General features: G+C 47.4%; 4 protein-coding genes across 6 annotated transcripts in view; 2 read left to right on the top strand and 2 right to left on the bottom strand.

Annotated features, from left to right (window-relative positions):
* The first annotated feature begins 632 nt into the window (after positions 1-632).
* On the top strand, positions 633-12,806 carry Kat8 (lysine acetyltransferase 8). Its single transcript, XM_032892513.1, is given in 12 exon segments — positions 633-872; positions 2,640-2,714; positions 2,792-2,967; positions 7,197-7,250; positions 7,356-7,520; positions 8,879-8,918; positions 8,921-8,967; positions 11,406-11,546; positions 11,637-11,730; positions 11,833-11,983; positions 12,144-12,298; positions 12,630-12,806. Coding segments are annotated over 12 exon segments (1,374 nt in total). The 5' UTR covers positions 633-661; the 3' UTR covers positions 12,695-12,806.
* Positions 12,416-17,231, bottom strand: Prss8 (serine protease 8). The gene is made up of 6 exons (XM_032892516.1): positions 16,885-17,231; positions 16,661-16,678; positions 14,900-15,062; positions 14,046-14,317; positions 13,797-13,963; positions 12,416-13,692 (listed from the first exon to the last, which is right to left on the bottom strand). The coding sequence occupies exons 1-6, from the start codon at positions 16,967-16,969 to the stop codon at positions 13,369-13,371; spliced, it is 1,029 nt and encodes a 342-aa protein (XP_032748407.1). The 5' UTR covers positions 16,970-17,231; the 3' UTR covers positions 12,416-13,368.
* A 2,409-nt stretch (positions 17,232-19,640) lies between these two features.
* On the bottom strand, positions 19,641-35,891 carry Prss36 (serine protease 36). 2 transcript variants are annotated; one of them, XM_032892512.1, is made up of 15 exons: positions 35,855-35,891; positions 35,513-35,548; positions 35,254-35,289; positions 34,578-34,740; positions 34,001-34,281; positions 31,242-31,408; positions 23,744-23,993; positions 23,507-23,636; positions 22,916-23,154; positions 22,660-22,827; positions 21,377-21,610; positions 21,122-21,263; positions 20,556-20,821; positions 20,360-20,481; positions 19,641-20,111 (listed from the first exon to the last, which is right to left on the bottom strand). In XM_032892512.1, exons 1-15 carry the CDS (start codon positions 35,889-35,891, stop codon positions 19,833-19,835), a joined length of 2,550 nt encoding a protein of 849 aa, XP_032748403.1. In that variant the 3' UTR covers positions 19,641-19,832. The 2 variants fall into 2 exon arrangements, with proteins under 2 accessions (XP_032748403.1, XP_032748402.1); XM_032892511.1 differs by having other exon boundaries at positions 21,377-21,614; positions 22,664-22,827.
* Positions 35,892-58,226: 22,335 nt separating this feature from the next.
* Fus (FUS RNA binding protein) overlaps positions 58,227-60,948 on the top strand; it is a 14,092-nt gene continuing 11,370 nt past the window's right edge. For both annotated transcript variants that reach the window (XM_032892510.1, XM_032892509.1), the window contains exons 1-3: positions 58,227-58,314; positions 60,179-60,203; positions 60,317-60,471. In XM_032892510.1, coding sequence (XP_032748401.1) covers positions 58,302-58,314; positions 60,179-60,203; positions 60,317-60,471 — 193 coding nt within the window. In that variant the 5' untranslated portion in view covers positions 58,227-58,301. The remainder of the gene's footprint in view (positions 58,315-60,178; positions 60,204-60,316; positions 60,472-60,948) is intronic.

The raw sequence follows: 60,948 nt of genomic DNA, 5'->3' as shown, positions 1-60,948 counted from the left end.
CTTTCCCTGTCTCAACTGGTTTTTGTTCTCACCCTGAATGAGAGACGCAGAGAGATGTATGAATCTCTGGGTTTTGGCTCCAAGCATCCCATAAACTTGATACTTGTACTTGAGTACAACTGTAATTCCCAGAAAACTGCCACAAATTCAATGAATTTCAGGGTATCCATTGAAGAGAGCCTTTCAAAAAAAAAAAAAAAAAAAAAAAAAAAAAAAAAAAAAAAAAGGAAAAGGCAATACATGGTGGTGCTCGCCTTTAATCCCAGCACTTGGGAACCTAAAGGGAGAAGCTAGGTCAGCAAGTTTGTAGGCAGTCTGGACTACGTCACAACAAACTACAAAAAGCGGATTGAGACATGACGAGGCGGTGCACTTTTGAGGACTCAAAAGGCAGAGGTCGGTGGATCTCGAGGCCAGTATGGTCTACATAGCGAGTTCCAAGTCAGTTAAGATTATATAATTAGACCATGTCTCAAAAAGAAAAAGAAATCAGATTGGGCCAATTTCTAGCAACAACAGCCCCACCGAGTACGCACTACTAAACAAAACCTTGCCACGTCACAACCTCCCCACCTCCAACACTCAAACTATGCCCGCCCCCACTGATCCGGAACTAAAAACGTCTCTCTGCCTGGTCGCCAGAATCACTTCCGGCACTGCAATGGCGGCACAGGGAGCAACAGCCGCTGTTGCTGCAACAACTTCAGGAATTGTAGGGGAGGGAGAGCCCGGTCCGGGGGAAAATACATCGGTCGAGGGGCCTGCCCGATCCCCGGGCCGGGTCTCTCCGCCGACTCCGGCGCGTGGCGAACCAGAAGTCACCGTGGAGATCGGAGAAACGTACCTGTGCCGGCGGCCCGACAGCACCTGGCGTGAGGGCGGGGTCCAGGGCCTAGAGGCGGGGTTTAGGGATAGGGCAGGGCCTAGGAATGGGTGCTCCATGGGGCGGAGTTGGGGGGGGTTGGGAGTCTTGGGACGAGGGTGGTGATTCAGGTAAGAATATGGAATTCCGGGTGCTGAGGAACCTGCTCTGTAACGGGAGGCTGGAGTCAGAGATTATGCTTGTTGTCTCCGGTAAAGCCATCAAAAAGGTGAACACAGTATTAGCGTATGAACACTCATTCTTGCCCGATTTCAGGCTTCATGTCTTATGCCATGTTTGTTTCTTCGTTGGTGTTTTGTTGGTGGTGTTTATCTTTACATTTCTCTTGTCCACTGCATCGCCAGCAAAGAGCACAGTCCGGTTCATAAAAACACGTGTCCCTTTTACGTATGCTCCTCTTCTTTCCCTCTTCAAAATAAACCACAAGCTATTGGCTTCAAAATAAACTCCAAGCTCAGATGGCTCAGGAGGTAAAGGTATTTGTCACCAAGTCTGATGATTTGACAATGATTTTTTTTTTTTAAGTTTAGTTATTATATATGAATACACTGTTGCTGTCTTCAGACACACCAGAAGAGGGCATCAGATCTCATTACAGATGGTTGTGAGCCACCATATGGTTGCTGGGATTTGAACTCAGGACCTCAGGAAGAACAGTTGATGCTCTTAACCACTGAGCCATCTCTCCAGCCCGAGACAATGATTCTTACTGGTTGTTCTCGGACGTTCATATAAGAGTAACCCCTACTTCCTAGTAAGATAAATGCATGTGATTTAAAAGATAGAATAAATGTTAGTCATGGTAGCATACACCTTTAATCCCAGCCCTGGGAAGGCTCCGTTGGAGGCCAGCCTGGTCTGTATAGCAAGTTTCAGAAGAGTCAGGACTACGTAGAGAGACCTTGTCTCAAAAACATAATTAAACTCCTTAAACTTTGATTCATGCCTCAGATCTTTCCAGTTTCTAGGCCCTTCTAGCAAGGGCTCTTGCCCTTGCTCTGCTCTCCAAAGACTGCCTTTCTGTGCCTTTTATCACTTGTGCTTGCTGTCACTACCTTTCTCAGGTTTTCCTGGCTAGCTCTTACTCATTTCTTAACTTTATCTCCTGTGGTGATCCCATTCTTGACCCCTTCAGACAAAGTTAATTGCTCGTATGTTCTGGCACTTTTTTTTTTTTCTCATACCTCAGCTATACTGTTAACATTATCTGCCTTTCTCTGTCCATGGGGAAACGCTAGAGAGCAAGATCTCTCGTGATTCATTACTGTGTGTGCTTTCTGTGTCCAGCAGTACATAGCAGAGCGCTGGACAAGCATTGGTTTCCAGACAGCTCTGCTCCACATCTGTCACTATGCTGAACACTGTAAACTACCTTACCCTTTTAGGTAGATACTATTCTTACTTTCCAGATGAAGGAACTCAGGTTCAGAAAGTCAAATGACAGGGTTACAGTCATTTAGGGAATGTGAAGGAAGAATTATATATAAGCTTAAATCGTTTAATCCCCAGCCAGCTCTCTTGTCCCCCAAATAACTGAATGAGCATATAAAATGAGCACTGACTTTGGAGGTAGGCTTAAACACACCTAACAACCAGGTTCTCTCAGTTTTCAAATCTCTGGTCCTCTGTAAACCCCACCCTCACCCCCCAAGAAAAAGTCCTAACCTGGCTCACTGTACAGGTTAAATGGCAGATGTGGACAGATTGTTCTGGAAATTGCCTCTCAAATCCCTCTCCCCTCTTTTTTTCTTGACAGATTCAGCAGAAGTGATCCAGTCTCGAGTGAATGACCAAGAGGGCCGAGAAGAATTCTATGTTCATTATGTAGGCTGTGAGTGCCTTGGGGCCATGGGACCTGGGTGGAAGGAGGAAGGTAGCAGGTCAGTCCCTCATGGTCTGTCTTAACAGTTAACAGGCGACTGGACGAATGGGTGGACAAGAACCGTCTTGCTCTGACTAAGACAGTGAAGGATGCCGTGCAGAAGAACTCTGAGAAGTACCTGAGTGAGCTGGCGGAGCAGCCTGAGCGCAAGATCACTCGAAACCAAAAACGAAAGCATGATGAGATCAACCATGTACAGAAGGTCCTGGCCCCTTCCCTTCTCCAGGGCCCAGGAGTTCTCTCGGGTCCCCGTAGCAACAAAGCCATAGCAACTCCCACGTAAAATCTGGTAGAGTACTAGGGTTTTTGTCCCCGTTTATTCTTCATATATACAAAACCCAGCTTATAGAGAGAAGAGGGTTGCTCTCTCACAATAAGAAATGGTACAGTTAGGACTGGACCTCAAACTTGAAGTCCAAAGGGAAGGAAAAGAAACCAAATCACATCATTTACTTTCTTATCCAGCACAATGCTGAATACTCTAAGATCTCATCAGATCCTCCTTGACGGTTTATCACCACAGGGACAATTACTTCTTTTTGTTTATGAGGAAGTAGGCTCAGAGAAGTTAACATGGGAAAGTTGAACAGCTGGTTAAAGGGAGGGCAGGAGTTAGGCCAAACGTTCTTGGTTTGTAAGGCAGTGTGTTAGCTTTAATCCACTTAATCCCCTCTCCATGGCTGTTGTAGAGCAGCCTTTTGCTGAGCATATTAATTCACAGAGGGAGCACAGGTAGGTTTAAAAATCTTGTCAGGAAGTACATTGTTTTAGGGGCCAGGCCCTAACCATGGTTTTGATACATGCTACAAAGGTATCCAAACTCAGCATTCTTTAAAAAACAATGTGTGTGTGTATTTCAAAATATTTACTATATGTGTGTATATGCATATGTTTGTGTGCTCACAAGTGTGTATACATAATATGTGGGGAGGGGTTATGTGTGCCATGGTTTGAGAATGTGGAGATCATAGAGCAGCTCAGGTCTCTAGGATTGCGTGGCAAGCCCCAGCATCCACCAAGCCATGACAGTAGCCCCTTTTGTTTTTTTACAACTCTCATATAATCAGGCTGGCCTCAAACTTCCACATCGCCGAGGCTGATTTGAACTCCTTATCCCCCTGTGCCTTCTTCCCAAGGGTCATCCTCGGACTGCAGGAAGCATCAAGCCTGGCTGTCTGGTGTTTTGTAGCCCAGGATGGCCCTGACCTCTCTTCAAGTCAGACTGCTCCTGGGGATTATGTTCCTCATACTCTGAACCTTCTTTTCTCCCCCCCCCCTTCCCTCTTTCTGTTTTGGAAACTCAGCAGATTTATTAGAATTTAAAAGAAAAAAACCCCAAGGCAGGTGGGCTGTCAAGTTTAGGGAAAGAATCATGCTGTTTAAAATGGCCCAGAAGGGGTTGGGGATTTAGCTCAGTGGTAGAGCGCTTGCCTAGGAAGCACAAGGCCCTGGGTTCGGTCCCCAGCTCCGAAAAAAAGAACCAAAAAAAAAATAAAAAAAATAAAAAATAAATAAATAAAATGGCCCGGAAGTCAGGTACATGGTGGACAATCAGCCACTGTCAGGAGTAAAGTTTTAGAGAAAGGAGTAAGGAAGTCCAAATTGTTTTGGGTTTTTTTTGGGGTGGGGTGGGGAAGAAGTGCTAAGGAAAATATGCTTAAAGAAGAGAGAGAGGAATAATTCAGAAATGGGACAGACCCTCACTCCTCCATTGATCTACAAGCTAAGGCACTGCAGTAGTCATGAGCCGCTGTGTAATTGTGTGCTTCCTTGCAAGCTCTTAGCAAACACAGTGTGGCGATGCTTCTCTCTGGACACTGTGTTACCAGGCTGGAAATTTGTTTTGGTGTGTTATATAGAACATTGACATTTGGTAAAAGCTTTTTAGATTTACATGTGTGAGTGTTGCCTGCATGTATGCATGTGTATCCAGTGCCCACAGAGTTCAGAAGAGGGTATTGGATTCCCTGAGATTGGAGTTAAAAATGGTTGTGATTACCATGGGGCTGGTGGGTGCTGGGAACAGAGCTCAGGTCTTCCACAGAAGCAGCAAACACTTCAGCCATTTCTCCATCCCTTTAAAATGTTTGTAGGGTAAGTATTGTTTTGAGGCAGTTTTGTTTGACTTGTAGTCCATGCATGCATATATACACAGACGTTTCAACTGGCTACAGTGCCAGCATGTTTTAGTAAGAACTGTTTTCAACCCCTAAACTAGAAAGGCTTTCCAGTTCTAGAAAGGCTCTCCAGTTCTAGGGCAGCACTGTCTAGTGAACTGTAAGTGTTCTGTGACCTGTTGCTAGTCAAGACAGTAGTTCCTCTGCCTCTTCAGTACTAGTCTGTACATGTCCAGTTTGACTAGAATTTCTTTTTAATTGTCATGAATTTGAGATGAAATAGCATTTGCAGTTAATGGCTGTTGTCTTGAACAGGTTTAAAATGCTGTTCTCTGACTTGAATAGAATGACTCTCAGTCAGCAGGTAGACCAGGGTGGGCTGAATATTGATGGATGAGGGATTCAACTCTCAGCAAGGGTTGATAGTTATTGGAGACTTTTGTTGGTTGATTGGTTGGTTGGTTGGCTTTTTTTTTTGTGAGATGTGGCCTCAAACTTGGTTTATAGCCAAAGATGACCTTGACCTGGTTCCCTTGCCTCTACCTCTAAAATGCTGGCATGCAGGTGTGTACCACCATGCCCTGTTCTAATTAATGTTTAATTCTAAATAAATTACATTGAAGAAAAATAGTGGTTTTGTAGTTCTTTAATATATTCGCAGAAAAGAATTTTGATTTTTGAACATTGAGAAATGCAGTTTAGAGACTCCTGAAGAGAATAGTCTTTGTTTCTTGACTTTGTTGGAATTGGGCCCACCCAGGGCTACTCTGTCATACCAGTTCTGTGAACCTGGGCAAGATGCTTTTTTTTTTTTTTTAAGAATTTACTCTTTTAATGTATGAGTGCTCTATCTCCATGTACACCTGCAGGCCAGAAGAGGGCACCAGATCCCTTTACAGATGGTCGTGAGCCACCATGTAGTTGCTGGGAATTGAACTCAGGAACACCGTCTGGAAGAGCAGACGGTGCTCTTAACAGCTGAGCATCTCTCCAGCCCCAAGACTTTGCTTCTTTGTGCCTCAGTTTCCTCTTTTGTATCACTCTTTGTTTCAAAGACTCATTATGAAGGCAAAATGAAATATTTATACTGTGTTTGGTTGTTACAATGGCAGCCAGCAGGTCCCCATGGGCTAGTGACCTTGTCCCTTACTGTAGGTTTACTACTCTGTAACATTGGAATAATTCTCTGTCAAGGCCAGGTATAATGGTGTATCTCTGTAGTCACAGCATGGGGACCCGAGGTAAAAGTGCTTGGTAGACTGAGGTAGGAATTTCCTATAAGCTTGGAGTTAAGGCAGACTCCAGACCACAGTGATATACACAGGGAGACCCTGTCTCAAAAACATCATTAACAACTCAGCACACACGCACGAAGAAGTGAATCAAGTCAGACATCCTGGAGGATGCTTGGGAAGGATGTTGGGCCTTGAAGGACAGGAAAGAGCAAGATAATTACACATGGTAGTTGACAGAGCTCTGCTGTCACTGCAGAGAGCTGGCCTGTGCACCGCAGCATGGAGAGGAGGAGGGGCGTTTCCAAGGTGGAAGCAGTGCCTGTGGAAGGTTGGGGCCGGAAGAAAGGTCCTAGTAGCCATGCATTTGAGGGGCTGAGGTGGATCGAGAGTCTAAGGAACCCTACTCAGTTGTCCAGACCTAAGTGGCAGTGATTTAGAGTGGGTCAGAGAAAAGTTCACAGGAGCTGACTCCAGAGACAACCATAGAGAAGAGAGTCGCCATCCCCTCTGCTGGCCATTGGTTAGATCAGCTACCAGAATGAGAATTTTTAAGAGCGAGTCAGCCAGTGATGTGCAGTGATGGTTAAGAGAGGGCCAAGGAGGAAGAGGAACCTAGGTCCTTTCTGTCCACCTACTGCCTGACATCCATGAGAATTCAGGAACCTCAAGCAACATATTGAGAAGTTGCTGAAGTCTAGTATTAGGGAGAGAGACCCAAGCTAGCAGCAGGCCCTCCCCTGACATGGAAAATGAGATCTGTTATTTCAGCTGACCCAGTGTACAGCTGCAGCTCTTTCTTGGGTTGGGGAGCTTGTTCTTCAAGACAGGGTTTCTCTGTGTAGCCCTGATTGTTCTGGAACCCTCTGTAGCCCAGACTGGCCCCAAACTCACAGAGGTCTGCCTGCCTCTACCTCCAGAGTGCCGGGATTAAAGGCCTGCGCCACCATTATTACTGTTACTGTGCTTACTTTCTTTACTATCATTGTGAGATCTAGAAGGCAGGAGATAACCACTGAATCCTAGGATGGGAAGGGACAGTTTAACTATGTCTGTTCAACTCTGTGTACTTCTTGCCCCAGACCTATGCAGAGATGGACCCCACCACAGCAGCCTTGGAAAAGGAGCATGAGGCGGTAAGAATAAGCAGGTCTGGGGAGCGGATGGGCTGCTCCCTGTCCTTTCTCTGGTTCCTAATGAACTCTGAGCTGTGCCCTGTCCCCTAATCTCCCTATCTGCAGATCACCAAAGTGAAGTATGTAGACAAGATCCACATTGGCAACTACGAAATTGATGCCTGGTATTTCTCACCTTTCCCGGAGGACTATGGGAAGCAGCCCAAGCTTTGGCTCTGCGAGTACTGCCTCAAGTACATGAAGTTCGAGAAGAGCTACCGCTTCCACCTGGTGAGGCTGGGCCTGCAGCAGAGGTAGTCACTCTCCTGGGGCAACAGGGATGAGTCCAGAGGAACTGGGGGAAAAATACCCAAGGGACTGCTAGAGCCCTAGATTACTATGGGTGTGGTGGCGTTTCCTGTAATCCTAGTGCCTAGCAGATGGACAGGAAGGTCAGAAGTTCAAGGTCATCCTCAGCTACATAGTCCAAGGTTGGCATGGTCTTTGGAGAGATGGCTCAGGGGTTAAGAACGATGTATGCTCTTGCAGAGGACCCAAGTTCAGTTCCCAGTATCCATCAGGCACCTGTAACTCAAGCTCCAGGAGGTCTAAAGCCCTCCTCTGGCCTCTGCTGGAACTTGTATTTATAAACATATGAGTATACATACATACAAACATACCTATATACTATATACATATTGCTAAAAATAAAATTTTTGTTTGTTCGTAGACTGACCTCTGACCTCAAACTCACAGAGAGCCACCTGCCTCTGCCTCTGGAGTGCTGGGATTAAAGGTGTGCGCCACCATGCCCAGCTAAAAAACATCTCTTTTAAAAAGAAAAGATGGAGGGCTGGAGAGATGGCTCAGCAGTCAGGAGCACTGGCTGCTCTTCCAGAGGTCCTGAGTTCAATTCCCAGCAACCACATTGACTCACAACTGTCTGTGACCCCAGTTGAAGGGGATCCAACATCCTCATGTAGACAGACACATAGGCAGAAAACTCTGATGTATATAAAATGAACAAATTAACTTAAAAAAAGAAGGAAGGGAAACAGGCAGGTGGATCTCTGATTTCAAGGCCAGCCTGGTCTACACAGAGTAACCCTGTCTCAAAACACAAACAAGCAACAGAAGCAAACAAACAAGAAATAAGAAAGGAGGGAAAGAAGAAAGAAAAAGGGAAGAGAACTCTCTCTGCTCCCGGATGACTGACCAGCTTACTGCCTTTCTCAGTACAAAATGGAGACCAAATTATTCCAGATCCTTGCCCTTTGCTAAGGCCTGGTGTTGGGCTCCTCAGTACAGAAAGAGGCCACCATAGCTCCTGAGAAATGGTGTCAGCCTGTAGGAGAATGCCAGGAAGGGGGTGCTTTTCACTAGCACAGCAGGATACCTCCCAAAGCTGGACCTGAGGTGAACGAAAGACTAAGGGTTAGGAAAAAGCTTGAACGAGTTAGTAGCTTCTTTGTGCCCACTAGGAAATGGAGCTTATTCTACTGATGAGGAAACCAGGGTCCCTGGATATAAGGTGTTGAACATAGGTCCTGCAGAGGGCAAAGCTTAGAGGAGCGGCTCTGCCGTGCTGGTGAGTGAAAGCCACCAGGCAGGAACCCAAAGGCCTGAAGTGTGTCCTTCCCGATCCCCAGGGCCAGTGCCAGTGGCGGCAGCCCCCAGGGAAGGAGATCTATCGAAGAGCAACATCTCTGTGTATGAAGTGGATGGCAAAGACCATAAGGTGAGCTTGTAGCCCAGGGCCTGTGGGAAACTCTAGCCATCTTCTGCATAGTTTTCTCAACATCCCTCAGTGAATATCTATATCTGCTCTTGGCCAAGTGAGGTCTCATGGCCCTTGGAGCTTGGCCTGTGTTGATACATAGTGAACACAACTGTGTGCTATACTACCTCAGGCCCGGTCTCCCAGCTGCTTCTGGGGTCTCCTCTTCTGACAAGGGTGTTTCTGTTTGAGTAGTTCTGGAGCCTAGAGACAGTCTTTCCTGAGCGTGCTCTTGAAACAACTTCGTCTTTCTGTGTGACCCAAAGATACTTGCCTGGAAGTATAGAGATTTCCTTTCTGCTCTGAAGCTGCTGTCTGAGTTCCTACTTCTCACAGGAATGGCCCTGCTGGGAGCAGGGACAGGCTTTGAGGCCTGCTTTGCCCCTGCCTGCTGAGTCTGAGAGCTTTAGCAAGTATTTGAGTCTTCCCTGAAGGGCCATGTAGTACAAGATGAAGAGGACAGGCCTCTCAGAGCACCATGTCACTTCCTGGCTGGCCTCAGTCAAGTTACCTAACCTTGTTTTGTTCCTCGTTCCGCATCCATAAGACGAGTCATAATTATTTACGTCATCTGTTTGCACAAATGAGACCACAAATGTCAGGTATGTAGCACGTGCCTAGCATCTAGTAGACTGTTAGTAAACACGGCCTTTGTTGTCTTTGGTGACCTTTGGAGCTCAGGTGGCCCTGTGCTAGGGGAATCCCTACAGAGCCTGGTTCTTACCAGCTACTCTGGCTTCCTTTAGCATGAACTGTTAGGATGACAGAAGGGGCTCCCACTCGAAACTGGGGGTGTTTACCAGCTCCACCTTCTGCCAACTTTGAAGCCAGTCCCGGAGCCAGCCACCTAAGTCATATCAGACCAGCAGTGCTGGGCTCAGCCTTAGATTGGATAAGAGAGCTGAAGTGAGGAGGTATAAAAAAACCAGGCATCGGGGTTGGTGATTTAGCTCAGTGGTAGAGCGCTTGCCTAGCAAGCACAAGGCCCTGGGTTCGGTCCCCAGCTCCAGAAAAAAAGAAAAAACAAACAAACAAACAAAAACGGGCATCCTCTGTGTGGTGACTTACACCTCTAATCCTAGCACCTAGGAGGCTGAGGAAGGGAATTGCTGCAAATTTGAGGCCAATCTGGGCGATAGATTGTTTAAACCCTAAGTGGGAAGGGCTGGGTGTGGTAGCACACGCCTTTAATCCCAACACCTGGTGGATCTTAGAGTTCAAAGCCAGTCTAGTCTACAGTTCTAGGCGATAGTAAGGCCCTTTCTCAGAAATAAAAATAAGTGGGGGTTGGGGATTTAGCTCAGTGGTAGAGCGCTTGCCTAGGAAGCGCAAGGCCCTGGGTTCGGTCCCCAGCTCCGAAAAAAAAAAAAAAAAAAAAAAAAAAAAAAAAAAAAAAAAAAAAATAAAAATAAGTGAAAAAAAAAAGTAAACAAGCTCAAACCCCTTTAAATCTGTATTAAGAAGCAAACTACAATGCTGGCCCTGGCAGGCCCGTGTCTGCGTCAGTTAGACTGAGGCCAGCAAGCGTGTCTAGCTGCAGACAGCTCGGGCCTCTCCAGTTGGCAGCGTCCGCTCAGCAGCTTTGTCCTGACTGCTTCCGGCTCACCTGTGAGTGACGTCCTGGGTCCCTGAGTTTGTGCCCTGGCATTCACCAGCTGTGGAACCTAAGCCATTTTTCCTTCTGAAACACGAGATAATGTTTGTAAAGATTGAAGCTGGTTACGCATGTAAAGCCCTACCCTGTATTTGGCCCTGAAAAGTGGCAGGATGGCTCAACAGGTAAAAGATGTGAGCCTGGTAGTTTATCCTGAACCCAACATGGAGGGAAAGAACCAACACCCAGAAGTCGCTCTCTGACCTTCACACGTGTGCCACGATGTATGTGTCCTTTCCCCACTAGCAAAACTTAATATTTTAATTTAAAAGTGTCAGATAGTTAGGTATGATGACCTTTAATCCTTGAACTCAGGAGACAAAGACAGGCAGATCACTTGTGTTTGAGGCCAGTCTGATCTGCAAAATAAATTCCAAGCTAGCCAGGTCTATACAGTGAAACCCTGGATAGGTAGGAAAGTAGGTAGGAAGGTAGGTGGATGGGTGGATGGATAGAAGATGGTATGCACATTGAGACCCTATCTCAAACAAATAATAAAAAGGGAAGCCGTGGTCAGTCCAGCCCCCCTGTTCCTGTTAATGCCAGCAGACTTCACTTTGTGCCTCCTGTGCACCTCACTGACTAGATGGCTCCGTTGTGCTTTAAATTCTGTGTTCTGAGAAGGGGTCTGCCCCCTTTGCCTGACTCTGGCTCCTCTGTGCAGCCTGGTACTTGAGAGCTACAGAGTAGCTGCCGTGGTCTCTGTACGTTGTCTACTTACCCTGTCTCTACCTTTTATCCCTAGATATATTGTCAGAACCTGTGTTTGCTGGCCAAGCTTTTCCTGGACCACAAGACCTTGTATTTTGATGTGGAGCCCTTTGTCTTTTACATTTTGACAGAAGTAGATAGGCAAGGGGCTCACATCGTTGGCTACTTTTCTAAGGTACTAGACTGGTGAGCCCGGGAAGAGGGTGTTATTAACTAGAATGGGGGCTAGCACTCCCAAAGGACCTGAATACCCCATACTCTACAGGAGAAGGAATCCCCCGATGGAAACAACGTGGCCTGCATCCTGACCCTGCCTCCCTACCAGCGGCGTGGCTATGGGAAGTTTCTCATTGCCTTCAGTGAGTAGCTGCTGCAGCCTAGGGTGTGGTACTGTAGTTGGGGATGCTGAGGGCTGGACTGGGGAGAGACTGGATCCTTAAGATTCTTTCTGCCACCGCCAGGTTATGAGCTTTCTAAGCTTGAGAGTACTGTAGGCTCCCCAGAGAAGCCACTGAGTGACCTGGGCAAACTCAGTTACAGAAGCTACTGGTCATGGGTCTTGCTGGAGATCCTTCGAGACTTCCGGGGCACCTTGTCTATCAAAGATCTTAGGTAAGAGCCTTGGTTTCTACCAGGGCCAGAATACACTGTCCATTAGGGACCTTATGAAAGATCTCTTGGAACCCTACAGGAAGGGGATCCCCTAAGATCCGTTACAGATCTTATCTCTCATCCCTTTGCTGGTTCCATGTGCTTGAATCCTTTTCTACAGCCAGATGACCAGCATCACCCAGAATGACATCATCAGCACCCTGCAGTCCCTCAACATGGTCAAGTACTGGAAGGGCCAGCATGTGATCTGCGTCACACCTAAGCTAGTAGAAGAACATCTCAAAAGTGCCCAGTATAAGAAGCCACCTATCACAGGTGTGTGGAGTGCTGCTGCTGTGTGTGTGTGTGTGTGTGTGTGTGTGGTGTATGTACACAGTGTGTTTTGGCAGGGTAGAATAAGAACCAAGGCCTCTTTTTTTTTTTTTTTTTTTTGGCTCCTCAAGATCCAAACCAGTTGAACCAGTTTCTAGGACAGCAGCCTAGAGGTGGTTACTCATTCCTGGGATCCCCTCCCCCCAGGTCCAAAGCTCCCTTTTGTTCTCATCCCGTGAAGGTGAAACCTGGCCTGGGCCCAGAGGAGCAGCCAGGTGTAAGCAGGCTTGGCCCAGAGGTCCTGCTGACCTCTCATTCCTCTTTTCTCCCACAGTGGACTCTGTCTGCCTCAAGTGGGCACCCCCGAAGCACAAACAAGTCAAGCTCTCCAAGAAGTGAATGGCCTGTGCCCTTCTTTGGATCTGTGTTTCCTGGCCTCTAACCTGTAAATATGTGTACAGACCTGTTTCGTGTCATTTATTAATAAAGCAAATTCTGCTGGTGTGCTGGACTTCGGAGGCAGGAAGAAATGCTGAGGGGTGATATTCTTCATTTCGTTTCACATACAGCCAGTTGTGTTAAAAACATTTCCTCCTTCCTCCTTTTATTCCTCACCCTGATCCCAGCCCCAGCCAGCTCCGGTGGGGGCTCAGTCCTCCGGAGTCCAGGAGATTAAGGCTGCTGTCTTCCCTGTCAGAAAGACAGGCAAAGCCCTGGAGGCCGGAAGAGGAAAAGTGAAGGGCTCATCAGGCAGGGTGGTCGGCCCTGAAGCCAGCCTCCTGCAGCAGTCAGCTAGGCAGCTGCTGTGTGCTAAATACAGGTTGAAGTGAGGCTTCTGGGAGCTCCATAGGAGCCTAACCAATAAACTGCAGATAATAGAGAAAGGTGGCTAGAGTCCTGGTCCATCCCACAGGCTGTAAACTTCTCGGCCTTAGATTAAATTATAATCCCAAAGAGCAAATGCAGAAGAGTGGGCTCAAAGATCAAGTCGGCGTGCTGCCCTCCTGAACAGGCACATGTCCTTGGGCGTGCTGTGGTCGTGGAAGCATGGTCAACTTTGAGGATTAAGTAGCTTAATGTTCAAGCCAAAGGGAGAAGAGGCCCAGGGTCAGACTCAGTGGCAGGAAAAGTATGGGCCTTGACAATTTCTGGGCTGCGGCTGAGTTGAAGACAGGATGATGGTTGCAGAGGTGGCCGTCCGGCTGGGACTCCTGAGTCTGGGGAAGCACGCGAGGCTGGAGCTCTGCCACGTGGTGGTGGATCCAGGAAGCGTAGGTAGAAGTCAGAGTATATACTCCAGGCCGGTTGGGGGCGCCACAGGCATCACCCCAACTCACAATGCCTGCCAAATACCAGAGGCCGTCTATGGGACAAGAGAGTGGGCCTCCAGAGTCACCCTATGGAAAAAAAAGAGCTCTATCAGGACAGACCTCTGGCTAACAACCATCCATGCCAGCGCCACTCAGCCCTCCACCGCTCAGGGCACACTTGTCTCTGTTACCTGGCAAGCATCCTTGCCTCCCTTAACATAGCCAGCGCACAGCATGTCCTGCTGGATAGTGTGGGGTTCTTCAGGCACTGCATTAATGTTGTACAGGCAGCTACAGGTTTCACGGCTGATGAGTGGTACCTCAAGCTGCTGCAGAGGCCTAGGGGTCTGGAGGCTCACTGTGGGGACAAAATATGCTTACTCATGGTCCCCAAGCTCAGCCTCCCTTCCCTGACCTCTGTACCCAGGGTCCCACCTCACCTGAAGGAGCCACATGACCCCATCCTGTGACAGTACAGTGGAGGCCATTGGGAAAGGAGGCATTGGCTGCAGGGAGGCAGATGGGTCTGATGTAGCGGGAGAAGGTGACAGGGCTGCTGAGGCGGATGAGCGCGATGTCACCCTGGGAACCCTCCTCACGGTAGCTCGAGTGGGAGATGATCTGAGCTACTGTGTGGACCACGATGTCATTGCTGAAGGAGTCCAGCTGGTGGGCCCCCAGCTTTACCTCATACTCTTCCTTGCTGTGTTCTCTACAGGGAGAGAGGCAAAGAGTGGGACCTGAGGGACCTCTCCTGTCCCCTGACCCCTGACCCTTATGTTGTCCTCACTCAGATCCTGATCCCAAGCAGCCTGGTTTTACCCCATGCCCTCCCTCGTCACCTTTACCTCTGATTGGCTTCTTCTTTTCTTTTTGGTTCTTTTTTTTTTTTTTTTTTTTTCCGGAGCTGGGAACCCAGGGCCTTGCGCTTCCCAGGCAAGGGCTCTACCACTGAGCTAAATCCCCAACCCCTTCTTTTCTTTTTGAAACAGACCCTCACTATGTATCTTGAGCTGGCATAGAATTCTCTACAACAACCAGGCTGGCCTTGAACTCACAGAGATCAACCTGCCTCTGCCTACCTCTGGAGTGATCCATGACATACTTGTTTCTGTTGAGACCGAGTAATGTATTCCAGGCTGGCCTTAAATTTACTATGCAGTGCCTATGGATGACCTTGAACTCCTGGTCCTGCCCCCCCCCCAAGTACTGGGATTTCAGGCTTGTGTCACCCAAACCCCATTTCCAACCCACTTTTGACCCTCCCTCTGCCCTTCCACGGAGGATTTGGTACCTGGGGAAGCAGTGAGCAGCTGATACCACCCATTGATTTGACACGAGAGACCCACCACAAACGTGGACGCCATTGTAGGTGATGCTGACCTGCCAGGGCCATTGACCAGGCTTCGCACTGCCACCACCTGTGATGCGTGGCTGGATGACTGCACCACAGGAAGCTGCCCAGGGAAAGGGGAAGGTGAAGTCAGGCCCTACTTCAGCCCCCACAGCAGTCCTTAGCCCTGGCACACTGACACCCTGAGACCTGGAAGTGCGTTCCTACTCAGCTGTGTCCCCCAACCCTGGCTCGGCAGCTGTGAGGCCAGTGCCCTGTACTATCTTATTCAAGTGTCATGGCAGCCCCTTCCCTCTTAAGCCTTCTTGGTTTCTAGCCAGTCTACTCGTTACACGTCTGAATATATAAACCACAAATCTGGTCAAATCAGCCTTGCGAAATCTCCCATGGCTCCACACTGACCTTAAGATACATCCCAGGGACAGGAGTGGGAAGGCCTCTTGCAAAGGCCTGCATTTGGTTCCCAGCAACCACAGGACAGCTCACAATCCTAACTCTAGTTCCAGGAGATCTGATACCTTCTTCTGACCTCCAAAGGCATCAGGCATTTGTATGATGCACTTCATACAGGCAAAATTTTCAATTTTAAAGAATTAAACAAAAAAAACAAACAAACAAAAAAAACAAAACCAAAAAAAAAAAAAAAACAAGGGGTTGAGGATTTAGCTCAGCGGTAGAGCACTTGCCTAGCAAGCGCAAGGCCCTGGGTTCGGTCCCCAGCTCCGAAAAAAAAGAAAAAAGAAAAAAAAAAAAAAAAAATAAAACAAAAAAAACATTCCAGATACATGTGGCACTATCCTCTGACTACCACGAAGCACACTTCCTGTCACATACGTTGGACCATTCTCTCCTCACCTCTGGACCTTTGTTAATCACAGTCACTCTATTCTGCATGCCTTTCCTGCCTTTCTCCACTAGGCTTGAGAGCCGTCCAAGCACAGCCCCTCCACAGCCTGTTCCGATGAAGCCAGCTAAGTCACAGGTGTCCTCAGCTTCCTCCAGTGTCCAGGCTGACACCTGTTCTCATGCCTATGACTGTTCCAACTGCACCAACCTGAGCGTTACCTAGAGACACACCTGTTTCCACCCTATCCCCGAATTTGCTGGGCACACAAGTACTATGAACTGTGTTGAACTGAAGCGAAATTGGATTTCTCAGGTTTCGGACCTGCCGCCGCACCCCTCCCCAGCCCTCCCCCACCTTCCAAGCTAGCAGTTAGCAGAGAAAACACCTGGCTAGACTCTTCCTTCTTTCCCTCGCAATCACGACAATGGCTACTACTAAAGAGGCGCGTGTAGGACCCAAGGGGCTTTCACTTCCCAATCTCCCGATTCTCCCTACAGCCCTAGAAGGACAGAACTGACAGCTTTTCAGGGCACAGAAACAGAGCTTAGAAAGATGAGGAGACGAGACCACTAAAGAGTTTAAACCAGTCTGTACTCTGGGCTGTTCTGTGTAGTTTCCCTCAGAGCCACCTCACGTACCCACACTGAGAGTCAGGCTTCGATTATGCCCTCGGACAACTCAGTGCTTCTCTTTACCTCAGTCTCCTCATAAAACAAGAGCCAAGGTTCCAATTACCCAGAGCTGTCGGGACACTAGGTGAGCAAGCTCAGTTTGGTGACAAGTGCTCCTACAACCCGCCAGGGGACCCTGAGCCGCTGTGCCCTCCCTTCCCCAACTCCCGCACTAAGCCTTACCTTCAGTCCCGTCAGCTCCTGGAGGGAAAGAAAGAGAGAGGAAGGAGTTGGCTAGGAGGCCTGCTTTGAATCCCCAGACCCCTTCGTGCCAACTGCTTTCCCAGAGGGCGACTCCTTGTTTAGGAGATGAACAGAAGAAGGGGGTAAATGGTAGAAACACAGAGATTCATGAAATCAGGATGAGGCTGTGTTCAAACCATCCCTCCCCACTGATCCATACTTACCGATTCTTGACTGGAGCAATCCAATAAGGAGCAGAACAAACAGGGCTTCCAGCTGCCCAAGTCCCAGGCCCACCCTTAGGGCCATGGCCCCGGACAAGGGCCCCCCTGAAGGAGACTCTAGGTAGAAAGGGATGGAATCGAAGGCTGGTTTGGAAGTCAGGATCTAGGTGTGGGCTCAGAAGTGAAGAATCCCAGGATCTAGGCTGGGAAGGTTGAAGCAGGCTTCTCGGCAGGAAATGGACACAGGGTATAGAAGACGGGACACGCCTTTGGTCTCTGTAGTGACCAGTGTGGCCCTGTTCAGCACAGACCTCTCCAGGCACTTCGGCAGGAATCAACTACCTGTGGGCTCCTCCCTCAGCCACGCCCTCCTCTCGGAAAGCAGGCCTTTTTTTTTTTTTTTTTTTCCTGCTTCTGACCTCCGTGGTCCTTTCCTGGCTCCTTTCGCAGTGGGGGAGCTTTTGGTAAAGGAAAATTGATCCTGGCCAGTCAGAGAGCAGTCCGAGGCAGGACTGGAAACCCTAAGGGCCAGCCAACCGTCCCAAGTCTTTCTGGTCTCTCAACTATTACCCTGCTACTCCTATGCCCCTCTTCTCCCCAATCTGGCCTGCTCTGGACTCTATTAATGTCGGGCCACAGCTGCTGCTCACCCTTTCCCTTCCCTCCTCAGGCCAGGTATCTAAGACTAGGACAGGGGGGAATGCTCCAGGCCAGGGTCCTTCCTGGCAGGCCCTCTGTGAAGCTTGCAGCCTTCCTGCAGGTGTTGAGCACGTCTGGCTGTTGACAATCATCCAACAAGTATTTGCTAAGTGCCTACTTGTGCTCCCGGGTGCACGAGTGGCAGACTGTGACATCCATGACCTCCTTGAGATGACGATGAAGTAGGGATGTCAGACATGAATCAAATAACAAAAGGCAATCATTGAATCATTTCAGATTAGGAGCTGTGATGGACACAATTAGTGGGACTTTCAACCGCACACAGCGGCTGGGGAGATCGTGGAGGAAGAGCACAGGGAACCAAATCCTAAGAGGGCATGGAAAGATGCTGACAAAACCAAGCTGGCAAGTCAGGCCGGGTGTGGTGGAGCATGCCTTTAAAGCCAGTTGCCCTTCCTCCCACTAAGGCAGAAGCGGGCAGATTTTTGTGAGTTTGGAGCCAGCCTGGTCTACCTAGCAAGTTCTAGGATAGCCAAGGCTACATAGAGAAACCCTTCTCTTAAAAAAGAAAGAAAAAAAAAAAAAAAAGGGAAAGAAAGACAAAGCTGGGGTGTTGTAAAGTAGGTAGGGAAAGGGTTGGGGAGGTAGCACAGTGGTAAAGCAACTGCTGTGCTAGCATAAAAACCCAGGCTGAGGTCCCTTGTAACCCTGGGACAGTCCTGGGGGGGCAACGGGACAGCAGACCAGGGAGCTCTGCTGGCCAGCCAGTCCAGGTGAAACAGCAAGGTCCAGGTGAAGTGAGACCCTGTCTAAAGACAGGGTGGAGGGCAGCAGCCTCAGAATTTGCTTGTGTGGGTGCATGCATGTGTACACACACACAAGTAACAGGAGCACAGAAGGAGTTCACGGAAAGGCGGCCCATGTGACTGCAGTCAGTGGGTACAGATATGGGTTAGGCTTAAGCTTGAGGAGAAATTGACCCTTACTTCCTCTACTGTCTTCTAGAAGCCTAGGCATCTCAATTCCAGCCCAGCCCAGCCCAGTGTTGGAGAATTCCTGGAGGGGCTGAATGGGAGAGGTAGACTTCGGAGGGAGGGGCAAGACTTTGGGAGTCACATGCGGTGTGCTCAGGAAAGGAGGCAGGTTCAGTGTTGGGTATAGAGAGCAGGTGGACGTGTGCATTTCCTTGAGGGTCTGGAGAATATCCACTGCGGTACCTAACAGTGAAGGAAAAGCCTTTAACAACATCTACCCTGCTCAGTCTCCCAGGGCCGCCTTCCAGTTTACTCTAGGTTTCCCTTCCTTATTCTCTGCCTGCATAAGAGACTGTAACCCCACCCCCACCCCAACCCTAGCTCTCTGTTTACCCACCAAGACTTCCGCTTGTTCAAACCTCGCTGCTCCTCTGACCGCCGCCGCCGTTTCTTAGATTACAATCTTTTTTTTTTTTTTTTTTTGGGGGGCTGAGGACCGAACCCTGGGCCTTGCCTAGCAAGCGCTCTACCACTGAGCTAAATCCCCAACCCCGCCGCCGCCGTTTCTTGATCCATAGTCAAGGAGTATTTATCCCACAGGGAGCGCTTGCTGAACTTATTATTTTAGGCTCCCGTTGTCTGCTTTGCCAGGTAGCGAGTAATATGGACTGAATTAACTGTGGGTGGTAGGCACAGAGGTGGGGTTTGCATCTAAGTGGCCCAGATCCTGGGGGCACTGATTAGGACGTGCAAGGAGTCTCTTAAAGGGTGCAGAAGTTCTTGTGTTTGCACATGTACGTTATACATTAGGGTACATATTTGGGGCTAGCTTTCACATCCTAAGGCGTCCTAGTCTGGTACACGCAGAGCCAGGGCTGAGGTATGCTGCAGGTGCTGGGGACACTAATTCCAATGAAGAGGTGACACACAACCAGCTGTCCACCTAACCTCCCCCGCCCAGAGGCAGGAATGAGGGAACAGCTGCCACGTTATAGGGGACACATTTCCCGGGATCCCAAGGCCTGACTCACCAGGAGGGTAGAGCCCTATCCTTGGGGCTTTCCCCTTAGCTCTGAGGTGTTCAGCACCTCTGTAGCCTTAGAGATGCCACAAAGCCATGTGTCTGTATTTACATCTTTATTGTCTGTTCCTCCTCCACCCCCAAGGATTCTTAGATTCAAAGTAGCCAGTACAGAGGTCCAATTATCTGTAAGCTAATGCAGTATGGGTGGAAGAGGCCCTATCCAGGCCTGGGAGCTGGCTGGTTGGGCCACATTCCAACCCTGATGGGTGGTATGAAGAGAAGCCAGGCTCTCAGCAAAGGATCAGTAGAGCCAGTAGGAGGGGCAGAGCAGCAACCTTAGGGGAGCTTGCAGATCCCGCCAAGTCTTGGGGACACGGGTCATTGCCTTCAGGAGACCAGTAGGAGGAGCCACCGAGATGAAGAAAATGGGCTTCTCCCACTGTTTGCGATATCCAGGTTGCTTCAGGGCCAATGGCTGCAAACAGCTCCCGGCTACCTCGAACAGCCATGCCCACGAGAACCCAAGGGCCTCCCTCAGTCTGGCACAGGAGGGGAGGTGCTGAGGTCATCTGCAGAATTGGAGCCAAATGAGTGTTACCCTTCCATCTGGCTCTCTTACCTTCCCTAAGGTCGGGTCACAAAGCACTGCGCATCTCACCCTTAGGAATCCTGGGTCCTGGTCTAAGGTCTAGCTCAGAAATAATACTTGTTCCTATCTGGAACCCAATACCAAGAGATTCCAATTCTATCCAAATTGGGTCTAGTTGCCCAGAACTACCTTTCCCCTCCCTGGTCCAAGATCCCTGGGAACCTGTACCTCACATCTATCCTCTTGCTCCTCTGTATAGAGGACACAGAAGGTTCCAGGAGTCAGAGCGCCCTGATAGAGGCAGTGACAGAGTCGTGGTGTCAAGATGGAGACAGCAGCAGCTACAGGAACTAGAGAGGAGAGAAAGCTGTCAAAGGTTCTGGCCTGAGGTTATTCCTTATTCCTATGACCCAGGGGCTCTCACCTCTGTCCTGTGGGTCCTTCCAGCCCAGAACCCAGCAGCTGGCCCCTGGGGGAACACCCCCTGGGTGTAGGCAGATGGGAAGAGCTGATGGGGAGGGCTCCACCCGAGAATTCAGCTCCAGCAGGGCCAGGGGGGGGCTAAGTCCTGAATGCCGAGGCAGACGGATGCTGACGACAGACCGAGATACCTGGTGGCCCTGAGGGAGGGAGCTGACCCCTGCCAGGCCCAGATATACGTCAATGTAAGGCACTGTTGAGGAGCCCAGCCTGTGAGGATCGGAACCAACCAGTGTCAGAGCCAGCATCCTGGCTTATGTAGGTGGTGAAGTACTTCCCAGCAGAAGAACGACAGAAATGGTCTCCAGGAAGACCCACCAACTGCTCTGTAATTCCTCTCTCTCCTGCGTTTTCAAATCTAACCAAACCAAAGCATCCCAACAAAAACACCCACAGCACTGGATTCCCTGTGCTATGTGAGCCCACACGTGATGCTGTCCTACTACTGAAAGAATCCTTCATCTATCACCTAATTTTCCTCACCTTGCCTCCTTGCTAGGAGAGACCCACCTGAGGATACAGTGAGTGGCTGCTAGCACCCAGCCTGGGGCCACCAGAATCCCCGTGCAGACTCTATCACCAGTCACATGCACCTCCGTCAGCCAGGGCCACAGCACACCAGCTGGAGTGGATTGTGGCCTCAGGCCACAGGCTGGAGAGAGGAGGTAGGTAGCCATGTCAGTGATCCCAAAGCCAGCCCCTGGAAATCGAGCCAGGAACTAAGAATTACCAGGAACTCCTGAAGCCTCACAGACCCCTGCTCACCACCATGCTCAGTGTGTGGGGGACATGTCTGTTTCTCAGTCTCCTCCCCTTCAGGGCCCCAGTCCCAGGTTAGCTGGTCCTCCAGGTAAGCTCCCTGAGTCACATGACTGATCCATAGCCCATGAGTCTGCACTGGGGAAAAGGCTCGGGGTCGGAGACAACCATTTGAGAGGGTTCTGTATCCAGCCAGGAACCACGTCCCCTCCTCACGACACAGAAGGCTCCAACCAGAATCTTTCTGCAGCAAAACAGTATTATTACTTGTATGAGTGCAGGCTGCAGGCCTATAGATCCTAGGCTTCCTGGACTTTCCTGGGATCTTGATTCTCTTTTTCTGCATGAATCCTTTAAGCAAAGTTCCAACACTGATTTGTGTAAAGCTCCAGCCTTCACTTGGCAAGCCCAAATACCTTCTCCCCTAACTCCTCCCCACCCCATTTATTTTCAAGACAGGGTTTCTCTGTGTAGCCCTGGCTGTCCTCAAACTCTGAGATCACCCTCTGCCTCCTGAGTGTTAGGATTAAAGAAGCAGTGCACTTGGTTTCAACCCTCTCTTAAAACTGACAAGCTCGGGGTTGGGGATTTAGCTCAGTGGTAGAGCGCTTGCCTAGCAAGCACAAGGCCCTGGGTTTGGTCCCCAGCTCTGAAAAAAAGAAAAGAAAAAAAAACAACAACAAAAAACAAACAAACAAACAAAAAAACTGACAAGCTCAAGCTCAGGTTGAGGAGATGGCTTAGTCGGTAAAGCACTTGGTTTACAAAGATCCGGGCTTGGATCCCAATAACGTATTTTTAAAAAGAAGGAAGAAGCTGCGCATAGTGGTGCACATTCAAGAGGATATCTGAATTTGTTCAAGGCCAGCCTGGTTCCAAAAAGTTTTTTAAATTTTTAAAATTTTATGTATTTTATTTTATGTGCATTGGTGTTTTGCCTGCACGCGTATCTGTGTGAAGGTGTTAGAGCTTGGAGTTACAGACAGTTGTGAAGCTGCCATGTACGTGCAGAGAATTGAACTGAAGAGTAATCGGTGCACTTAACCACTGAGCCATTCCTCCAACCCCTAAACAGTGAGTTCTAAGACAGCTATGGATACAAAGAGAAAGCCTGTCTCGGGGAGAAAAAAAAAGAAAGAAAGAAAAAAAAAAAAAAAAAAAAAAAAAAAAGAATAGAAATAATAGTTCTGGCACCACGCGGAGCCCAGAACGCCCCGCCCCATCTTAGCTCCTCCCGCCTCCAGCTGGGTCCTGGTCAGGACCGGATTTCCGCAGCGAGTTCCTGCCGCTCACCCAGCAAGCACCCGCCTCTTCCTCCTCCTGGTAGGCGGGGCAAAGCAAGTGCGGCGGGTCTCCTGGCGGCGGCACGGACTCCCCCTGGCGGCCGTACAGGCAGTGACACCACCAGCTGTTCAACAGCTGCGCCTCCAGCTGCGCGCTGGAGCGTGGTGCAGGTTCTGAAAGAGCAGCCAAGGGTTGCTTAGGCCGCGTGGTTTCCGCTCCGCCCACTCCACCCAGTGTGCGCCCCCGCACGGTCTCGCGCACCCCCGTGTCCCCAGCGAGCTAGGCGGCAGCGGCTCCCGGGCAGAAAATAGTGTTCGCGGTGGGGCAGGCACACAGCACTCGGAGCCGCGGTCAGGTTCACGCGCGTCCTCAGCTGCAGTAGCGCCAGGTCTGAAGCGAAGTCCCTGGAAGCGTTCTCGTGTGCCACGAGGCGCACGACCCTCTTCTCCTCCGGACGCGAGGGCAGCAGCACCCGCCAGGTCTCGAAATCGTGGGGAGAGCTGTCAGAGGTGCGAGGTTGCTGGATGGGGAAAGCTGAGGAGCGTGCACATTCCGCATACACGATGCAAACCTAGTTTTCCAGGCTTAGACTGCATCTCCCGGTTGGAATACTATGTCCAACGCTGGAACCCTGCCCCTACTCTGTTATTTTGGTTCTCGAGTTCTGGACCGAACCACCTACCCCGCCCTCGTCAGATTCCCTGGCTTTGTTTGGGTTCAATATTTCCCAAGACTTCACACTACAAACTAGGTACAACTCCCACCCCAGAGGAAGGGCTGAGCCAGTCTTTCAGGCTGATGCGGGAAAGGAGAAAGAGTGCCTGATGTATGGATTCTCACGCACTCACTCACTCCAGAAAGCAGCTGGCGGGTGCCAAGACCCAGCTGTCAGACACCAGAGCTCCATAGCAGGGTGTGGAGCCTGGCACCGTCACCTGGGCCTCCCAGGGCCAGGTCCCGGGCCTCGTAGCCTTCCCGCACTCTAAGAGATGAGAGGCCTGGGTCAGAAGGTCTGCAGAAATCCTTAACCCTGCAGCCTCCACCCCAATTCGTATCCACCCAGCCCGGCTCAGCTCAGGGTCAGTGCACCTGGTTGGGCAAAGGTACAGTTTTCTTCTCTGGGCTCCCAGGGTCCTGACGGGGGCTTCTGGAGCTGGCTGGGAAAGGCAGGCCCAGGTTCTGAACCCATCACGTGTTCCCGAATCCATGACTCATAGTGAGCCACTGCAGTGAAGACTCCAGGGCGGTTCCTCCGTCCACAGCCAAAGCCAAAGCTGGTGATTCCCGCCAGGAACCATCGGCCGCCATCCTCACAGACCAACGGTCCCCCAGAGTCACCCTAATGATAGATGACTCAAGTCAGAGGTTAGTTCAAAAATTCCCACCCCGTTTCAGCCTAACATACAGCCACCTTCTAGAAACCTTCCGTAGCTATCTTCATCTTTGTGTTAGCTACAACTCAATTAGAAGAAAGCCTGGTAAAGCCAAAGCCAACCGACAGCATCCAGTCAAGGCTCAAGAGAATCCCGCCAGTCTCATTCGGAGCTGAATGAGTCTTGTAAATAGTTCACCCCCAAACTGTCCCTGATTTCTAAGGTTTCCGAATTGCAGCTTCCAACGTTTAGTTTTGGGCTGGGTTTGACCCCAGGGTCTCATAAATGCCGAGCTCTGCCCCTTTAAAAAGTATATTGAGGGGGTTGGGGATTTAGCTCAGTAGCAGAGCGCTTAAGCGCAAGGCCCTGGGTTTGGTCCCCAGCTCCGAAAAAAAGAAAAAAAAAACAAACAAGTATATTGAGGAAGCCTGGAGGTGGTGTTGTACACTTTTAATCCTAGCACTCGGGAGGAAGAAGTAGACAGATCTCTGAGGTCACTTGAACTACAAAGTGAATTCCAGGGCAGTTTCGAAAATAAATGAATAAATGAATTAATAAGTAAGTAAATAAATCAAGTACTGAGGGGCATTGCTCACCTGGGAAAATGCTTGCCTTGCAAATTTAAAGACCCAAGTTCCAACTCCATAACCCATGTAAAAGTGTGGTGACCTGAGCTTGTAGATCTATAGAGAGGCTTAGACAGCCAGTCTAGCGTAATTGGTGAGCCCATGGCCAATGAGAGACCCTGTCTTAAAGGAGGTAGACTGTATGCCTAATGACACCGGAGGTTGTCCTCTGCCTGCACACCTGTGTGCACACACACACACACACACACACTGAAGTCAAGGTGCATACCTATAGTCCTAACACTTGGGAGGTGAAAGGATCAGGACTCACTGACAGTTACTCTTAGGCTAACCTGAGCTCCATGAGATTGTCTCCAAACAAATAAACAAAAAATGGCTAAAGGCCATATTGAAACGCACACACAATAAATAAATGTAAAAACAAATGAGAGGTACTAGCTGAAGAAGCCCCAGGTAGCACTAGGCAAATATGCTGGCTCCGAGAGCATGTATGGTGCCTGTATCTGTATGCCGCTGCTATTCAAGAGGCTGAGGCCGGAGGGTCACTTAAGTTCAGGAGTCAAAGCCCACCTTGGGCAACAGAAAGATCCTGGTTATGAATGATGGATAAATGAGCAAACAAGTAAATATATTAAGAATGGGGAGTGTGGGGCTGGAGAGATGGCTCAGTGGTTAAGAACACCCGACTGCTCTTCCAGAGGCCCTGAGTTCAATTCCCAGCAACCACATGGTGGCTCACAGCCATCTGTAATGCGATCTGATGCCCTCTTCTGGAGTGTCTGAAGACAGTGACAGTGTACTTAATACATGAAATAAATAAATCTTAAAAAAAAAAAAAAAAAAAAAAAAAAAAAAAAGTTTCCCCCCCCACAGCCCAAATTTTGGAGCTTTTGGCCCCCAAAAAAAAAAAAAAAAAAAAAAAAAAAAAAAAAGAATGGGAGTGTGAAGCCAAATGAGGAAGACTAACTTCAGCAGACACACAAAGGATTGGAGTGGCCATGTTATCCTGTGGTGTCTGTTCTGTAACCCAGCTCAGGAGTCACAAAGTCTGCAGCAGGTGGTAAAGAGCACTGGCTACTCTTCCCAGAGGACCCAACTATCTGTAACTACAGTTCCAGGGAATCTGATGCCCTCTTCTGACGGCCTTGTGCACCAGTCATGCACAGACATACATGCCAGCAAACACTGATACATATAAAATAAATTCTAAACGTGTTTAAGAGTGTCTGGGAGAGGGGCTGGAGAGATTCAGAGGACTGCTCTTTCAGGGTCCTGAGTTCAAATCCCAGCAACCACATGGTGGCTCACAACCATCTGTACTCTGATGCCCTCTTCTGTCTGTTCTTCAATAAATAAATCTTTAAAAAAAAAAAAAAAAAAAAAAAAGAGGACCCAGGTTCGATTTCACTCACTGTCTGTTCTTCAAGGACCCAGGTTCATTTCCATCCATAGCAACTCCCAACTGTCTATAACTCTGGTTCCAGGGGATCTGCTGCCCTCACACAGACATATATAAAGGCAAAACATCAAATGTACATTAATTAAATGAATAAAATATTAAAACAAGGAAGGCTCAACATTTTGTAGAGCTATGCTACCCAGAATAGTAGTTAGCAGCCCAAAGCAACTATGTTTTTTAAGATTGATTTCAGTGTTTTATGATTGTGATGTATGTTTTGCCTACATGTATTTTTGTGTACCATAAGTGTGTGTGGTGTCTGTGGCGGTCAGAAAAGTGGGTTGGATCCCTGGAACTGGAGTTGCAGAGGTTGTAATGGTCCTGGAAATTGAACTCTGGCCCTCTGCAAGGGCAGCAAATGCTCTTAACCACAGACAGCCCTTCTGCTCTGATCATTTAAGTTTAGATTCGGTTTTAATTTCTCAGGCCCCCAGCCCCCTTCCTCCCTCTGTTTTGTTTTAGTTGAGATAGGTCTCATGGAGCCCCGGCTGGCTTCAGAGTCACGGTGTTGCTGAATTTGGTCCTTCTGCTTCTACTGCCTCATTCGTGAGTTCCGGGGCTATAGGCGCACACATCATAGCTGTGGTGCTGGCTGCACTAAGCACTCTACACCTGAACTATGTCCCCAGTGCTTCTTTCTCCATGTTGTCTTTTTTTCTTGCTGGAGAGGAAGAGAAGGAGAGGGAGAACGTGTCTGAGGTTCCAGGAATTGAACTTAAGCCACTTGTGTGGCAAACACTTATCCCCTCTGAACCATCTCATGGGCTTCTTTTTATTAAAATTTATTTACTTATTTTGCATTTTATCATTATTATGTGTTGTGGGAGGAGCCATGGGTCTACAGCACATGTGTAGAAATCAGAGAATAGCTATGGTTGTCTCTCTTCTTCCACCTTTAGTTCCAGGGATGAGACTTGGGTTGCCAGGTTTCTGAGGTAAGACCTACCTGTCTTCCTGCCTTCTGTCCCTGCTCATCCACCCCAACAAGGTCTTGCTATATAGTTCAGCATGGCCTTGAACTTGTGATCTTATGCCTCAGTCTTCCAAGTGCTAGGATTACAGCCTGGGGCTCCATGTGCAGCTTTACCTTCCTTTATTTTTCCCTTTCACACACATTTCACATGCCCAATAGATAGATATGACTAGCAGCTAATGTACTGGGCAAGTCACATTTTCCATTTTTTTTTCTTTTTTTCGGAGCTGGGGACCGAACCCAGGGCCTTGTGCTTGCTAGGCAAGTGGTCTGCCATGAGCTAAATCCCCAACCCCACACATTTTCCATTTTTAAGACAGGGTCTTACTATATAGACCTAGCTGACCTTGAACTCTAGGATCTGCCACCCTCTGCCTCCTAAGTGCAGATTACACACATATGCCACAATGTCTGGCTTTCTCTTTTTAGATTTCTATTTATTAATTTATGTATTGTGCGTGCATGCTCAAGTGCCATGGCCAGGGAGTAGAGGTCAAAGAGCAACACTCAATACTCAGCTCTCTTCACCCTGTGGGTCCAGGAGTGGCACTCTGGCTGTCAAGCTGGACAGTGAGAACCATCCTCAGAAAGTTCAATGAACACCACAGCCAGGGATAGTCAAAGAACTCAAGAAGCTACACATAAGGAGAATACACTACCCAATCAGAAAAGGGACCACCAAACAGAGTGTTCTCAAGAGAAGGAACACAAAAAACTACTAAACATTTTCAAAAGTGTTCAACATGATTGGCAATCAGGGAAATGCAAATTAAAACTCCTTTGAGATTCCATCTCACCCCACTCAGAATGAGTATTTCCACAAAAAGAGATGACAGCAAATGCTGGCAAGGGTGTGGGGAGATGTGAACACTGATCCATTATTGGTGGGAGTGAAATTTCGAAAATCCACTATAGAAATCAGTATGGAGGTTTCTCAAAAGGCTAAGAGGTCCTGGACATATGTCCAAAGGACTCCAGGCTCTCCTACAGAGAGACCTGCTGTCCATGTTCACTGATGTTCCATCCACAGTAGCTAGAAAATGGAACCAGCCTAGATGTCCCCTCAACTGATTAATGACTAATGAAAATGTGGTAACTGTACACAATAGAATTTTATTCAACTGTAAATAAAAGAGGAAATTTGGGGCTGAAGAGATGGCTCAGTGGTTAAGAGCACTGACTGCTCTTCCAGAGGTCCTGAGTTCAATTCCCAGCAACCACATGGTGGCTCACAACCATCTGTAATGAGGTCTGATGCCCTCTTCTGGTGTGTCTGAAGAGAGTGACAGTGTACTCACATTAAATAAATAAAATAAAATAAATAAATAAATAAAATTCGCAGGAAAGTGGGTGGAACAGCAAAATACTATACAAAGTGAGGCTATGCAAGCTCAGAAAAGATAAGTGACACTTATTCTTTCTCATCTATAGATCTGAGCTTCAAATGTCTACATTGCTATGTTTAATTAGAATGGCCGTAGTAGTCAGGAAGCTTGAACAGGTTCATGAGAGGGAGGGAAGAAGCCTGAAGGGGTGAGGGCCTAGAAGAACACATGTGCTTCTAGGGTACTGGGGAGGGTACTGGGGGATTGAAGGGTTAAGTTGGGATAGGGATGGGGGGACAGGAGAAAGGAGAACGTGGGGTAAGTTAATCAAAACTAAAGGTATACAGAAAACCTTTATGGAAACACATATATAAGAACATAACAGCTTGTTCTAGAAGAGTGAGTGTTCTAGGCCAGCCAAGAATATGTAGTAAGACACTGTCAAAAAATAAAAAAAAGTATATGTGTGTGTATATCTGTAATTTTAAAAGGGGTTTGAATACATGTTGACAGTGCTTCCCCAATAAGCCTTACACTATTAAATCAAAATCTCAGTGTCAAGCATGGCACACTAAGGAACATACTATAGGAACAACTCCCCATGAGTTGTTGGTCAGGGAAGCCCCAGAGGCTCCCAAAACAACACAGACTGTTGCCATTGCTCTTGATTGCCAACCATAGATGGTAAGACTATTGCAGAAACAACACACTTCAGTTGCAGCATACAGAGAAATTAACCTGGAACCAACCAGAAAACTTCTTCCCTGGTGGCTGGCTTTCACAGTCTGTGGACGTGCTATGGAACCTGGTGGGGCATCCGAGCCATCAATACTATTGCCCAACAGTGACTCCCGAATGCTACAATATGAACCTGACAGGCAAGATGTGCCCATGATAAACAGTGGTGTGGAGGTCACGGACGTAACCGCCTGCTTTCTGATTGGCTATCTGAGGAATCCACAGGAAGGATTCTCTCCTTGCTAATGTAAACCATGGAGTCATGGGCCCTAGCAGGTAATCTACTACTTTACAACTATTGTTTTCCTACATATTGTTAAACTGCCTTCTAAATATTTATGTTTACACCCAGAGATCAGTGCAGCTCTGGACCTTGGTCAGGAAGCTTCTCTCTGCAGTGGGCATCAGTTAAATGCAGACATGTAACTGGCCAGAGTGCTGAGGCTAGGTGACCACTGAGGGCTTACCACTAGGTGGAACACGTGTATCAACACCCCCTGAATGTTCCATCAAACTAATGGAGTCAGCCAGCATTTCAGCACAGCACTAACTGGACTCAAGTAATTTGTAAAAATAAAGAGACGATATAGAGATAGGTGTGGAAGGGGTGTTGCAGGTATCTGCCAGGAGAAGTGGGGGGAGTTCCGTGTGGATATAATCAATGTACATTGTATACATGTATGAAATTGTCTAAAATCAATAAAAGATATTCAGGGTGAGGGAAATCAAGTATCAGAGCTGGAGAGATGCCTCCAGTTTTTGGAAATCTGGTGCCCTCCTCTGGCCTCTACAGGCACTGCACACATGTAATACTCAACAGGTAAAACACTCAAACACGTAAATAATAATAATAAAATAAATACACATAAATAAAATAAATAAAATCTAAAATTCTAGGAGACTGATTATGCCTATGGGTCCTGGAACCTCAGAACTATCTACTTCGTATCCACACTCCTACCAGGAATGCTGGGTTAATTTCTCAAAAAAGTTGTTTCAAATATACTGTATAGGCCATCAGCCAATTATCTGGAAAATTCCCTCTGTGAAGAATTAATTTTATTATTCCCAATAATTATATGTTAGGTACCTACTAAGCAACAAGTGTCGTGCTATAGGCTAGGTTTTAGAATAAGAAAAATAATAGCTAATAGTTTTTTAGATCTTAGGTCATTAATTATGGTAATAATACACTTGATGTATTATTGTCATCTTCCAGATATGGAGTCTGAACATTGAGCAAAGTTGAATATCTAAGAGCTGGTGGTGCTGGACTTGTGAAGAGAATGGAGGGCGGGCGTCCTGAGCGAGCGGAGTCCTGAGTGTACTGTTGACAGGGATGAGGCCAGATCAAGGACTCCAAGGCTTTGGAACCATGAGGTAGTGGCAAAGCTGTGTCCCATGTGGGCCATGCTCAAGATGGCTGGCGAGGCTCAACTCGGGAGTCCGAAACAATTGATCAGTGTGTGTAAAGACTAGAAATTGCAGCTTCCTCTGAGAAGTTTGCAGCCCCAGACTACTGGTCTATGGGATCTCCCGCTGAGGCTAGCTAAACCTTGCCACGGTGAACACCTCGAAGTTTCTGCTGTAGTGGGAACCTAACCCCAGTTTTGCTGTATGTGTGTCTGTCCTTTCTTCCTTCTCTCACTAGCCCTAATCTGGGCTACACAACCCCTGCCTCATGGGATGCAGGGGTAGATAGCACTGACACTTGGGAACCTGGGGCTTTACTGCATCAGACTCCCAAGGGTAACAGGTACATGTTGAGTCCTAGCTTCCATCCATCTATCATCTCTATGCCAGTCCTACTCATTGAGACGCTTCTGTTCAGTTGTGAGATACAGTCTCATGTAGCCTAGGCTGACCACTGTGTAGCTCAGACAGGCCCTGAGCCTGGCCTCTCCTCTACTTACCAAGTGCTGAGGTTACAAGTGCTTCCTGCTATGCCAGGCACTACTGACTGTCTTTGGGTTTTTGTTTTGTTGCCAGAGATTGAATCTAGCACCTCCTAGGTGCTAGGCACATACTGTAACCATGAGCGGTACTCCCCAGACCAGATTCCATAGAAGATGAGGCTCAAATTTTCATCTACTCCTTAGGTGCTTCCTATGGCTTAGGAGACCTCTCCTTACCTGGCAGGTGTCCCTTCGTCCCTCTGGATAGCCAGCACACAGCATTCCTGGCAACAGCTGCAAAGTCAGGTTGAAAGGGCCAGGCCGACTGTAGAGACATTGACAGGCAGCCTCTCCCAGCAACTTTAGCTCCACTTCCTGTAGAACCCAGGGGACAGGTAGAGGGTCTGAGGGCAGAACCAGAGAAGAGAACTGTGAGTTAGGTATGAAACGCTCATCTCTCCAGACCTTTGCTGCGTAGGTATTTCCATCAGCATGCCTCTACTGAGTCTGAAGAGGTAGCTCAGTCTGTAGGCTGCTTGCTAACATTCACAAAGCCTGTGCTCCATCTCCAGAACTGAGAAAACCAGGTGTCCTGCGCATGCCTGTAATCCCAGAACTTGGGAACGAGAAGAGGAGATTCAGAAACTCAAGATTATCACCAGCGACATAGCAAGTTCAATGCTAGTTTGGGCTATGTGAGGCCCTGCCTTGGGGGAAAGAAAACATGGCAACCTGTCCTACCACTCTCTTTTTCTTTTCTATTTTTTAAACAAAGCAAAGATGAGTGGTTATAGCACATGCTTTTAATTCATTAATTTTTTTTTTTTTTTGAGCTGAGGACAAAACTCAGGGCCGTGCACTTGCTAGGCAAGCACTCTACCACTGAGCTAAATCCCCAACCCTGGCCTACCACTTACATCACACCATCTGCTGCTCCTCTCTAAGTCCTGTTCTTATGTTTGGCCCCTGTAAGCAGCCAGTGAGAGCGGTTACAGATGCTACAGGTTGTGTACTTACAAGGTTCCCACCCAGACAACAATGTGTATATGTCAGAGCTAAGAATATCAAGCTTTCAACCCTGCTGTCAATGGGTATCTGTTCAAACACAAGGCAATCTTTACACAAAGATACCACGTATACTAGATATGGTCTTGTATCCATGTACCAAACACAGAAACTGGACTTTAGGATAAGAATCTGAGTGTTAGCCAGGCATGGTGGCACAGCAAATCTCTTAGTTCAAGGCCAGCCTGATCTACAAGGTGAGTTCCAGGACAGTCAGGGTCACACAGAGAAACCCTGTCTTGAAAGACAAACACAAAAAAGCAAAATCACAACAACAAAAAGAATCTGGGCGTCATCTCTGTCCCCGTTTTAAAAGATTATTTTATGTATATGAGTGTTTTGCCTGATTGCATGTACATCACATGTGTTCCTAGCATGTGCGTACAAAGGTCAGAGAAGGGCACAGGATAGCCTGGAAATGTAGTTATGTGGAGTTACATTTGGTTGGGAGCTGCCACGTGGGTACTGGGAACCAAATCTGGGTTCCTTGCCACAGCAGTAACTCCTTTTTAAACTGCTGAGCCTTCTCTCCAGCCTCCCTGACGCCCTTTAAACTCACCTTCCCCGCTTAGCTCCCAAGATGTCCCGCTTGTCTCTGTATTCTCAGTGTAATCCAGGCAGCATAAGCTGGGGCCTCCTGACTGGTCAGTTTCCTAATTCACTTCCAGGAGTAAATGGATGCTGCAGGCTCACGCTGGGGCCCCAGTGCTAAGTGGGGACTCCGGGTGTATATTATCACTTCTGGCTGCTACCTTTGTTGTCGCTGTTGTTGTTATTGACACAGGGTCTCACTGTGTAGCCTAGCTGTTCTAGAATTCACTACGTAGGACATTCTGACTTTGAACCCTGAGATTCATCTGCCTCTGCCTCTTAGAGTGCTGAGATTAAAAGGTATGCACCACTGCAGCCAGCCCAGGTGCTACTTTCAGTGAAAAGACTCGGGAGCCAGAGAGGGAAAGGGAACGTGAAGAGGTCCTTCCAGACTCACTGGAATCCTGAGAGGTCAAGCAAACTCTGGCTGAACCTGCCCTTGAAGCTCAGCTGGGGAAGTCTCGGGGTGATCTGGGGACCTTGGTAGCGCCCTTACTACCAAGGCATTACTCTGTCCTTCAGTCTCAGCGTTACTTTAAGATCTTCTATATCCAGCCTCAGCAGCCTGTGAGCTTTGCCGGACACTCAGTGTAGCGCCCCGGGTTTTCCCCAGGGCCCTCAGGTTGGCCTTGATTAGCACATTCGCTCTTCACACAGCCTCCTTCCCAGAAATCTCCTGCTCTGAAGGCCCATGGTCAGGACGCTCTGGCTCTTTCCACAGACTTCCTGGGTGCTCATGATCACCATTGCTCGTCGGAACCCCTGCAAGTCGCAGCTGTAGCATCTCCTCCACAATTCCCTTCCTAAAACCCCTGGCGAAGTCTGACCAAAGCACACATAGAATAGCTATGGGTGTATTTACTAGCGACAAAGTGACACCGAGTAATAGGGGTGATAGAAAATGGAAAAGCAGTCTGCCCTCCTCCGACACACTGTGCTAGGCACTGCTGATAGGCTTTACTTGGGTTTTCTCCACCGAGCCACCCAACACCCCGGGAGCTGTTTCCTTCTTTTCACAGGAGGAAATGTGCAAGGGGGAATGCTTTGTCTAAAAGAGCTGGACTGGAACCCGAATCTAACCTAAATCCAAAAGAGAAAAGAAAGAAAGAACGAAAGAAAGAAAGAACGAACTGAGAGAAAAGGTGAGACCAGGAATGAGGCAACGTCGGGACAGAGGAGGGTACTTAAAAGGAGGTTAGGAATTTTCCGTGGATCAGAACCAAATCTCCTAAGCTCCGCCTGGGTCCCACTCTTTCGACTCAGCTTCCGAGGCAGCAACCCACCAGAGGACCCAGCTTTCAGGACCCACACTTGCAAGGGCGGTGGTGTGCCCCACTTACCAGACTCCTGGACGTCTCCCCAACCAGTGGCCCAGCAGGCAGTTCCGTGAGCGAAGAGGTGTGAGGCACGAGGCAGGCAGACTGGCTTCACAGAGGGGCCCAGCTTGGCTGGCGAGGTCAGGCGCAGCAGAGCCAAGTCAGCGCCCAGTTCCACTCTGCTGTAGTTGTCCGGTACCAGGATGGTGGCCACTGAGCGCATGTGCGCTCCTTCCAGGGGCCCGTCCTGGGAGTGCACGCCCAGCAGGACTGACCATTCGTCCGCAGGCTCCAAGGTCCCATTCCTGCTCCAGTGCCGGGAAGGGAAGGAGTCAGTCCTTGGGGCTGAGGACTCAAAGCCCACAGGGAGCTAGGGTCAGTAAGAACCCAGGGAGAGAGCAGATCGAGATTTGGGGCTGATACCATGGAGGTTGAAAGGGTCAAATAGGACTTGGAGATGTCAGTGGGAGCATTGGAAAGATTTCTATTCCAGGGTATTCAGCCTGGACAGCATGGCATGGCCAAGCGGAAGGATAAGCAGGGAAGGTTGAGCTGCAGGTCGGCGTTAGCGGTAGAGAACCTGGACAAAGACTGTACTCACGTCACGAAACAGTGAGCAGCGGAGAGGACCCAGGAAGGGGCGATGAGGGAGCCCCCGCAGATGTGGCCCCCACCGTGATGCAGGCTCACCTGCCATGGCCAAGTGCCAGGATGCGCGTCGGAGCCCCCCACGATGCGGGAAGAGGGCTCAGGGCGGCCGCAGTCTGGAAGAGATTCCTGGAAGTCAAGCTCTGTTAGGGTCCTTCTCCTCCCCTAACCTCTGGTACTCCAGAAAACCCTGATAACTCCGGGTGGCCGGGAGCCTGAAGCTCCATCCACCCGTTCAGTTTGCCTTCTGAACATGAGCAGGGCACAGATGGAGTGCCCGGGCACTTCCAATTCACTCATGGCCTAGCCAGTTTGAAACTTCTTTAGGATTCAAGACAGCCTTTAGTCCCAGTGCTCAGGAGGCAGAGGCAGGTGGGTCTCTGGGAGTGCGAGGTTAGCCTGGCCTACAGAATGAGTTTCAGGATAGCCAGGACTGTAGAGAGAGATCCTGTCTCAAAAGCAAAGCAAAGCAAAACAAAATAAAAACAAGCAAGAAAAAAAAAAGAAAGAAAGAAAGAAAAGAAAAGGAAAGAAAAATAAAACCACCCCAAACCGAAACCAAACCAAACCAAACAACAACAACAACAACAAGAATAAAGGGGCAACTCATGCTCATGCCTCTCTCTTACCTAGGTCTTCGAATTCTCCTTGGGTAGGACTGACTGCTGGAAGACAAGACAGAGGGAGGGAGAGAGGAGAGAGGAGAGAGAGAGAGAGAGAGAGAGAGAGAGAGAGAGAGAGTCCTTACTTCAACCCCGACACTGTCAGCGCCCATCTTCCTGCCCTTACCAGGCTTTTGCTGCCCTCACCCCCAGTTCCCTCTTTCCGCCCTTTGACCTGCCTACCCTGAGGCAACTGAACCTAACTGTCCCCATCCCTCAGTCTTACCCGAGTCCTGGAAGGCTCCTGGGGTGGGACTGACCGCTGAGAAGACAAGGTGGGGGGTGAGGAAAGTCTGGAGAGATGATGCACTTAGGTGTGGCTGTCCCCCTCCATCCGATTTTACCTCCCCATGACACCCAGGCTTCCTTCCCCTTCCCCCACGCACAGTCTCTCGGGCTCCTGGTATGGCCCTCCCTTCCTTTGGCCGCCCTCTCCTTCTTCCTCTGACACCCTGCTTCTCTGCCTACTCTGACATCTCACTGCCATAAAGGATGCAGGGTGTGGCCCCTGCTTTCCAGCCCTAGGGTTGGTATCCAGGCTTCGTAAAGCCCCGTCCTCTGAACTTACCCAGGATTACAACTGGGAGGAACAGGTGTGGGGACATGGTCTACTAAAGTCAGCTGGAGGCACACAGGCGGGTAAGAGGTTGCTTCCTGCCACCACACTGTCACCAATATGTTGCTGGTTCCTCCTGATGGTCCCAGGAGTAGCCCCACCCTCCCTGGCTAGAGCCCATCTGTGGGAATCTGAGAGGATCTGGGGCTGAAAGGGGAAAGTAGGGAGCTCAAAGGCCCCACCCAGAACTCTGGTGCATCTCACATAACTGGCAGTTCAGAGTGGAAGTAGGGAGGTGTCCTGGAGCTAGGACACCTGTTGGATGTGGGAGAGATGAGCAGAGAGCCCCACAAGTTAAACCAAATAAGGTGACTGTGGTGGAGTGCCCTGGGTCTGTGAAGCAGCAGGATGGGGCTGTGCAGTAGCCCTTGGCATGACTCACCTGAGACCTCACCCTTGACTGGGGTGTGGTTTCCCCAGTGGCTTGGCCTTTTCTTCTCACACAGCTCTGGTTACTGGAGTTACTGGCCAGGCCTGGGACAGGAACTCTAGGGAATTCAATTCCATCCTAACAAAGGGATCACAGACTCTGCCTTGTCCAGTAAGGCCTGGGGGTACCAGAGAGGACTAAACAGCCTGGCAAAGCTGAAAACATCCCACCGCCCTCTGTGCTGAGGTGGTAGGCTCTCAATACCATCCTTTGCTTGGTCTTTGTGTGACTTAGAAAAGCCACCCAGCCTCTTGGTATTCTGTTTATCATTAGGAGCCTGTTTAAGAAATGTAAGCACTAGGGGCTGGGGATTTAGCTCAGTGGTAGAGCGCTTGCCTAGCGAGCAAAAGGCCCTGGGTTCGGTCCCCAGCTCCAAAAAAAAGAAAAAAAAAAAAAAAAAGAAATGTAAGCACTGGGTGTGGAGGTCCCTGTGATCTCAACACTGCGAAGGCTGAAGGCACTCCAGTCCACATGTACTAGACTACATAGAGCTGGAGCTGGGATCAACTGTTAGGATTGTTTGCTGCTCTTCCAGAGGTCCTGGGTTCAGTTCCCAGAATCCACAACACCAGCTCACAACCTCCTGTAACTTCAGCCCTAGATTTGGAACCTTCCTTTGGCCTCTCTGTGGGTAATAGCACACACATGGCCTAGAGATGGGGAGGGGAGGGAAGAGGGGGAGAGGGAGGGGGGAGGAAAAGGGAGAGGGAGAAACAAAGGGAAGGCACATGGTTGGATTGAATATATAGCTCAATTAGTAAAACGTTTGCCTAGAATGCAGGAATTCCTGGGCTTGATCCCCAGGTTTACATAAAGCAGGCATGGTGGTGAATGTGTGTGTTCTTAGCACATGGGAAAGCTGCAGTTTCAGAAGCTCAGGGTCAGGCTGGAGAGATGGCTCAGTGGTTAAGAGCATTGATTGCTCTCCCAGAGGTCCTGAGTTCAAATCCCAGCAACCACATGGTGGTTCACAACCATCTGAAATGGGATCTTCTGATGTTTCTGAAGACAGCTACAGTGTACTTACATATAATAAATCAATCTTTTTTAAAAAGACATTCAAGGTCATTTTTAGCTACATTAGGAATTTGAGGCCAGCCTGGGCTATATACATACGACTTTGTCTCAACAAACAAACGAATATGACTCTGCTTAGAGGAAGTGAGTGTTTGAGGAAAGAGCTTTTGGCTTGTGTGGGTAGACTTGAAGAAAACCACACAAGATGAGGAAGCACTAGCTGCAGTAATGGAGAGCCCTGGGGCTGCTGACTTGCTGGGTAAGAACAAATGCTTTGTGAGCACGAGGACCTAAGATTGAATCCTCAGAACCTGTGTAAAAAGTTAGGCACAGCTGCCCTTGGAACAAGACAGATGCCAAGGGCTCAAGGACTAGTCAGCCAAAACAGTGAAGCTCTGGTTCTATGAAGGCTCTGGTTCTGTTTCAAGGGAACAAGATGGAGAGTGGTAGGGGAAAGTGGCAACGAGGGAGCCCTTGCTGCCTTGCCCCAAAGAAGGAGAAGGAAAGAAGGAAGGGGACAGAGAAGGAGTGGAGAGCAGTTTCTGGCACCCAAGAAGAGCTATGTCTGTGCAAAGAGCCAGCCAATAGAAGCTGCAGTCCCCAGTAGAAAAGTGTGACCTTCATCCCCATCAGGGAGAAGCCTGGAGGAAAACAGTCAGAAAGAGACGCGACCTCACTGTAGTGGTGCACACCCATGATCACAGTGCTGTGAGGCTGAGGTAAGAGAACAGCTTGAGGCTGGCCTGGCCACCTCAAATGCTAAAGCGAAACACTATCCATGTTATTGCATTTCTGCGAGTGGCTGGGCTCCACTGAGCTGCTCTGTCTGTTGTCCCAAGTATTTTGTAGTCAGAGTTGTCTGAGATTGGAAGTGTAACAGGACCCCAGACCTTAGCACATCTGACTCCATGATGGAAGAGTCTTTTAGGCTGCAAGACTCAGCATGCAGACAGCATCACCAAGCGAAAAATGAAACCAAAGGCCTAATCCATCGAAGGTTATAGCTCTGGGAAACTCTCTAATGCACTAACCTTGCCTTTTGGCTTCTGTAGTTCCAATTCTGGCCAACTGTTCTTGTTAACTGAAGCATGTCAACCCAGACCATGTGTTTTGTGCCTAAAACATCCCTGAGGCTTGGGCTACACTGGATCCCAAACTCCCAGTGTAGTCACCAGCCGGCTTAAACCGAATCTAATGGCTTAAACCCACGTCTGGTGGATACTCCACAACACCCCTTTAGAGACCAGAGGAAACATCTGGCTGCTTACCTTTGCCCTGGTGTCAAGATCTCCCTTCTCTGTATAGTCTCTTTCAAGATCTCTCTTTCATTGGCTTGAAGCAGTGCTCAGAAGCAGCAGTTGTCTGCCTTTGTAAAGCTCAGGACTAGACCTGGCACAATGCCACTTTTTTAAAATTTTTTTATTTTTTTATGTTTATTTTATTTATATGAGCACACTGTAGCTGTCTTCAGACACACCGGAAGAGGGCATCTGATCCCATTACAGATGATTGTGAGCCACAATGTGGGTGCTAGGAATTGAACTCAGGTCCTCTGGAAGGCATGGTTTCCTTGAGCCATCTCTCCATCTTTTTAAAGTAAAGATGAGCTCACCCAAAGTCTAGAACATGGTCTTAAGATCTTTAGAGATGAGCTACATGGTCTGTAGAAGAAAGGAGGCCCCTCCACAAGCTGGAGAGATGGCTCACGGGAAAAGGGCATGTACTGGTACTTTTGAGGAGCCAAGTTTGGTTCCCAGCACCCACATCAGGCTACACATAACCTACTAGCTTCAGCCCCAGGAATCTGACACTCTGTTTTGAACCTGCACTCACATGAGCACACAGATGCCCATGTACACATGTACACAAATAAGCCAGGCAGTGGTGACTCTTGCCTTTAATTGCAACACTCGGGAGGCAGAGGCAGGAGGGTCTCGGTGGGTTTAAGGCCAGCCTGGTCTATAAAGTAAGTTCCAGTCCAGCTCTGAATACACAGCTCCAAATTTTGTTTCAAAAGAACCAAAACAAAAATAGTGACATTTTACATATTTATGGTTTTTTTAAAGATTTACGTATTATATAACTGTCTACAGACACTCCAGAAAAGGGCCACAGATCTCATTACAGATGGCTGTGAGCCACCATGTGGTTGCTGGGAATTGAACCTAGGTCCTCTGGAAGGACCTCTGAACATATGTATGGAAGAGAGCAGTCAGTGATTCTTCCTTCCACCCTGCTTCCAGAGGACTTAGGTTGGGCTTGGTGGCAAATGCCTTTAAGCCAAGGAGCACTCTGACTAACTTGAAAACTGCAAATTTAAAGCACCTCAGAGGATTGGGGAGGGGTTGACTATTGCTTAGTATTTCTAAGACTCTGGGTTCAGCATCAGAACAACACACACACACACACACACACACACCCAAAAACCAAACAGACAGAAAAAGAAAACTCAGAAAACAAGGTATCAGTTGCTACTTAGATAGTTAAAATGAAAAAGGCTGACCTCAGCATAGTGCGGTAATACAGTGAGGTACATGTGGTCCAGGACTTAGCTCCTAGCATTGCAAAGCAAAGACTAATACTTTCAGGGGCTGTGGATGTAGCTCAGAGAAATGCTTTGTACTTGGGGATTATAGGAAGGAGGATCAGGAGTTCAAAGTTATCCTTGGCTATAGAGCAGTGGTTCTCAATCTTAGAGTCGTGACCATCACAGGGGTTGCCAAAGACCATCAGAAAACACAAATGTCTGCATTATGATTCATAATGATAGCAAAATTACAGTTATGAAGTAACAACAAAAATAACTTTATGATAGCTTTATGGTTGGGGTCACCACAACGTGAAGAATTGTATTCAAGCTCTGCAGCTTTAGGAAGGTTAAGAAGCACTGCTGAAGGGGTTGGGGATTTAGCTCAGTGGTAGAGCGCTTGCCTAGGGAAGCAAAGGCCCTGGGTTCGGTCCCCAGCTCCAAAAAAAAACCAAAAAAAAAAAAAAAAAAAGAAAAGAAGCACTGCTGTAGAGCGAGTTTGAGGCCAGCCTGGACTACATGAGACCCTGTCACACAAGCATGATGTAACATAACACAGTCTTATAGCAGCTTTATCACAAGAGCCAGAAGCCAGAAAATAAAAGTCTAATAAAAAGGAAAATTGACAAATTATGGTATGTTTAGATTATAGAACACTATGCAGAAATGAAAAGAATAACTACTCTTGGTACCTGGTATGATGGAATCTATCTGTCATTCTAGCTGTTCATAAGGCTAAGACAAGAACATGCCTCGAGCTCAGGGCTTCAAGGCCAGCCTTGGCAACACAGGAAAGCTCCATTTTCAAAGAATTGCCGTGTGTGTAAAAACAGGAGTGAATCTCATAGAAGTTATTTTCAGTGAATATGTGTCGTAGTATATGATTTCAATTATATACAGTTTTCCCCCCTTTTCTTGCCTCATCTTTAAAAACAAAACAAAACAAAACAACAACAAAAAACAAACCAAGGGGGCTGGAGAGATGGCTCAGTGGTCAAGAGCACTGACTGCTCTTCCAGAGGTCCCAGCAACCACATGGTGGCTCACAACCATCTGTAATGGGATCTGATGTCCTCTTTTGGTGTGTCTGAAGACATCTACAGTGTACTTATATATAACATAAATCTTTATAAAAAAACAAAACAAAACAAACCAAGGACTCATGTGTTATCTTGACTTCGTTCCTAATTTTCCTGCTTCCAACTCCCAAGAGTCTGGATTTTAGGAAGGAACCATTACATCTGTTTTATCCAGTGCTGGAGAGGACATAGAAGCCAGGACATCCTGAGTGCAAGAAAACCACTTTGCCAAATGGAGCCATTTCCCCAGAACTCCTGTTTTTAAATGTAAAAACAGCAGCAGCAGCAACAACAACAATAATAAAATACTATTATTACTATCACTCTTATTACTATTACTAAAATATTATTATTATTGGTAGTATTAAGTATGGATGTTTTGTCTGCATTAATACTTATGTACAGTGTGTGCGCAGTGCCCATAGAGACCACATATGGTGCATCGCCTTGGAACTGGAGCTACAATATACCTGTGAGCAATCATGTAGGTACTGGGCATCGAATCTGGGTTCTCAGGATGAGCAACCAGTGTTTTTTAACCCCTAAGCCATTTCTCTAACCCTGTTTGTTTGTTCCTTTCTTTCTTTTTAAGACAGGATCTCACTATGTAGCTGTGGCTGGCCTCAAACTGACTGCAGCTCTCTTGCCTTGTCCTTCTGAGTGCTGAGATTACAGGCTTAAGCCATCATATTTGGTTACTCACATATAATTTAGGAAAAAGACAACATGATGGATGGTGTGAAAAGCCAGGAAAAGGAAGTCTTTGCTGGTGACTGCACTGACAGAAAGCTCGACATCTTGACTAGGTGGTGGCTATGTAGAAATGACGTCTCACTGAACTGTACTCTTTCTGGAACGTGCTCTGTAGACCAGGTTGGTCTCAAACTCAGAGATCTGGCTGCCTCTTCCTCCCGAGTGCTGGGATTAAAGGCTCGTCCGACCTCCTGGTTTGAGCTATACTCTTAAGGTAAGTATGTGTTCTGTTCTTTACAGTACGGCTCTTCTACCTGAGTGAGGAGACAAATAGGAGTTTCTGAATGGATTCTAGGGTCAGCTAAGGAAACACTAATGAATCAACGCCAAAAATGTTTTCCTTGTCTGAAAATGTTGGTAAAAGTGCAACATTACATCAGATATACCAGGGTATTTGTGCTATGCCACTTCTCAAAGTGCTGGGAAGATAGAGAGACCTTTCAGTGCTGGGAAAAACGGAGGCATTCTGAAGCCAAGCTTTTGATATTACATTTCCTGATAAAAGAGATGGTTTCTTTTAAGAAAAAGGTTCCAGGTCCAGGTCACTATTTATTTATTTTATTTCTGAACTGACCTCAGGGGAAAAACATAAAACAAAGAAAACTGATTGTCACTGTTAGAAAAAAAGCATTCCTTAGATAATGCTCAATTTTTTTGTCTATTTCTGGACTGGAGAGATAGCTCAGTGGTAAAGCGCAAGGTGAGTACACAGGACTATGGACAGAAAAACAGAATAGAATAGGTTGGTCCTGGTGGTGAACACCTGCAATGCCAGTACTTGGGAGGTAAGGGTGGGATCAGGAACTCAAGGCTAATTTTGGCTACATGGTTAGTTCAAGGCCAGCCTGGGCTGCAGGACGCCCTGTCTCAACCCTACCTCTCCTTCTACAAACAAAAGGAAACAAATACATTTAATAAATAATGACTGGGTTGGGGTACAGCACAGTGATATAGCACTTGTGTAGCACATGAGAGGCAAACGAAACAAAACATACAACAAACAAAAAGCTAATGCCAAGGCTGTTGCCTCCCCAGAGCTGAGTGTGTTCTGTCTGGATCAACTGCACCAGGCAGGACTGATTCTCCTGTGAGGAATGTGCTTAGGCAAGCATGGCAGCTCATACTGGCAATTCCAGCCCTTGGGAGGCTGAGACAGAGGGACCAGTTCCAAGCTAACCTCATCTACATAGCAAGATTGAGACTAGCCTGGGCTATTATAAGATCTTCTCTCAAAAAAAAATGTGTTCAGGGTCTGGAAGCCATCCTACTTCTGGTAGGGCTACTCTACTGAGGACTGTTTGGGCAGTGCCATGTCATCAGAAAAGAACCTGGATGTCTCTCTGTTCCACCACTCCAAAAGGCAGTCCAAAGATCCGGAAATGGGCTCAACCTGGGCTATAGCAGGATTCCTGGCAGTTAGATAAAAGCCAGCATTCCTTGGAAACTTGTGACAATGATTTCCACCTATCCAAAGGAGTCATTTCTCTTACCCAAGGGACACATGGCTATCTGTGGTACCTGTTACACATCAAAGCTCACGCTGGCCCCTCTCAGTATTACAAGAATCTGCTACACATTTCAAGATCCATGCTAACATCCCAACCCTTCTTACCCATTTCCTCCCCTACCCTAAACTCCCTCCAGCTTCCTTTTGTTCATTACTCACTCGCCTTATTACCCTGTGATTCTTTCTGTTTGTTCTCCCTCACCTCCCCTCTCTCCTCTCTGCTCCTGCTTCTTTCATTCTGTTTTCTTTATTCTCTGTGCCCTGCTATCCTCCCCTCTTCTCATGGACCGCCCTGACCATGACTAGTCTGCTGGCCTCCTCTCATGGACCGCCCTGACCATGACTAGTCTGCTGGCCTCTTCTCATGGACCGCCCTGACCATGACTAGTCTGCTGGCCTCCTCTCATGGACCGCCCTGACCATGACTAGTCTGCTGGCCTCCTCTCATGGACCGCCCTGACCATGACTAGTCTGCTGGCCTCCTCTCATGGACCGCCCTGACCATGACTAGTGTGCTGGCCTCCTCTCATGGACCGCCCTGACCATGACTAGTGTGCTGGCCTCCTCTCATGGACCGCCCTGACCATGACTAGTGTGCTGGCCTCCTCTCATGGACCGCCCTGACCATGACTAGTCTGCTGGCCTCCTCTCATAGATCGCCCTGACCATGACTAGTCTGCTGGCCTCCTCTCGCCCTGACCATGACTAGTCTGCTGGCCTCCTCTCATGGACCGCCCTGACCATGACTAGTCTGCTGGCCTCCTCTCATAGATCGCCCTGACCATGACTAGTCTGCCGGCCTCCTCTCATGGACCGCCCTGACCATGACTAGTCTGCCGGCCTCCTCTCATAGATTTACTTGACTAGTGTGCTTCCTCTCATGGACCGCCCTGACTGACTAGTCTGCTGGCCTCCCCTCTCATGGACCCCTGACCATGACTAGTCTGCTGGCCTCCTCTCATGGACTGACCATGACTAGTGTGCTGGCCTCCTCCGCCCTGACCATGACTAGTGTGCCCTCCTCTCACAAAAAGTGTGCTGGCCTCCTCCATGGACCGCCCTGACAATCATGGACCGCCTGACCATGACTAGTCTGCTGGCCTCCTCTCATGGACCGCCCTGACCATCTAGTCTGCTCCTCCTCTCATAGACCGCCCTGACCATGACTAGTCTGCGCGCCTCCTCTCATGGGCCGCCCTGACCATGCCTAGTCTGCGGGCCTCCTCCCATAGATCGCCCTGACCATGACTAGTCTGCTGGCCTCCTCTCATGGACCGCCCTGACCATGACTAGTCTGCTGGCCTCCTCTCATAGATCGCCCTGACCATGACTAGTCTGCTGGCCTCCTCTCATGGACCGCCCTGACCATGACTAGTCTGCTGGCCTCCTCTCATAGATCATGACCATGACTAGTCTGCTGGCCTCCTCTCATGGACAGATGGTCTGCTGGCCTCCTCTCATGCCACCATGACTAGTCTGTGGCCTTCTCATGGACCGCCCCTGACCATGACTAGTCTGAATCATGGAACTGACAGGACCTCCTCTCATGGACCGCCCTGACCATGACTAGTCTGCTGGCCTCCTCCTATAGATCGCCCTGACCATGACTAGTGTGAACCATTCCTCCTCTCATGGACCGCCCAGAATATGGACCGCCCTTATGACTAGTGTGTCCTCCTCTCATGATTCCATTGTGTGCTGGCCTCCTCTCATTGACCGCCCTGACCATGACTAGTCTGCTGGCCTCCTCTCATGGACCGCCCTGACCATGACTAGTGTGCTGGCCTCCTCTCATGGACCGCCCTGACCATGACTAGTCTGCTGGCCTCCTCTCATAGACCGCCCTGACCATGACTAGTGTGCTGGCCTCCTCTCATGGACCACCCTGACCATGACTAGTTTGGCCTCCTCTCATGGACCGCCCCTGACCATGACTAGTGTGCTGGCCTCCTTCATGGACCGCCCTTTTTTACCGCCCTGACCATGAATTCTGCTGGCCAGGTTTAAATTACTTTTTCTTTGCTCTAGACTCTTTCAGCTGCCTTTGCTGCTTTCTCTTCTCTCCTCCCTCCTCCCCCATCTACAAAAAAATCCTTTTCAATCATACCATGGAGCCATCATTTCATCAGTTTACATAGTAGTTAAAATATATCAAGAAATTCATTCATCTCATTTAGATTTTCCATTTTGGTAGAATATAGATTTTTTAAAAAGATTTATTTATTTATTATGTATACAACATTCTCCCTGCGTGTATGCTTGCATGCCAGAAGAGGGCATCGGTTCCCACTACAGATGGTTGTGAGCCACCATGTGGTTGCTGGGAATTGAACTCAGGACCTCTGGAAGAGCAGTCAGTGCTCTTAACCTCTGAGCCATCTCTCCAGCCCAGAATATAGATTTTTAAAGTATGTCCTTATGATTCTTGGTATGTACTTTTGTCTATTGCAATGTTCTCCTTTTCATCTCTAATTTTATTAATTTGGATCTACTTTCTTTGTTTTTTTTTTAGTTAATTTGACTAAAATCTTTATCAGTCTTACTGATTTTGTCAAAGAATCAACTCTGTTTCATTGACTCTTTTGTTGTTTCTATTTCATTCATCTCAGTTCTGAGTTTGAGTATTTCTTGGCACTCTTTTGTTGTTTCTTGTTGTTATAGAGCTTTTAGGTGTGCTATTAAGTTCCAAATATGAGGTCTCTCCAGTTTTTTGATGTAGACAGAGTGCTATGCATTTGCCTCCTAGAACTGCCTTTGTCCCATAGATTTGTTTTCACTCTCATTTAGTTCTAAAAATTTTTAGTTTTCTTCTTGATTTCTGTCTCAATCCACTTCTCATTCAGTAGTGAACTGTTCAGTTTCTATGAGTTTGTAAGCTTTCTGTTGTTGTTGATATCCAGCTTTAATCCATGGTAGTAAGATAGGACGCAAGGTGTTATTTTAATTTCCTTACACCTTTTGAGATTTCCTTTGCGTCCAAACATGTGGTCAGTTTTGAAGAAAGTTCTGTGAGCTGATGAGAAGAAAACATATTCTTTTGTGTTTGGGTGACATGTTCTGTGGATATGTTAGTTTCATTTGATTTATGATGTTATTTAACTCCAGCATTTCTTTGGTTTTTGTCTGGATGACCTGTGTACTGGCAATACCTTCACTGTGTGGGACTTGATACATGATTTTAACATGATGCAATAGTTTTCTTTAATGAACTCGGGAGCCCTTGTGTTTGATATGTAATGTTTAGAATGGCAATATCCTCTTGGTGGATTTTCCCTTGGAGTGTGAAGAATCCTCCCCTGTGTTTTCTGATTCGTTTTGGTTTGAAGTCTATTTTTTCTTCCTTTTTCTTTTTCTTTTTTTTCGGACCTGGGGACCCAGGGCCTTGTGCTTGCTAGGCAAGCGCTCTACCACTGAGCTAAATCCCCAACCCCTTGAAGTCTATTTTACCAGATATTATAAAATGGCTCTTGGGTCTACTTGCTTGGAAAACATTTTTTTCATATTTTAGTCCAAGGTGATATCCTTGATGGTGAGATGTGTTTCTTGGATGCAGTAGAAAGATGAATCCTGTTTTCTAATACAATCTGCTAGTCTTTTCTTGGTATTGAGACTCACCAGTGAAGTGTTTATTGATTCCTGTTATTTGGTTGCTATTGTGTGGGTTCCCCCACTCCTGTGATGTACTGTTCTCAAATTATTTATTCCTGAGACTTCTTGGATTTTTTTTTATCCTCTTTAGATTAAAATTTTCCTTCTAATGCCTCTGTAGAACTGGATTGATAGATAATCACTGCTTAAATTTGGTTTCATCATGCAATGCTCTCTTTTATTCATTTCATTTTATGTGCCTTGGTGTTTTGTTTGCATCCTCAGGGTGCCAGATGCCCTGGAACTGGGGTTAAAGACAGGTGGGTGCTGGGAATTGAACCTGGGTCCTCTGGAAGAGCAGTTCTTGATCTTAACTGCTGAGCCATCTCTCCAGCCCTCATGGAATGTTTTTCCAATTTATTGGGAATAGTAGCATCTGTGGTTTCTTAGACTTTGTAGACTATCTGTCAGGTCTTTCTAGCTTTTAGAGTCTCCATTGACAAGTCAGATGTAATTCTAATGGATCTGCCTTTGTATGTGACTTTGTCTTTTTCTTTTGCAGTTTTTAATATGCTTTGTTCTGTACATTTAGTGTTTTATTATGTGCTGATTATATTATATTATATAGCTATATATTATATAACATTTTGTGCTATATATTATATATAATAATGTTATGTGTCTGGTGTTGTCTATTTGGTATTGTGATTACTTCTTGTACCTTGATAGACATCTCCTAATCACAGTACTTGGGAGGTAGAGGCAGGGGGATCTCTGAGTTCATGGCTAACCTTGTCTACAGAGACCCAGGACAGCTATGGCTACACAGAGAAACTGTGCCTCAAATGAACAACAACAACAACAACAACAACAACAACAACAACAACAACAACAACATGTGTGTGCCACCATGCTGGCTCCTCAGTTTGGGTTTTCTTTAGTGATTCCTTTTCTGACATCATGTTCTGAATTATTTATATTATTCCATTCCACAATTTCTTTGTATTTTCAGTCTTCACTAAGGGATTTATTCATATCATTTTCAATCTTCTTGTCATAATTGCTACTTGAAGTTCTCATCTTGTACTCCAGCTATCTTCCCTTTCTCAGGGCCTACATAGGCTCCTGAGTTTTGGTGGAGGAATAGCATCATGGCTGTTCATGTTTGTGCTTTCATACAGGGATCTGGGCTTCTGGAGTTGTGATGTTGAGGCGTTCCTCGGCATTGATATTTGTCTCCGTTGGTTGGGTCTTCCAGGTTTTGGTTGCTGTTGCTCTTCCTGGATCCTGAGCAAGTATGGCGGCTGTAGGGCCCCTAGTAGAGAATGCAGATCAGACGAGAAGGTTGCAGGAAAGAATGGAAATGGGCTAGGAGGAAAGGTTGAGAGGGGGAAATTGGAAAGAGCCAAGTGGATTGGGTTTACACCTTTATAAGTTCCCAGGGAAAAGAGGTATGGTGGAAGGAGAGGATCCTTCAAGCAAGCTGCTATAGGTCTAAGAGTCAGTCTGGTCAGAGCATAATGGAGGCGAGAAGGATATCAAGGATCTCATATCTGAACCCTATCTCAGTGTGGCATGCAACTACCAGCCCTCTTCACTCTTGACTGGCATCTATTCCTCTGGAGTTCTCCTTGTGGAAAGAATGACTGCCCTCTTTCCATTTTACTCAACCAGAAATGCTCACCTCCTACTCCAGTCACATGCTCTCCAAGGAACAGACTGGCATCAGGTTACCAGCTCCACCTTTCCTCTTTTATCCAATACTTCCTGGGAGAACCTGTCACCTACTAGATCCAGAAATAGTACTTTGGTCTTAAATGAACTGCATCACTTCAAGTATGACTTCCTTTAAGTGAAATGCATCATGTGCCATTTGGTGAATGGTTCCTGATAAGTAAAGAGAATCTCTGGGCTGGAGTTTGAGGAGTGGTTAGCTCATTGGGAGAGAAATCTTCTGCCTTTGATGACAGTGACTGTAGGGTGCTTCCCTGGCAAACTAGATGGGCCCCATTGTAGCCCCTAGGGTTGAGAGGAGGCCAGGAGAGGATGCAGGCGACAGCATGACTGTAGCTGGAGACCACAGATGTGTATAGCTCTATGGCCCAAGTACAGAAAGCTTCCTGAACTTTTCTGGTAAATACGGTAAATGGGGCTTTGTGGGTTCTTCAGTAACTTATGCCATAGTAGATATTTCTCGTGTGTTGGTTGTTTGTTTGAGACCCTGGCTCAAATGTGAAAAAAAAAAAAACAACAAACAAACAGTTAGCCATTATAGGAATCAATTTTAAAAATGTTTACCACTGGGAGTGGGAGAGATGGCTCAGGAGTTACAACACTGGCTGCTACTTCAGGAGCCCAGGTATGGTTCTGAGCACCCACAGTTACCTGTAACTCCAGTTCTAGGGAGTTCTAGGGAATCTGACTACTCCCCCATTTTTGACCTCCACAGGCATATAAACAGTGCACTCGCATACATGAAGGCAAAATACTCAATTACATAAAGTAAAAATAAATACATATTTAAAAATATATGTAGCTGTGGGAAGCAGTGGAGTGCTTGGTTGGCACACATCAGTCCCTGGGCTCAGTCCTCAGCACCGTGGGCTGCATATGCTCACACAAAGACAGAAGAAGGAGAGCTTCTTTTGGTAATATAACCTCATTCTGATTGTAATAATAACACCATATAACTAATTTTTTTTTCCTTTTTCTTTTTTTCGGAGCTGGGGACTGAACCCAGGGCCTTGCGTTTGCTAGGCAAGCGCTCTACCACTGAGCTAAATCCCCAGCCCCCTAATTTTTTATAAGTTAGAGAAATCCATGCGAATTCATGAATCTGTTGTAACCCCCAAGATACTTTTCCAGTTTCACACCTTCTAGACACAAACAAGGTTAGGAAGGACTGAACTTTTTGCCCCCTTGTGGTTGTAGAGGGGTATGAACTTGTACATTGAACCATATGTACATCAAAATATTTTTTTCTATAGTGTTTGTTTTATAACAAGAATTTTATTTTATTTTTCAAGACAGGGTTTCTCTGTGCAAGAGTTCTGGCCATTCTGGATCTTGCTTTGTAGACTAGGCTGGCCTTGAACTCATAGAGATTGGCCTGGCTCTGCCTCCTGAATGCTGGGATTAAAGGCATATGTCACCATACCTGGCTACCAAGTATTATTATATAAGGTGTATTGTTATATTATGTATAATATACTATGTGTAATATTATATGTGTGTATTATCGTATTAGGTGCAATCTGGCATCTGGCAATAGTTGCTCATGTGTGTAATTTTAACACTCAAGAGGCAAGAGCTGGATGTCTGCCATATGTATCAGGCCAGACCAAGCAACATAGGAAGGCCCTGTCTTTCAGCTTTCTGCCTGCATGTATGCCTGCAGGCCAGAAGAGGGCACCAGACCTGATTATAGATGGTTGTGAGCCACCATGTGGTTGCTGGGAATTGAGCTCAGGACCTCTGGAAGAGCAGACCGTGCTCTTAATCTCTGAGCCATCTCTCCAGCCCAGGCCCTGTCTTTTTTTTTTTTTTTTTTTCTTTTTTTTTTTTTTTTTGAGCTGGGAACCAACCCAGGGCCTTACGCTTGCTAGGCAAGCGCTCTACCACTGAGCTAAATCCCCAACCCCAGGTCCTGTCTTAAAAGGAAAATAATCAGACCAGGTGTGGTGACCCACATCTATAATCCTAGCACATAAAAGAAGTAGGAAGAGGATCATGAGTTTAAGGCATCCTTGGCCACAGAGGGAGTTGGAGGACATCCTGGGCTTTGTGAAATCTTGTCTCAAAGAAGCCAGGTCGGGGAGGGGGGCATGCTGGGCACGTTGAAGATGTTGTCAGTTCAAGGCCAGCTTGGTCTGCAGAGTGAGTTCTAGGACAGCCAGGGATACACAGAGAAGCCCTGTTCTGTCTTGAAAAAGCAGGGGTGGGGTTGGGGAGAGCAAAATAAGGTTAGGTTTGTTGCTGCAGGCTTTTAATCTCAGCACCTGAGAATCAGAGACAGGAGGATCTCTGGGAGTTTGAGCCCAGTGTGGGCTACATAACAAATTCCAGGCCAGCCAGAGTTACTTAGTGAGATCCTGTCTCAAAAAAGGGAGTGGTAGAGAGAGCTGGGGCTGCATCTCAGTTGGAAGGGTGCTTACCTAGCCTGTAGGAACCCTGGGTTCCATCCTCAGCCCCCCTTAAAACTGGGGGGTGGTTATATTTTTGTCAACTTGAGATAAGACAACTGCATTTGGGAACCCAGACTCTCAATTGAGAAGAATGGCCTGTAGAACATTTCCTTAGTTAATGATCACGTGCAAAGACCCAGCCCACTGTGGGCCCACCCAGGGCAGATAGATGGTCCTGAGCTGTATTAGAAAGCAGGCTGAGCAGGCCGTGAGAAGGCAAGCCAGTAAGCAGTGTACCTCCATGGCTTCTGCTTCAGTTTCAGCTTTCGTGTTCCTGCATTAAGTTTCTGTCCCATCTTTCATTGGTAGCACATTGTAATGTGGAAGTGTAAGTCAAATAAAGTCTTCCCTTCCCAAGTTACTTTAGTCAAAGCAGGGTTTACACATCTTTTTGCTTTTGAAAATACTTAAATAACCCAAAAGATGCTCCAATATATAACAAAGACACATGCTCCTCTATGTTCATAGTAGCCTTATTTATAATAGCCAGAAGCTGGAAAGAACCCAGATGCCCTTCAACAGAGGAATGGATACAGAAAATGTGGTACATTTACACAACTCAGCTATTAAAAACAATGACTTCATAAAATTCATAGGCAAATGGATGGAACTAGAAAATATCATCCTGAGTGAGGTAACCCAAACACAAAAAAACACACATGGTATGCATTCACTGATAAGTGGCTATTAGCCCCAAAGCTCCGGAATACCCAAGATACAATCCACAGACCACATGGCGCTCAAGAAGAAGGATGACCAAAGTGCGGATGCTTCAGTCCTTCTTAGAAGGAACAAAAATATTCACAGGAGGAAATACGGAGATAAAGTTTGGAGCAGAGACGGAAGGAAAGGCCATCCAGAGACTGCCCCATCTGATGATCCAGCTCATATACAGACACCAAACCCAGACAATATTGCTGATGCCAAGAAGTGCAAGAGGACAGGATCCTGATATAGCTGTCTCCTGAGAGGCTCTGCTAGAGCATGACTAATACAGAGGCAGATACTCACAGCCAACCATAGAACTGAGAACAAGGTCTCCATTGGAGGAGTTAGAGAAAAGATTGAAGAAACTGAAGGGGTTTGCAACCCCATAAGAACAACAATACCAACAAACCAGAACTTCAGGGACTAAACCACCATCCAAAGAGCACACATGGACAGACCGATGGCTCCAGCTGCATATGTAGCAGAGGATGGATGGCCTTGATGGGCAACATTTGGAGGAGAAGCCCTTGGACCTGCCAAGGCTTGGTGCCCAGTGCAGGGGAATGCCAGGGTGGGGAGGTGGGAAGGGGTGGGTGAAACACCCTTATAGAAGCAGGGTGAGGGGGATGGCATGGGGGGTGTTGTGGACGGGAAACTGGGAAAGGGGATAAAATTTGAAATGTAAATTAAAAAAAATCCAACAAAAAATATGCAAATAGCTTAAGACAAAGCTGGAGCAAAGTTTCCTAGATCTGGGCACTTTTTAATATATTTTAATTATTATCCCTTGGGAGACAGAGGCAGGTGGATCTCTGAGTTCGAGGCCAGCCTGGTCTATAGAGCAAGTTCCAAGGCAGCCAAGGCTACACAGAGAGACCCTGTCAGTAAAAACCAAACCAAACAACCAACCAAACCAAACAACCAAAAAGACTACACAGATGAGCTGGCAAGATGGTTCATGGGCAAAAGTTGCTTGTAGCTAAGTCCGGTGACCTAAGTTCCATCCCTGGAACCCACATGGTGCAAAAAGATAACTGACTGCCTTGAGCTGGCTAAGTACACACCTGTACACACACACACACACACACACACACACACACACACACACACACACAAACACAAAACACATACACACACCCTACCCACAACACATATACCATATATACCACATACCAAACACACCATAGACACCACATACACATACCACATCCCTCATATAACACATATCCCCCACACTAAATGAACAAATGTAAAACAATAATATACATTATAGATATACATTAAAGACTGCATAAAGAAGGCTGGAAGCCCCTCAGTGATAGGATGCCTTGCCTTAGGTCCATGGCTAATAACTGAGAAATCACACAGAAAAGCTCTCAGCCAGAGAGTGGATTTGATATATTTTGGTTTTGTTTCTGAGATAGGGTCTTGTCATGTAGCCCTGGGTGGCCCGGAACTCTATCTGTAAACCAGGCTGGCCTTGAACTTGCTGTGGTACTCTTGCCTCTGCCTCCCAAGTTTTGGGCAGTATTTTCTCAGGTTAAAAATTTCTTGAACCATTAGTATGTCAATATAACTTCCGAACTTCAAAACTTCTGGTAAGCTATAATTCAGCAATTTCCCCACAGTTAGATATATTTTGATATGATTATCAAAATATTTCCAAATTGTTTGGGGACTGTCCTACAGAGTTTAGTTTATTGTCAACAACAGAAAAAGTGCCACTTACTAGTCCTGTTGAGCAAAAAGCTACATTATTTCCCTCTGTGAACTGAAATAAGCTGTGCCCATATCTCTGATTTTATATCGAGGTTTCCTTCTTCTCTACCTTCCCCTTTCCCCTTTTGAAACAGGGTCTTGGGCTGGAGCGATGGCTCAGTGGTTAAGAGCACTGACTGCTCTTCCAGAGGTCCTGAGTTCAATTCTCAGCAACCACATGGTGGCTCACAACCATCTATAATGAGATCTGATGCCCTCTCCTGGTACATCTGAAGACAATGACAATGTATTTATATACATAAAAATAAGTAATTCTAAAAAAATGAAGATTTATTTACTTTTATGTATATAAGAGATCCCATTTCAGATGGTTGTGAGTGGGTGCTGGGAATTGAACTCAGGACCTCTGGGAAGAGCAGTCAATGCTCTTAATCCCTGAGCCATCTCTACAGCCTCCAACTGAGGTGACATGATAACACATCTCTCAGCATAGAATTGAGACGTCTTTACCTGAAAGTAAGTAAAACCCAAACTTACCAATAAAAGTATCCTTTGTTCTCAATAAAGCATCATTATGAAAGAAGGACCCTGAACCGAGGGCCAGGTTTCCCTGCTTTCCTATCAGTTTTCAAGGTTCTTTCTTTTCTCTTCCTTCCCTTCTGTTTTCTTCCTTATTACCTCCCCACACCCCTTTGACAAAGATCCTAGTGTAGGCCGAGAAGGCGCGCGCTGCCATACCTAGCTTATCCATTTCTCTCTTGCTCTGGAATTTGTTTATATATTGCTGGCAGTCCTGGAACTCACTATGTGGACTAGGCTGGCCTTCAACTCTTGCTCTGCCTGCTTCTGCCCCAGAGCACTGGAACTAAAGGCATGTGCCACCACCCCAGCTGCTTACTTAGTCATCCCCCCGACCCTGCTATGTAGTTCCAGCTCTCTCTGAATAGCCATAATATAGCTCAGAATAGTCGTGAACTCTTTTTTTAAGTTTTAAAAATTATGGGGTTGGGGATTTAGCTCAGCAGTAGAGTGCTTGCCTAGTGAGCGCAAGGCCCTGGGTTCGGTCCCCAGCGCCGGGAAAAAAAAAGTTTTAAAAATTACATTTACTTATTTTGTGTGTGTATGTGTGGGTTGGTAAATGAATGCTGTGGTCTGAGTATGGAACTCAGAGGAAAATGAGTGGAGTCACCATGTGGGTCCAGCTCGATCCCCAGGCCTGGAGGCAGGCACCTTTACCTACTGATGGCCTGCTTTTTAATTTCTTTTTTTTAAAATATTTATTTATTTATTTTATGTATAAGTACACTATAACTGTCTTCAGACACCAGAAGAGGGCATTAGGCCCCATTACAGATGGTTGTGAGCCACCATGTGGTTGCTGGGAATTGAACTTAGGACCTCAGGGAAGAGCAGTCAGTGCTCTTAACCGCTGAGCCATCTCTCCAGCCCTGCTTTTTAACTTCTTATGACAGATTTCAAATTGCTTCATATGACTCATTTATGAGAGAAAGGAAACCATTGCAAAACTCTGATTCCCTGGTAGAGCACTTGCCTAGCAAGTGCAAGGCCCTGGGTTTGGTCCCCAGCTTTGAAAAAAAAAAAAAAAAAGAAAAAAAAAAAAAACTCTGATTCCCCCTCTCTGTCTGTCTCTCTGTGTATGAGAGAGAGAGAGAGAGGTTTGTAGGAGGCCAAAATCAATGTCAGCTGTTTTCCTCTATTGCTAACTTATTGTATTTATTTAAAAAATTAAAAAAAATAAAGATTGGGTTAGAGAGATGGGTTAGAATTAGGGTTTGGCTCAGTGGTAGAGCGCTTGCCTAGGAAGCGCAAGGTCCTGGGTTCGGTCCCCAGCCCGGAAAAAAAAAAAAAAAAAAAAAAAAAAAAAAAAAAAAAAGAATACTTAGTGGCGGGTTGGGGATTTAGCTCAGTGGTAGGCGCTTGCCTAGGGCTCCAAGGCCCTGGCCCTGTTCGGTCCCCAGCTCCAAAAAAAAAAAAAAAAAAAAAAGAATGAGTGGCTGCTCCTCCTCCAGAGAGAGGATCAGGGTTCAATTCCCAGCACCCACATGGCAGCTCACAACTATCTGTAATTTCCAGTTCCAGGGGATTCAACATTCTCACATATTCATACTAAACTATTTAAAAAAGATAGATGTGTGTGTGTGTGTGTGTGTGTGTGTGTGTGTGTGTATGTGAATCTCTGTGTGTGCCATGTATGTACAAGTGCCTTCAGAGTCCACAAGAAAGAGTCAAATTTCCTGGAGCTGAAGTTATAGGCAGTTGTGAGTTGCACGAAGTATGTGCTGGGAATCGAAGCCAGCTTCTCTGCACACTTAGGTGTGCCATCTCTCTGGCCCTGCTATTGATCTCACAGAGGCCTCACAGATCTGCCTGCTTCTGCTAGGATTAAGGCCCGTGCCACCATCACCTTGTTATAGAAATTATTTTTAAAAGAACAGTTATTTATGCTTATTATGGTCAGGCCCAGTTAAAGGTGATTTACAAGCCAGGCATGGTGGTACACAACTTTAATCCTAGTACTTGGGAGGCAAAGGAGCTCTGAGTTCCAGACCAGCCTGGTCTACAGGGTAAGTTCTAGGACAGCCAGGGCTACAATGAGAACCCCTGTCTTACCCATACGTTCCCCCAAAAAGGTGGTTTACAAATGAAAAGTCACACAATACAATAGATTTATACTGTGTGCACGCTCTCTCTCTCTTCTCTCTTTCTCTCTCTCAATTTTGTTTTTTTCAAGGATCTTACTTTACTCTAGACTGGCTAGAACTCATTTGAAAGCCTAACCTGGCCTTGAACTCATGGCAGGCTTCCTACTTCAGCCTCTTTTGAGCCATCACATCCGACTTATTCTTGTTAGGATCGATAAGAGAGAGGACTGCCCAATACTGGCTGCAGGACTTTTATATGGCTGAGTAAAATCCAATCCCTGTTCTCTTCCTTGGATCCAGGAGGAAAGCAATCTTCAGACAAGCTACAGTTTAGAGGAGGCCTGGGCCTGCCTGTCTCCTGCCTGCTTCTGGCCATCTCTCCACATTGCCCCTTGGATTAGTGATGTTTCCTGAGAAGAGGACAATGCCTATCTTTTCTCTAATGCCCCCTCTCAGGACACAGCTAGAGTGGCTTCACAGAGTAGGCTCTCAGTCAAGCTTGGTCCTCTTTGTTCTTCTCATGTTTGGGCTGGCAAGTACTTCATTCACTTGGTAAACTCTCAGTAGAAATGTCATCTCCTCAGACTCATCCTAACCTCATTGCAAAACGAATCACCTGATCTCTGTGATCCCAGACTCCCTGGTATTGGAATTACTGTTGGTTGCTTGCCCACACGTGGATACTAGGCATTGAACCTGAGTCCTCTCTAGAGCAGCTATCTCTCCAGCTCCCTTGAATTTCATTTTGTCCTTGAACTGACAAAAAGTGTACATGCTTTAAAATGCTTTAATCATTTCATGTAACCAAGAAGCATTTTGTAGTTTCACAGACTTAGATTTTAAAGATCAGAATGCCTGGGCTGGAGAGATGGCTCAGTGGTTAAGAGCACCGACTACTCTTCCAGAGGTCCTGAGTTCAATTCCCAGCAACCACATGGTGGCTCACAACCATCTGTAAGAGATCCGATGCCCTCTTCTGGTGTGTCTGAAGATAGCTACAGTGTACTTATATATAATAAATGAATAAATCTTAAAAAAAAATCAGAAGGCCTGACCCTGAGCTGCCTCATACTCATCCATGTTCTCAGTCTGCGGCTCACTGCTCTCATAAGATCCAATTCAATTCATCTCCACTCCACCTCAGCCTAGCTCCGGGACTAGAGTTGTACTCAGGGTCATGCACAGGCTAAGCAATCCCTCTATCATTAAGCTACATCCCCCAGACTTCACTTGTAGCAGGCAGGATTTCTTTACAAGATGATGGGGAAAACCAGGACGACTGTAATTCCAGAATGCACAGGACTAAGGCAAATAGGATCATGAATTCGAGTTCAGCTGAGCTGTACTGAGAGGCCAATTTTTTTTTTTCTTTTCTTTTTTTTCAGAGCTGAGGACCGAACCCAGGGCCTTGCGCTTGAGCAAGCGCTCTACCATTGAGCTAAATCCCCAACCCCCGATTTTTTTTTTTAAAAAAGGGAAATTGTGGGCTTTGAAGCCACTTAAATTGTATACGTATTTGTTAGTGTTGAACAAGACTAGGGCTGTAGGGTCCAGACTAAAGCTCATCTTCTTTCAGGTTAAACGTCACAATCTGTAAACCTTGTTAAGGTCTAAAGAACAGCAAGCCGAGGCACTACTAAGTGAAAAACGAGACTGATTAGGGTGCTGTCAGGAGAGAATGTGGAGGACCAGAGCGACATTGCGTCGGTCTCAGTTGATAGGCCAGGGCAAGCGACAGGGAAAGCATGTCCTCCCCAGTGAAAGTGAGGCCCAGTCCAGGGCTGGTCGAAGCGTTTTCGGTTCCCACACCGGGAGACTCCAGGCCTTGACTACAGTTCCGCTCTCAAGCGCTGGGCCCTGGCACCGCCCATAGCGGGAGACCGGGTCGTACCATTCTGCCCCCAGAGGGGTGGAGTTTTATCGAAGGCGAGTACCGGGGGACGGACGAGAGAGAGTTACCACAAAGATAAGGCACGTACGAGTATGTTACTGTGAAGCGATTTCGTTTCCTCCTATCTTCCTGGGGTCTCTGTATCCTCGGGAAGACCTGGGAACCTGGGCGTGCTTCCCCCTTGCGCCGTTCGACTTGGTACGTCCGGGTGGCGCGTAGGCGGCAGGCGTACTTAAGGCGGGCGCGGGAGGCGGGGCTGCTCAGTCCTCGCGGCGTCCCTTCGCAGTCGTCTGGAATCCTGTTGCTTGGCGGCCTGTGCGCGCGTGCGCGGACATGGCTTCAAACGGTATGTGAGAGCGCGAGGCGGCGATGGCGCGTCCCTGGGAAGCCTCGTTCCCTCGCATCAAGGCTTTTGTGTTTTCGGTGGGCCTGTGGTGGTGGGCGAGTGTGGGCTCCCGCACCTCTGGCGGGAAGCAGCGGGAAGAGGAGAGGGGAGGGCGGTGTCGCCATTTTGTTTGGCTCCTCTGGCGCCTTTGGCGCGGAGACTGTGTGCTTTCTCTCATGGACCGTTCACTTGGGTCGGGTGTTGAGAGGGACGCTGCCTGGCGACTTGGAGTGAGGGGTGAGGGAGCTCCGGGTCTCCTCAGCCTCGCCCCACCCCCTCCCTCCGTTCCGGGCCTCGCTTTGTCGCAGTGCTGCATCCGGGCACTTGGTGCGCGCACGCGCCCCTCTGGCCCCTCCCCCTTCTCGGCGCGTTTCTCTCCACCCCCCACCACCTCCCTCGCCCGCCTGGAGTTGGTGTGGGTTTTTGTCGCGAGACCCTCGGCGGAAGACTTCTGGTCCGGTGTTGGCCTCGCCCTGCTCCCTGGGTCCCTCGGGAAGGGGCGGGGCCTCCCCCTTCCCGCCTCCGTGGCCTCCAGGCCGGAGCGGAAACTCTCGTAGTTGGCCCGCGAGTCCGTGGGATTGGGAGAATCGCGGGGGAATGGCCAACAGATTCAGAGACCCCAGCCTGTATCACCCACTTGTGAATTTAGCTTTCCTGAGGCAGGAAGGAAATCAAAAGAGTCGCTTTCCGAGGCCACACCCTCTCGCTGTCAATTTTGCCCAGTGTGGGGGCAGAGCTTGGGTTTCCTGCTCGGAGCTGCTGAGCTACTGCTATTCAGTTGAAAGTGCGCTCTGCTTCAGGTGCGCACGGTAGGCGGGAACTCAGTTACTTAGAGCCACACGGGAGCCTTGAGAGTGCTATGCCACTTGGGGTTAAAGAGTTTTGCTGCCTTGATTGGCTTGTTACTAAAACTTCACTTTTGTCGTAATAAGGTCTCCAAGGTTGGTTATAAGGTGAATGAATGTTTTTAAAGACATTTTTGTTGGAGGGTCACGTTCTTCTAGCTGCTTCCTTGGGCTTGAAATCAACTGTGTAATCTCTTGACTGTAAAAGTTAATTTTGACTCCTGGTGATAACATTTCCTGTAGAGCTGCTGTGAAGATACAGAACGTGGTGGTGTGTGTTGCAGGCTTTGGAAAGAGTCTAGAGGATTTTTAAAGCTGAAGGGACGATCTGTATTTTGAGAACAGCTTTAATCTCAGGACTAGAGAGGTAGAAGTAGGCAGATCTTTGTGAGTTCGAGGCCTGCCTGGTCTACATAGTGAATTCTGGGACAGTCAGGTACATAATAGACTTCTGTCTCAAAAAAACAAAACAAAAAGGATATGGTGTTGGACACCTTGAATTCCAGCATTTGGAAGGCAGAGGCAGATGGTGCTTTGTAAGTATTAAATTCAAGGCCATCCTGGTCTACAGAGAGAGTTCCAGTACAGCTTGGGCTATGCAGAGAAACCCTGCGTCAAGAGTGTAAATACAGAACCAGTCCCTCCACAAGAATGTAGATAATAGTTATCCACAGGAGGAGAGTATCTTTCTCTGTGTGATGCTCAATGGTAGCTTGCTTAGCATGACCCAAGCCCTGGGTTCTACCCTGCACAAAAGTCCAAGACTTCTTGGTGTGTAGAAATTGTACTTTCTTTGGTTTTTGCAATAAAACTTGGCTATTTTCATCTTGTGTTCTTGGTGTCTTATGAGTATGCCTGTTTTTGCAATTACAGTTTTGTAGATTTATGTCATCTGGAGTGCCTAGTTCAAAAGTTGAAGGATTTAGTTCTATGTCATTCTTAACTAAAATTAAGACCTTTTTCTCTCCCATCTTTTACAGACTATACCCAACAAGCAACTCAAAGGTGAGTACTGTTTCTGGTCTGGTGCTTGTAGACAGCAAGGCTGGTTAATGTATTCTGTATGCTTTTGTTCTTACTCTTTCAGTTGACGATTACTGGTCTGTTCTTTCTTCCAGCTATGGGGCCTATCCTACCCAGCCTGGGCAGGGCTATTCCCAACAGAGCAATCAGCCCTATGGCCAGCAGAGTTACAGTGGTTATGGCCAATCAGCTGACACTTCAGGATACGGCCAGAGCAGCTATGGTTCTTCTTATGGACAGACCCAAAACAGTGAGTCTCTTAGTGGAACACATCTTCATCCATTTCTTTCTGATGTTAAACTTTTCAAAACCTGAACAATACTGAAATTCCCACATTTTCCCTTTTCAGTCCCAATTGCTAAAATTTTGTAGTCAGTCTTTTCAAACAAAAATACTGATTGGTAATTGTTTCTGTGTTGGACTATTTTCTCCATGTTTACTATTTTGGTGAAAAATCAAATTTGCTAAAGAGAGAACCAGTTTAGGATGATAGGAAGGGAATAGTTTACTTGGAAATTGTTGAAGTTGGGCTAACACGTGTGATTTACAGAGGTGGTGCCCTTTTTACCTCACAAAAGAAAAACATTTTCGGTTGGGGATTTAGCTCAGTGGTAGAGCGCTTGCCTAGGAAGCGCAAGGCCCTGGGTTCGGTCCCCAGCTCCGAAAAAAAGAACCAAAAAAAAAAAAAAAGAAAGAAAAACATTTTCTGTCTATATCAACACATTAA

Source organism: Rattus rattus, chromosome 2, assembly GCF_011064425.1.
Source record: "Rattus rattus isolate New Zealand chromosome 2, Rrattus_CSIRO_v1, whole genome shotgun sequence".
Lineage (NCBI taxonomy): Eukaryota > Metazoa > Chordata > Mammalia > Rodentia > Muridae > Rattus > Rattus rattus.
This window is presented reverse-complemented; position numbering and strand designations above follow the sequence as displayed.

Coding starts and splice junctions, on each gene's coding strand:
- Prss8 (XM_032892516.1), bottom strand. CDS start 16,969: ATGGCCCTAAGGGTGGGCCTGGGACTTGGGCAGCTGGAAGCCCTGTTT. Junction 14,318..14,899: donor GCTGCTCACTGCTTCCCCAG/GTACCAAATCCT, acceptor CTCTCCCTGTAG/AGAACACAGCAAGGAAGAGT. Junction 13,693..13,796: donor GAGGCAAGGATGCTTGCCAG/GTAACAGAGACA, acceptor TTTTTTCCATAG/GGTGACTCTGGAGGCCCACT.
- Prss36 (XM_032892512.1), bottom strand. CDS start 35,891: ATGTCCCCACACCTGTTCCTCCCAGTTGTAATCCTGG. Junction 23,994..31,241: donor GACGAAGGGACACCTGCCAG/GTAAGGAGAGGT, acceptor ATCTATCATTAG/GGTGACTCTGGGGGACCGTT. Junction 23,155..23,506: donor CCCGCCAGCTGCTTTCTGGA/GTGAGTGAGTGC, acceptor CACCTCTGACAG/CTCTCCCCACGATTTCGAGA.